This window comes from Grampus griseus (assembly GCF_964374135.1).
Source record: "Grampus griseus genome assembly, chromosome: 1".
NCBI classification, from domain to species: domain Eukaryota; kingdom Metazoa; phylum Chordata; class Mammalia; order Artiodactyla; family Delphinidae; genus Grampus; species Grampus griseus.
In genome coordinates this window covers 84,270,517-84,342,605 of record NC_139017.1, presented here as the reverse complement: position 1 = coordinate 84,342,605, position 72,089 = coordinate 84,270,517, and the positions used below count along the sequence as shown (strand labels likewise).

The window sequence follows — 72,089 nt, the reverse complement described above, 5'->3', positions numbered from 1 at the left end:
CAGAATATATAGAAAACTGAAACTCAACATCAACAACAAAAAAACAACCTGAATAAAAAGTGGGCAAAGGACTTGAGTAGACATTTTTCTAAAGAAGATATACAAATATTCAATAAGCACATGAAAAGATGCTCAAAATCACTAATCACTGGGGAAATGTAAATCAAAACTGCAGTGAAATACCACCTCACATCAATTAGGATGGCTATTATCAAAAAGAAACAAAAAAGGGCGGGGGGGGGCTTCCCTGGTGGCGCAGTGGTGGAGAGTCCGCCTGCCGATGCAGGGGACACGGGTTCATGCCCTGGTCCGGGAAGTTACCACGTGCCGCGGAGCGGCTGGGTCCGTGAGCCATGGCCGCTGAGCCTGCGTGTCCGGAGCCTGTGCTCCGCAACGGGAGAGGCCACAACAGTGAGAGGCCCGCGTACCACAAAAAAAAAAAAAAAAAAAAAAAAAAAAACAGAAAACAAGTGTTGGCAAGGAGAAAAATTGGAATCTTTGTGCACTATTTGTAAGATTGTAAAATGGTACAACCACTGTGGAAAACAGTATGGTGGTGCTTCAAAAACTTAAAAATAGAACGATCATATGATCCAGCAATTCCACTTCTTGGTACATACCCAAAAGAATTGGTAACAGGGTCTCAAAGAGATACTTGTACACCCATGTTGATAGCAGCATTATTCACAGTAGCCTAAAACGCTGCAGCAACCCAAGTGTCCATTGATGGACGAATGGCTAAGCAAATGTGGTGTATACACACAATGGAACGTTATTCCACCTTAAAAAGGAAGTAGATCCTGACACATGCTACAACATGGATGAACCTCGTGGGCATTATGCTAAGTGAAATAAGCCAGTCCCAAAAGGATAAAAACTGCATGATTCTGCTTATGTAAGATACGTAGTAATTTAAGACAAAAAGTAGAATGGCAGTTGCCTGGGGCTAGGGGAAGTGTGGAATGGAGAGTTACTGTTAAGGGGTACAGAGTTTCAGTTTTACAAGATGAAAGAGTTGTGGAGACTGGTGGTGATGATGGTTGTACAACATTATGAATGTATTTAATACCACCGAACTGTACACTTTAAAATGGCTAACCTGGTAAGTTTTATGTGTATTTTACCACAGTAAGAAAAATTGGGGGAAAAAAAGACGAGAAAACATGAACTTTAGGACAGTTTACTTCTTGTTGGGGGAGACAGGAGGGAGTGGGGTGAAGAGCAACACAAAGGAAGATGCAAGTTATTACTGATGTTTCAGGTCCCTTGTCGGGTGGCAGGCTCATGGGTGTTAACCATATTATGTTTTATAGATAATATTTTGTTAAATATGCCTTTTAAAATGCACAGAACATTGAATTTTAAAATATAAGTGAGAAAGCATTCAGAGGTAAAAGAAGGAGGGAATGTAGCTTGGAGGCGGGCCAGTTGGAGTAGTGGCCGTGGGCGGTGGCACAGCCATGACGTCCGTGGGACGGCGGGGCCCGGGGCTCCGGCAGGAGGGCAGCACGGGTGCAGGAGGAGGAGGAGGAGGAGGGCAGCCTGGGATCCTGGCGGCGGGGTGCAGTGCCGCCCTGGACCACACGAGGGCGCCCCACACCGCCACATCCAGGCGGCGGCAGGGGAACGGGGTGGGCGGTAGGAAAGGAGGGAAGCCGGGGAGAGGAGAGCCTCCTGTCCGCCCAGACTGGCTCCTGTGTTCAGGTTTACCGTGTGGTCAAGCCTCGAAGAAGGTCAGTGTGAGGTTCAACTGGAAACAGAGCCGGCTTTCAGGCCCTGAGGAATCCACGCGAGGGTCCATCAGGGCTGCCTGCGGGGTTGGGGTGGGTATTTGTTATTTATTGAGGCGTGGGTGGTGTGCCTGTGCTGTGTCGGGAGTGACTCTATAGGTTAGCGGGTGTGTGTGTGTGTGTTTCTCCAGGAATATAGTGGAGAGTGGGAGCAGGGCGAGGAGAGGGGCAGTTGCTGCTTCCCCCCGGCCTGGGGCTGGTACTAACAAGAGGGAGAGCCTGCGGCAAGATCCAGCCCGTGAGGACTCAGAACTTCCGCCTCAGAGGAGCCCCAGGTCTGAAAGAGGAGGGATGAGCCTGGCTGCCGGCGGTGGAGGGCACCGCCCTCAGTCTGGCCCAGCAGGACTGTATATCGGGGGCTTCCTCTGGGGCCTGCAGACAACGCGCCCCCCGCCCCAAGCCTTCTAGTGGTGGTTCGGCACCCAGCAAAGTCTAGGATGCCACAGCGGCTGCCAGGCCCTGGATCCTGCTAGGGGCTGCTGCTCAGGGACCTGGTGTTGCTAACTGGTGCCCAAGGGCATAGCCCAGCAGAGGTCTGTGACCTGAAAAACACCGCTGATCTCACTTTAGACCAGAACATTTTTTTTTTTCTCCTAAAAGCAGTGGCAGGGAGCCCAGGTTTGAGGAGGGTATGAAGGGTGGGAGAATATGCCACCTCAAAATACGCCTCTAGAGCAGAAGGATTATTCTGAGCTGATTATTTTGAGAAACTACAGACCAAGGAGGAGTTCTGAAAAACAGAGTAGAAATTACTTTTTTGAAAGAGAAATTTACATTTATAAAGAAAATCTCCGTTTGTAAGGGTATCTCCCTCACTGGGTGGAGAAGCTGACTTTGGATCCCAGAGAATCTTAAAAATCCCTGAAGAAGGCAGTAACTTAAATCTGCATAACAAACCCTACCCTTGTTTACTCTGCTTCCCCTGGTAACCCTTCAGAACTGACTTCCTCCCCACACTCACCTTTGTTTCTTCTGTTTTTGGCTGAAGGTGATATTTAAACCTCTGGTTTAGGCCACCTGGGAGAGTTAACTCCTTTTCCCTAGGTATGTCCCTGGTGTACAAGTATATGAGAATAAACTTATGTTTTCTTCTTGTTAATCTGTCTTCTGTTTACAGAGGTCTCAGTTGAGACTCAGAAGGGTAGGGGAGAGTTACTTTTCCTCTCCTACAGCTGGGACAGCTTCGAGGACCTAGAGGCTTCTCCCCTTCCCACCAGTCTCTGGTGCTATCGCACGTGAATGCGCTTTGCGGGCTATATCCTGGTCTGGCGTCTCAGCCCAGAATTTGAGAGCATTAGGGTTGGTAGAAATCAAACCCAGGGTGGGAGCCTCTGGCCAGTAGGCTGAGGCCCTGTACAGTGTCCCAGAGCAGGGGGAAGAGAAAGTCCTGCAGCTTCTCAGGGGAAGAGGAGGAATAGCAAGCCACAGGCGTCCTGGGGATGAGAGCAGGACATTGCAGTGCCCAGGACATGCCCTGCGGGGGAGGGAGAACAAGAGCAAGCCTCAGAGCGCTCTGGCTGAGCACTCTGTCCTTGTCCAGCCTTCTCCCCAGTGGCCTGGCCTTGGCTCTGTACACCCCATCTTTCCAGGAGCTGCATTCCTAGGTCTAGCCAAACAACCACGAGGAAGATGTGAGAGAACAACTTCCTTCTGGGATGGGACCCCTCTGGGGAGTAGCAGGACCTGGTGGGGAGCGGGGGTCCAGGGAGCAAGGCTTAATGACCATGTAGTCTTTAAGAAGAAGGCATCAGCACCAGTCCTGGGTTGGTTAAATTTCCAGTTCCGCCACCTGGTAGCCATGTGAACGTAAATGAGCAAATTACTTAACTTCAGTTTCATCATCTGCAAAATACGGGAACGATAATTACCTTGCAAAATTATGAAGGTTTAGAAATTAGGAATGTAGAATGCTCAGTCAATGGTAAATGCTGTTACTATTGAAACCGACTTCACCTAAAACCTCTGCTGAGTTTATGATTAACCTCTCTGTGCAAAATTTTATTGCCTTTCTTGTTGCATATCTGTTCCCCACAGGATTGAGGATTATCAAAGAAAAAGGGGGATTGAAACCTAGCAGGACCCTGCAGAGATCTCCCAGGTACAAAAAGCCTTTCCATTTCCCCGTTTTTCGTTTGTAGGAAAAGGCTTTAGTCTCCTAGGCCTGAGTTCCAAAGAGCAGATTCAAGCAGTTACTAATTAGGGAAGTGAGGACATGCAGAAATAAAGGGAAAGCAGCCAAGAAACAATAGTTCAGTGATAAAACAGAGTCCTAAGGATATACATAACCATCTGACAGGTATCTTTTTTTTTTTGACAGGTATCTTTGAATTGTTGTGCAGGAAGTAAGACCCTTATCCAGGTGGAGGGCAAGCTGAGCACAAGCAGGTACATCCCAGACTGGCTGGAACCAGAAGGTTGGTGATTAAGATTCCTGAAATATTACCCTGTTACCTCACCACCAACCAATCAGAAGAAAGTCATGCCCCCTGCAGCCCTCACCCCCAATGTTGCCTTTAAAAACCCTTCCCTGGGGGCTTCCCGGGTGGCGCAGTGGTTGAGACTCCGCCTGCCGATGCAGGGGACACGGGTTCGTGACCCGGTCCGGGAAGATCCCACAAGCTGCGGAATGGCTAGGCCCGTGAGCCATGGCCGCTGAGCCCGCGCGTCGGAGCCTGTGCTCCGCAACGGGAGAGGCGGGAGAGGCCACAACAGTGAGAGGCCCGCGTACCGCAAAAAACAAACAAACAAACAAAAAAACCAAAACCCTTCCCTGGGGACTTCCCTTGTGGCACAGTGGTTAAGAATCCACGTGCCAATGCAGGGGACACGGGTTCGAGCCTGGTCCCGGAAGATCCCACATGCCATAGAGTGACTAAGGCTGTGCACTGCAACTACTGAGCCTGTGCTTTAGAGCCCATGAGCCACAACTACTGAGCCCATACACTGCAATTGCTGAAGCCCGTGTGCTTAGAGCCCGTGCTCCAAAAAAGAGAAGCCACTGCAATGAGAAGCCTGCGCACCACAATGAAGAATAGCCCCTGCTCGCCGCAGCTAGAGAAAGCCCATGTACAGCAACAAAGACCCAACGCAGCCAAAAATAAATAAATCAATACATTTATTAAAAAAACAAAAACCCTTCCTTGAGAGCCATCTGGGAGTTTGGGTCCTTTGAGCACAAGCCACCTGTACTCCTTGCTGGGCCCTGCAGTAGATGCTGTACGTGCCTTCACCACGACCTGGTGTCAGTAAGTTGGCTTTGCTGTGCCGTGAGCAAGCAGACCCAAGTATGGTTTGGTAACACTATCATTACTTTCCAATGCCCAGACCCATGTAAGATGGCTCCAGGCCTCTCTTCCAGGCTCTGACAAAGCAATCCTATAATTTGCCTGTACTACTGTACTGTGATAGTGAATCACTAAGAAGTTATTATGTTACCCAGACAGGAGTGGGTTAATGTCTCTCTGTTGATGGGAGCCTCTGGGAAAATGCCTTGATTCCAAAGACTTTGTTGGTTGGTGAGCCTCTCCTTTCATCAGGGATCTCACAGCAGAAGTCATACAGAACTTTCAGAGCAGAAAGAGACCAGGGGTGGTGCCTGTCTCTATGGCCTACCCTGATAGAAGCTGGGGCCCAGGCAGTGTAAGGCTGTGCTGATGTCCCTCGTAACTTTCATATCATGGGGGTGAGAGCTCAGGGGTCAAGTGCCTCCAGCACTGGGGGAAGAGAAAGGGCCTGAACTTAAACTATGTGTGTACAGCTTTTCCCTTCTCCTTGCTCTGGAGCCTCTCAGGCAACCCGTTAAAACTCCCTTAGGTGAGGCAGGGAGAAGCCTCCCTGGTTCATGGCACATAATAGCTGCTTAATAAATGTTGCTGGAATTGAATTACATGCAGACAAGAAGATTTTGGGGAGCGAAGGGACTTTATGTGAATTCAGTCCAGAGGCAGGAGCCTGTAGGTGGGCACCACCCAGGATCAAGTGCCAGGAGTTGATAGGGGCCGCACCCTTCTGGGTGTGCCTGATGTTGAAACCTGGCAGCCACCCTAGGTTTCTCCCTGCTCCCACTCCCACCCTGCTCAGTTCACTCTGCCTCTTCCTAAACTCGCTTGAATCTGCTCTGCTGTTTCCCTTGCCCTCCTCTCAGCAACCATATTTCCAGCCCAGACCACTGCCGTATCATGCCCGGAATCCTCGCTTCCAACCTATTGCACAAACCGTATCCAAGCGATATTACTGAGACCAGAATGGTGATCCCTCTCCCTGCTTAAACACGGCTATAAGTCCCCATTGCCTACAGGATAAAGCTCAAATTCTCCAAAAAATGACATGTAAAGCCCCATGCACCTGCTCTCCTCTCCAGTGTCCCTTCTTACCCACTACCCCCACTGCCACTCTGGGCACGGGTCAGACTGAACTGTCCACTCGTGGAGAATGACAAGCACCCTTTATCTTCCAGGGTTTTGTGTATGTAATGCCTCCTCAAGGTGGAGATTAGCATTGTCACACACACACACACACACACACACACACACACACACACACACACACACACACACACACACACACACACACACACACACACACACACACACACACACACACACACACACACACACACACCTTGTTTCCTCCTGCTTAGTCTGATTAATTTCTAGTTCTCCTTCAAGCCCCATATTAGACTCCGCTACGACCGGGAAGCTGTCACTTACCCCCTTCCCTCTGCACCCTGTCAGTGCTGGCCTGGGTGCCCCTCTCTGCTCTCCCAGCTCCCGGTGCCCCCCAGGCCTTTACTTTTGCATTGACCTTTGTGATCCCAGTTTTTGCTCCCCCCGGAGGAGGAGTGAGTCTCCTCCCTTCTTCAGGGTGTGGCCCTGCCTGGTTCACTGCTTTATCTCCAGGGCCTGGCCCAGTGCTGACACTTGGCAGGCGTGTAGCTGTGACCACTGTAACTTCGCCAGAGCCCACCTTCATTCAGCACACGCTGCGTGCCAGGCCCCGGGAGGGTGCCTTCAGGCATAAATGTGGTTAATGCTCACAGGGCTGAATAGCACACAGGGTCCATTCCCACCTGTTTCCTGTCCTTTAGGGGTGGAAAGCTAAAGCCTCATCGTCTTGCAGACCTCCTCCTTCGGGAGTGGTGGGCGCACATTGTGATCCAACGCTGAGATCCCTCATGTGGGATTTGGAAGGTGGAAGGGAGCTAGAGGCCACCTTCCTACCGCTTGGGCTATTCCCTTCTGGCAAACAGGGTCATACAGATGTGCGTCTTCTCCTGCAGCGGTGTCCAGTGTGTGGTCCCCACCCCCGGCAGCAGCAGTAGAGGCCCTGCCTGCTCCCTGGGTCACAGCCACAACAGTGTATCTTGAACTCAGGTTGCCAGTGATAACGTCCAGATGCTCACCTTCCTCTCCTGCCCACAGCGAGGGAGCAGATCCTCTGGAGACTCAGCCTTACCTCCTCCCCTCCCCCGTCCAGCCATCCAACCATCCCACCATCCCATTAGCACCTAACCCCCCCGTATCAAGTCACTCTCTGCTCAAAATACCTTGAGTGGTTCCTGTTTCCTGTGCTAAACTCTGGCTGATACGACTGTTGTTATCCTTATTTTACAGATGGGGAAACCGAGGCACAGAGAAGCAAAGTGATCTTCCCAGAGCCACACAGCCAGTGGGTGGTAGGGCCAGGCTCCAAACCCAGGTCTTTCTGATCCCCGAGCCCACTGCACCATCTTGCCTGGTGAATATGTGTTGGTGTTGCTGGCTGCGGGAGGAGGCCGGGTGAGCTTTTAGGCGGTGGGCTGGGTTGACACCCATGGCAGGTCCTGAGCAGATCCCCAAGGTGTCTGTTCCTTCCTGAGAAGCACAAGCGGCTCAGGTTCCTGGGAACTGACCCCGAGGCTGGGGCTGTGGGATGTGTGGGGCAGGGAGGCTGCTGAGAGCCACGCCGTCTGGGCACCGCGTCAGTCAGTTCCCAGGGTTGGAGCCCATCAGCAGTGTCTGGAGAAACACTCAAGTGACCAGTGAAAAATCAGATTAGGGGGATGGTGAGGTGGAGGCGTCACCAGGCCCGGAGGCCGTCTTGGGCGGCACCACCTCGGTGAACTTGTAGTGGTTTGTTCTTGTCATTGCCCCAGGGTTGAATGGAGCCTGAGAGTCTGACAGACATTTGAGGCTCATGTATGTACCAGAATTCAGAGGGAGAACATGGTGGGCACTCAGACTGAATGTTCCTGCCAGCATGCTCTCTCCTATTAGACAGCTAAAAGTATAGGGGAGGCCAAAAGGTTGTCCAGTGAGGAGAAAAGTAAATCAAAGGAGTTGGTTGATGCTTCAGGTATTTAGAGGACCAGTCTTTGGCTGACTACATCTGAAGGCAGGGAGCAAGGCAGCCAGGGGGCCAGCCCCTGTCCCTGGACAGATCTTCCTCTGGTGTCTTCACTCATGTATACGTTCTTTTTCTTAAACAGACTCAGTAAGTGAGTGCTATCACATAACAAGCATCAACAGATCCTCCTGGCCTCACAGAGACGTTCCAAGGGAAAACATGACTTCTGAGTTTCCTTGTTGATTAGTGCCTTTCAACATCCTGCCTTTGCACAGGTGCAAACCATTTTCTTGTCAATGACTCTAAGTTGCGCTAGTTGCCTGTGAGACGTGCAGGGTTGCCCGGCCCTGTAATGAGGACTTAACATTCCTAGACATCTGAGGTACCTGGGACATTAATGCTCCACCACCACAGGTCTGCCGGCAGAAGTTCAGCCAAAAGGTAGGAAGGGAGGGGAGGGAGTCTGACAAAGGGTATAGAACGCAGACACATTTTCATTCATTTCTCCGAGGCTGCCCATAGGTTCACAGGGATCTCCTGTGTTTGTTCCTTTATCAGACCTGGGCTTGGGAAACACTGCTGCTAATTCACTCGAGTTCCTGAAGTTCACCTTCTGGATTTTAGGGTCCTCATCACACTGTATTGTAAGCACTGATTTTCTTTTATTGCCCCCACTGGACAGAGCTTCTTGCAAACAGAGACTGGCCCTCATTCACTTTGCTATCTTCCTAGCCTAGGCCAGGGCCTGGCACATGGTCTGTGTCTAACACATGCTTGCTGGTCCCCTCTACCACGCCGCCACACAGCTCTCTCTGGATGCTCTTCTCTGGGAGAAATGTAGCCTTCCCTTTCTCTACCCAGCTCAGATGTCACCTCCTGCAGAAGCTTCCCCAAGTCTCTCAAATCAAAAGGGCTCAACAACTTTGCATGTTGTCCCCTCTCCTCTCAAGAAGCTCAGTCTGGTAGGTGGGGGTTTAGAAAAGCAAGCTAATGTGTACAGTGTACTGTGATGCTTGACAGACGTTAAATGGGCAAAGGATCACTGCGTGTTCATTCAGTGGAGTGCTCTGAGTTGTCTAGGATTCCAAGCTGTCTGATTCTCTAGGGAACTAACTGCACATTTGATTATCTTTCGCTGGGCTGTTTTATAACTTTGCTGTGATGGAAGTTAACTTGTACAGGGCTGATGATGGCGCAGATGTTTCCTGCCTGATGTGTGATGCAAATTGTTCCTGTTCGTGGCAATGCAAATGAGTTTTGTCCAGTAGAGAATAAGTCTCCATAAGTCCAATTCTCATTTGAAAGTTGTAAAATCTTACTGGTTCTTTCCTTTTTTTTTTTTTCCAATTCAATTACTTATTTTAGTAAATGAGTAAGAAATAGAAAATTTTAAATATAGATATTTGTGTCTTTTTACATTTTATTTTATTTAAATTTTTATTGGAGTATAGTTGCTTTCCAATGTTGTCTTAGTTTCTACTGTACAGCAAAATGAATCAGCCACATACATACATACATCCCCTCCTTTTTGGATTTCCCTCCCATTTAAGTCACCACAGTGCATTAAGTAGAGTTCCCTGTGCTATACAGTGTGTTCTCATGAGTTGTCTATACTGGTTCTTTCCTTAATTAATGAGTTATATAAACATGTTAATTTTATTTCTGTATGAGAGTCATGATTTTACCATTTTGCAAATTATGTTTCAGTGGTAAAAACTATGACAGAGGTAGTGATAATATATACTGAGCATTTATTCTGTGTCAGGAAGTATGCTAAAGATTTTATAGTTGTCGTATTTAATCCTCACAGCAACCCTATAAGGTAAGTTCTATTTATTAGTCCCATTTTACAGATATAGGAACTGAGGCCTAGAGGTTAAGTAACTTGCTTAAGGACCCAGAGTTAATAAGTGGTCTATCTGGACTTTGTACCCAGAGACCTGGGATTTGACACTAAGATTCATATTCTAACTGCACTGTCGCCATAAAGGCACTCAGAAATAAATTGGGGCAGCCACTGTGGAAAACAGTATGGAGATTTCTCAAAAAACTAAAAATAGAACTACCATATGACCCAGCAATTCCACTCCTGGGTAAATATCCAAAAAACAAAACAACAAAACAAAAAACAACACTAATTTGAAAAGATACGTGCACCTCAATGTTCATAGCAGCATTATTTACAATTGTCAAGATATGGGGACTTCCCTGGCAGTCCAGTGGTTGAGACTCTGTGCTTCCACTGCAGGGGACTCGGGTTTGATCCCTGGTCAGGGAACTAAGATCCCCCATGCTGTGTGGTGTGGCCAATAAATAAATAAAATATGGAAGCAACCAAAGTGTCCATCAACAGATGAATGAGTAAAGAAGTGGGTGTATACATATGCAATGGAATACTACTCAGCCATTAAAAAGAATGAAATTTTGCTATTTGCAGCAACACGGATGGAATTGGAGGGCATTATACTAAGTGAAGTGTCAGACAAAGACATACTATATGTTATCACTTGTATGTGGAATGTAAAAATTACAACAAACTGGTGAATAAAACAAAAAGAAGCAGACTCAGAGATATAGAGAACAACCTAGTGGCTACCAGTGGGGAGAGGGGCAATATAGGTGTAGGAGGAAGAAAAAGGGTTGCTATGGGATTATATGAGATCATGTGTGTGAAACTTTTGAAAATTGTAAAGCACTATAGAATTTAAAGAATCATTCATTCAATTAAAAGAACAAAACAGATCAGTGGGAAAAAAAACAAATTGGGGAATCAGAGAAGTCCTCCTGGTAAAAGGAGACATGAAGCAAGTTTCAAACGGTGGATAGGAGTTGGTGCAGAGGAGAAAGGAGGGAGGGGTTTCCTGGCAGAAGTCAGCACGTAGGAAGGCAGGGAAGTCTGAAATAAGGTCCTGCACTTAAGGAACTAAGAAATTCACCTGGGGCTTCCCTGGTGGTGCAGTGGTTGAGAATCCACCCGCCAATTTGGGGGGCACGGGTTCAAGCCCTGGTCCGGGAGGATCCCACGTGCTGCGGAGCAACTAAGCCCATGCGCCACAACTACTGAGCCTGCATGCTACAACTACTGAAGCCTGCATACCTAGAGCCCGTGCTCTGCAACGAGAAGCCACTGCAATGAGAAGCGTGTGCACCACAACAAAGAGTAGCTCCTGCTTGCCGCAACCAGAGAAAGCCCACGCGCAGCAACAAAGACCGAACACAGCCAAAAATAAATAAATAAAATAAATTTATTAAGAAGAAAAAGAAACTCACCTGGGCTGGAGAGCGGGGTGTGGGCTGAGTATTGGCAGAAGACGACTGCAGAGGTATGTGGGAGCTCATCAAGAAGGGCCCTATGGGTCAGGCTAAGGAGTTGGGACTTTATCCTCAAACTACAGGATTTAAAGCAGAGTGAGTGATTAGATGAGTTTTATTATTTTTATCTTTATTGCCTTTATTTGAAGTTATAAAAGCAGCTGAAAATCTGGCCGTTTTAGAAAAATCATTTTAGAAGCAGTGTTGAGGCTGCATTGGAGGTGGTGAGAAAAGACAGGGAGGATGTTAAAAACCAAGTCTATGGCAGGGAAAAAGAAAAAGCATTGCAAGGAGAAACAGTGTGTACAGCAGTTTAATCTATACATTCGGGCAACCGATGAGGTACGTGGAGGTGGGAATGGGGAGAGGCTGGGACGCAGGTAGTTTACAGCCCTCCAAAGCTCAGAACTCCATCTACTGCAGGCCTGTTTATGCTCATTCTTAGCATTTGAGAAACAAGATAGTACTTAGGATTTAAAAGGAAAAGGGTTCTTCCCATTCTGAAAAGCATATGTAAATAGGGCCTGACACAAAAGTACCCAGGCACTTTTCTTTTAGCCTCAAGGGAAAAAAAATGAGTTAGGAAAATAAAGATAAAACACAATGACAAGAATTATTATAAACCTTCTCTTAATAATTACAGACATACAGATTGTCAGCACACCAGGTGATTTTTAATCCCAGCCCAGTTCCCCTCCTGGCTTCTTAATGGCTGCTGGCCACTTCCTCTTGGGACCTGGCCAGAGTAAGCTCAGGAAATGCAAACTTTTAATTCTGGAATCAGTAAAGCATATTAGGAAAGGAAATCCCACAACTGAAGAAATCACATTATGAATTCCAAAGCCAAGGAAAAGGACTGTAAATCAGATTGTGAATTCATTGGAGACAGGACCATTTGACTTATTTTGGTGCAGGATCCAAGTGATTGGTTTGGTCTCTATTCACCCTTCAAGGTTATCCAGGATTCAACCTCTTTCATTCTCGTGTTTCCAAACTTCCACCCAGTACAACATTTAGCTCTAGCAGCTGAGCTGTCTGCAGTCTTGCTTTGCACACTTCTGACAGCAGGGGTGGGGGAGGGGTGGTGCCAGCTAAAGGGTCAGTGTTTTTCATTTATAGCCACGTCCCTAGGATTGTGCGTGAATGAGAACGTACTTGAAAGGCCTTTGTACACTCTGATGAGCTATACAAATATTATCGCATGTTCTTTATTGTTCTGGCTGATGACAACTGACACTATTTAATTTTTAAAACTACTATGAGCTCAATACTGCTATGTACTCAACTGTATGCAGTGTACATTCACAATCCGCACAATAATTTCATTATGTTTCACTTACCGAAGAGGCTCAGAGAAATTAACTTGCTAGAGTATCTACTTTTTGTCCTTTTTAGGCCCTCCTGAGATTGGGTTAGAGACTTCTCCATGTGCTGGCCCATCACAGCCCTTACTATGCAGTCTCCCCCACTAGACTAGGAGCTGGGGGTGCCAGGAACTGCATTCTGATCACTGTTATCCCTTCTATCTAGGAAATAGGCACATAGATGATGCTCCAAAAAACACTATTTAGGTGAATTAATGAAGGCTGATCTTATGTCCACTGCTCTTTTCTGAATATTGCTGTTTTCCTTATAACTTACTGTTCACTGTCCGCTTTCCCCTACTAGAAGGTAAGATGCATAGAAAGACATTTTGTTCATGACTGGATTCTCAAAGCCTAGAGCAATGCTTGGGGACCTAGTAAGGGTCCAGTAAATACCTGTTAGTAAATAAACTAAAATAGCTGCTCGGGCAAGCAAATTCTACTTTTTGTGACATCATAGTATTGTTTTCTGATGCTGATCTCAGTAAGATAATGTTCGACAACCGTTAACACTGTAACGTGGGTAAGTGCGGAACGCTCTGGCTTCCTGAGTTAAACATTCACTTGCAGCTGAATGATGACTGCAAGGGGAACCGCAGGAATGCTGTCCCCAAGAGCACCGTCTCAGGAAGGAGACACTGGTGGTTGACACAGGCAGCCCGTGGACTCTACACTCTACAGCTTTGGTCCAGCACCAGCGAAATCACGGCTAGAGACCACTGTGCTCTTGACGTCCATCTCATTCACCTTCCTTTCACCAGATGCAATTCTTGAAGCAGAAAAATAAAACCTGTTTGTAATAATTATCAGCTTCATCTTCTTAGGAGTCATGTGTCTTGCCAGAACTCTTCTAGATCAAAGGTACTGCTGTTTTTTCCTCTCTGTAAACCAGTATTATGTGCTCCATTAAATATTTTCTTTTAGTATAAAAGTAACCATGACATCAAGAAACTTTAGAATGTGGAAAAAATATAGAAAAAAGTTACCTCTAAATTTACCAGGCTCACGAAATTAGTATATTTGTTTATGTCCTTTATCCCCTGTGCACATGTATATATGTATTATGCACACACACACACACCATGGTAGTTTGTGTTCTGCCTTTTTCATTTAACATTGTGCTGTGATTATATCATAAGGACTTCATAACCATCTGTTTAAATAGTTATTGATACAAGAAATTGATAATTTCAAAGGAACAATTTTCTTATATAAATTCCAAGTCTGGAATTCTTAGGGAAAAGATGTGAACTCATGGTATTTGACACATATTATGAAATTGCTTTGCCAATATTGTTGTACCAATTTATTGAGCCACCAACTGATGATAATTTATAATTTAAGTCATGTTATTGATATAGTAGAGAAAAATAAAAATCTCATCAATCTTTCAGTTTACCTTTAAGAACATTGCTAGGGACAAAGGACTTTAATCATGATTGGTTACTAGTTACATTTCTGCTCTTTAAGAATCATCACAAATATTGAGGGGAAAAGATTATCAGTTACTAATCAGGTGTCTTCCTTGTGGAGGCAGTATACAAAGAGCAAGGGCTTTGGGATTCAAATCCACCTTACTTAAAGAGCCGGGACATATATGCAACAACCTCATGAGGTGTTAGTTTCCATTCATTTCCAAACAAAGACCATTACATTTGTAAGACTAAACGGAGGATCTGATCCAACAGGACAGTTTTTGATCATTTAGCTAATAGTCTTATCTTTAAGAGTCACTCCCTTAGAGCGATCCTCTGCATGTAAGGCTCCACCCACCTTGGAAATTAGAGGAGCTCAATTTTTTCCCAGGTACCACTTTTCTTTGATTTTTTTTTAATAGTCAGGTGCCTACCCTTATTAAGCCCTTACTTAACACAAGCTGTCACGTATCAACTAACCTTCATGACAACCCTAGTGGGGGATGGTACTAATTATTAATACCTTACAAAAGAAAACATCTGATGCTTAACCCTAGCAGTCTATATCGTTAAGCAACCGGTAGGCTGTAGCTATTCCAGTCTCCTCTAGCAAGTCAAGGTAAAAGTCAGCAAAAAGTAAGTAAATCAGTGCTGTTCAGCTGAGGAGAAAGATACTCTGCCAATCACTCTCAACTGAATGATTGTCACTATGGCCCCGACTAAATGGGGGAAAGGATACAAAGCTAGAACACGTTTCAGGAACGATGTACTTGAAACCTCCTTAGATGCTTCAGATTAGAAGCATCTAAGGAGGTTTGGCTTAATTTCTCACATTTGGGCAAGCCAGGCAAGCTTAGGCCATCACTTCCTTATCAAGTTTTCACAGTGACAGAAGTCTATCACTAACCTCTTTCTTCAAGTGCCTGAGCTGATTAAAACAAGCCATGTTGTTGCAAAGGTGGAAATTTACTGTTAACCTTTCCTCATCTTTCCAACCATAAGGAGCGGGGAGGGGGCAGGGGGCACACGCCTGATAATTAAGTTTATTACACTGTGAACCATTTGCTAGGGAAGGTGTAAAACCCAGACACTGAGGTTTTTCATATAAACCAATACCCAATTTATCAATCTGAAATTCAATATAATAAAACATTGGCTCATATATTAAATGGCTTTTAACAATTTTTTTCCTTTTTAAAATACAGGATTAATATTGACATATATAATCTATGGCACAAACTACTAAATTCACACAACCCAAGAATAAGAGGATTATTCATCAATGTGATTAAATCGGGGATAAAAATACCTCCCTGAATTTTCCATAATTTGTTTTAGCATCATCCTTTCCTGAATATTTTTTGTAGAAATTATTTATTTTGAATAGTTGATAATTTCAGTTCTCAACAGAGGACTATAACGTGATAATATAGTCTTGTTATCATGATCATCTACAACTGTCCAACCTATCAGTTTCTTAAATAATTTTCCAGATTTGAATTGGGAGGCTATTTCAGAGTATACTCTTGAACAGTCCCAAGCCTCTTTGGGCACAACTACTTAGAGAGCTGTATGTTCTCTGTGACTTACAGAGTGTGGAACCACGCAAAGATAGGCAGGGACTCTATTCTCCCAAAGCAGCCACTGAAGCTGTGTCAACTGAAATAAAATTAAGTCTAGTCAATCCTCACATGGAGCAAGGGACAACAGACTGCCCAGTCAGAAAGCCCAGATGCATCATCCAGTGTTGAACACAACACTGCAACACAGAGAGGATTAGTTGATTGTTAACAAGGAATAGATGGCAGAGTAGGCCTATATCGGGTTTTAGTGTTGGCTCTGTTACCAAACTTGATCTTGAATAAATCCCTTAAGCTTGCATCTTCAGTGGGAAAAAGTCAGAGTTGGACTGGGTAATAAAAGGTTTGTTTAGTCCAGCTTTGAGCCAGTTTTTAAACTTTGCTTCAGAATACAGCAACTTCAGAACACTTCCTTCTAATACATGGTCAGTCTGCACCAAAACCCCCTCACTTCACTAACAAGATTCAACTAATGGAAAAAGACTAAGTAGGGTCTTATGTGTGGATGTAGCTTAACAACTGGGATGGGGAAAAATCATCTCATACACCAGGTTTACTCCCCCCACCTCACATTTTTTACTTGTATTACTTTACTCAAGGGTGATCCTCATTTTTATAGAAGGGGAAACAGGTACACAGAGGTTAAGTCCATGCAAAATGGCAGAGTCCAAACTGGAGCCAAGCCTGCCAACAATCACAGTAGGCTTCTCCACTAAAATTCCTCCTCCATCTGTCATGATACTTGGGCACAGAAGGGGAGCTTTCATTGTATCCTTAAGATTAACTGCTCTGGTTTCAAAATGCTTTCAGAGAGGTCGTTTCAAAAAATTCCCCTCCTGGTTGCCTTAAAGAAGAGGTAAGGAGAAAAATCAAAATAAGCCATATACACAAATCCCAACACACATAAGCTGAATAATTTACATTAGGAAGGGCCAAATTGAATTTTTTTTTTTTTTTTTTTTTTGCGGTAGGCGGGCCTCTCACTGTTGTGGCCTCTCCCGTTGCGGAGCGCAGGCTCAGCGGCCACGGCTCACGGGCCCAGCCGCTCCACGGCATGTGGGATCTTCCCGGACCGGGTCATGAACCCGCGTCCCCTGCATTGGCAAGCGGACTCTCAACCACTGCACCACCAGGGAAGCCCCAAATTGAATCTTGATAATAAAAATGAAGACACAAAATATTTTCCTCAAGAAAATAAGCACATGGAAGAAGAAACGTTTCTTAAAAAAAAAAAGTTTATTTTAAAAAGCCAGCCTCTTAAGGTTTTATATCTATACTTTCACACTGTCAATTACAATGACATTTAAAAATGCATTGAATATAATTTATTGACTGTCTATCATTATCCTCCTGCCACCATTTAAAAGATATTAGGTGAAAAAATATTTACAGTTTTCATTCTGGTCCATCCTCCTTCCTATCCTTATACTAAACCCATTTCTCTACTTTTCAGATAAGTGAAAAGGGTCACAAAATCTTTAGGTTTATGTAAAGAGTAAGAATGTGTCTAATAATTCTAAGCAAAACATTAATTTTCTTTAAGGCCTTATAAGAAAAAGAAAAGGAGTTACTTATTAAAGCAAACATAGCAACTTCTCTCCCAATCTTATCCTTATTGGTTTGTGTGGGCCAAATCTCTATGGGTCTCTTTAATTAGCAAATATTTTTTAAAAAACCCAAAAAACTGAACACACAAAGACTATCTCACACACAGTGCTAAGCTAGATGTGGCTATAAATGGAACCACTATGAATCAAAGGGGGAAAATTCCAGGAAAAACAACAACAAAAGATTCCAAGTCTCACAGTTTAACTGAAGTTTTGGAAAAACCTAAGCTGAATTCAGCTGCTGTTTGAAATGCCTGTCTATGTTTAATTTACTGAGGAGGCACAAATACACAGTTTTGTGTATTTTAATACTAATTTTTCCAGTGTGGGGGGGGAAATACTATGTGATCTCAAAAGGGGCGGTGATCTATGACCACTCAAAATTTATCTTTGGAAAGGGGAGCAAAAATAGTAATTTAATGAAGTCAACTCTCAAGCACTTGGCTTCTAATAAGCAAACCAAGAAAAGATAACTGGAGGAGGTGTACTGATGAGTACAGTGCATCTAGAACAGCCAAGATGTTTGCAAAGTTTTATGCCTTAAATTTCCTAAATATATATCTAGCAGGCACATATGCCAAGCAATTATTGATGCTAGGAAAATATTTTAGTCAGGATTTTATAAAAACCCCAACTTTCAAATCTTCTAGTGACAATGTCTGACACTATTATTACAAATAACAATGAAGCAAGATTAAATTTTAGATTTGCCTCAAACTAGTTATTTTTCCTTGTAACAGAACACTTAAAATGGATGAATTAAGCAGAATGGTTTTAAAAGTTAAGGCTCCCTAAAGACTAAAACTTAAGGCACATATTATTATCACACTATCACAGCACATTATCATGACACTGTTAAAAGCAAAGATTTAAACAAACAAAAACACAAACCAACTTCCTTCTCTCATTCTTTTTCAACCACTTCCTTCCCAAAGGCTATGACATTTTTAGCCCAGGCTACTGGTAAGGAGTGAAACAAAAATTCCATCAATGAACCCCTGGTATGATTCCCACAGAAATGTCCAGTATTTGCATTGAGCACCACTGGTAGATCACAGGCCAATAGAACATTTGGGGTCATGAGCTGCTCCATTTACCCACCAGCCCCACAGGTTCAAACTGGACTCTCCTCCTCCTTGGGGCCTCCTTCTATGCCTTTAGGATCCAGAGATTCTGCTGCATCGGTAACTTCTTTTGGCTTCTCAGCAACATCTATACTGGTCTCCTCCTCTTTACTTTCCTTTTTCTGCTGCTGCTCAGCTTTCTGTTCTTTTGCAAGAAGTCGGTAATTGATGCCCATGCCAATGAAAAGATAGATGCCTGCGACAATAAGGATTATACCACATGCCCAGTATGTGTATTTGTAGTCTCCATATATGTCATTGAGACGACCTAAAGATGTCAAAAAGAAAAAAAAAAAAAATTATGTGGGTAGACAGTTACGCCCTTTCCCAAATAAAGCTTAAGAATCCATTCAAAGAGCCCATAAATGACTAATTATCTAAAAAGAAACTGCTCATAATTATCTGATCTTTTACTTTTAATGCCACACTGATTTTGGATGGCCCTGCGCAGTCTGTTAACTTTAGGAACTTGAAAATAATTAAATCTTGGCAAATTTGAATTGGGGAAATCCTAGAGACCACCTAGAGTCAATCCTCTCAATATTCAATGGAAAAATTTGTTGCTCAAAAGAGGTTTAGTAGTCTTGCCCAAGGCCATAGAGCTAATTCTAGTCTCCCAGGCCAATGTACTTTCTCTGACATCAGCATTTCCCAAAGGGCGTTCCTATGAACACTCATCTTCTGCTAAAACATTAACTAACAGCAACACCCTTCCACCATTCTAAGTGCTTAATCCTCACAACAGGAAGGTTCTACCATCATCCCCACTGTATAACAGAAAAACTGAAGTACAGAAAACTTAAGTAACTCGTCCAAGGTCACAAAGCTTGTAAATGAAACAGGTTGGCTGATTCAACCCAGCAAGTCTGACTCTGAGGCCTGCACCATAACTTCTGTGCTACAGGATACTCCCTAGTGTTTGCAAAGTCAAGTAAATTTGGAAATGACACACAGTCTTTTCTATTAAAGGCTTTATTAGACCTGATAGTAAAGAAACTTATTTACTTTGGCGTTTCCAAACTTTTCTCGGCCATGAATTCCTTGTTACAGTAAAATTTATTAGCATCTCAAAGTAGTATTTATTAAACTATGGAAAACCCTACACATATAAAGGACATAATAACCAATTCAAATATAATTCCATACGGTTTTCCAACATAGGGCATCATGCACTCAGCAATACTTATTCTCTAAATATACACACGGCCCTGGGTCTGCTAGGCCCTGAGTCAAGGGTGAGCAAAGGAGGTAACATCCACAGCTCAGTGGAGAAGAGAAGTGTTAATCCAATAACTACACAGACTGTGACAAGTGCTACAAGGAGCGTCTGAAGGCAGAAAATAGGGGTTTTAGACCAGCAATTAGGGTCAGGAAGCCTTTTCTTAAAGTGTAACCTTAGCCAAGACGTATAGGATAGGAGTTATCAAGGAGAAGGGAGATGGGAAAAGGCTCAGGGCAGAGAACAGCCAGTGCAAAGGCAGGTGATAGGAGGAAGCACAGGGTGTGAGAGGAGAAGCAGAGAGCAAACTGAGTGGTGGGATATGAGGCTGGAGACACAGGTGGGCCAGGCCACGCAGGACCTAGTAGGCCACAGCAGGGAATCTGATCTTCACCCTAAGAACGTGGGAAGCAACTGGAGTGTTCTAAGAGACGAAGAACAGCTAGAATGGATATGGGTAAAGTTAGAAGCCTACTGACAGAAGATAGGACATTTGGATAAGAGTGGTAGTTGTGATGGAGAGAAAACGGGCAGATTAGAAAGAGATTTAGGAAGCAAAAACAGACAGGATTTGGAATCTCCTTGGGTATATATAGGGAGGAGAGAGGGTGGACAGGTCAGTAGTGGATCTTCTGTTATGTATCCTTCCTTACTTTATGGTGCATAATCTCAAAAGCATGACTCACATCCAGAAGTCCAAATTATAGTTGCATTCTGTAGCAATAATAATTTTAAAATGTAAACCATTTAGCATTCTTAAGAGAATAATACACCGGGTTTTATTGTCACTTACTAGCTGTGTGATCTTGGACAAGTTATTTCACTTTTAGAAGCCTCTATTTCTTTATTTATAAAGCAGGAACAATAATAGTCTGACACCACCCACTTGTAATATATGACAAAATACAGAAAAAGATTAGGACAGTCCCTGGTATACTGTGAGCCCTCACCTGGTACCTACTGTTATTATTTTAAATATTACTGCTGAATAAATTCCACAATTAAAAAGAAATCACCAACAGTATTTTAAAGGTGGTTATACATACATTTTTCTACAATAAACAGGTTAGTTTTTTTATCAGGAAAAATTATTATACAGACTTAAGTGTGTAATAGTTTTTTATTCCTCTTTCAGCTTGATGATTCACTTTAATTCAGTTCTATTATTTGAGCAATTACGCTGTACCAAGCATTGTGCCAGCACTGAGGGTACAGAAGCGAAGAAAGACTGTCAAGCAGCTCACTGATTTCTGCCTTCTATCACCTTCCTAATCTTCTGTTTTATGTTAATAGAACCATACAAATAGGGAGACATACTATACCTAAAAGTGGTGGCCCCAGCAGGACAGGACAGCATTCCACAATGGTCACCAATCCCACAGCACTGGAGAACCTCTGGGGTCCAACCAGGTCCATCAGCGTTTCAAACAATACTGAGCTCAGCCACCCAAATGCGAATCCGAAGAATCCCGCATAGACACAGAATCCTATGTAGCTAGAGGACAAAGGTGCTGCCAGATGACAAACTCCATTTGCAATAATAGAAGCAGCAAAAAAATACTGAACTCGAGGTCTTATCCACTTTGTGTTGGCTACAAGTCCCATAGAAGGTCTGGCTACCATGTCAACAAAAGCCAGAATGGAAAGAAGGAAGGCAGACTTCTCACTAGAGTAATGCTGACTCTTGCCATAATTACTAAGAAAGACCAAAGGTGTAAACAGTCCAAAAAACATGAGCACATTTCCAGACAGGTAGAGCAAAAAGCCTCTGTGCTTGAACAGGGATAAGTCCAGGAATTTATTAAGTGTTTGGAAGACTGATCTTTTCTCTTCTTTCGGATTTCCTCCAATGAGATCTGTATTTGCATCACTTGCCCCCTTTTTTGCGTCAGATTTTCCAGCTTCCGGAAGAGATTCTTTAGACATATATCTCTCTACAGTGGTTGGCTTGGGCCCTATTGGTCTCATCAGAGCTCCAGCCACACAGCAGTTTAATAATAAGCCCCCAAGAATTAGGAAGCTTCCTCTCCAGCCATAGATACCAAAGAAAGCCTGATTAAGGGGGGCCAGGGTAGAAAGGAACACAGGGCTGCCTGCCATGGCCAGTCCATTTGCCAACGGTCGCCTCTTGTAGAAATACTTGCCAATCATGGTTAAAGCTGGATTCAAGTTGAAGGCAAGCCCAAGACCTGGGGAGAGGGGGTGAAAAAAGAATCACATACTCCAATAAATGTCAGAAACATATTTGGCATTACTTAACCAGACAAAGAAATTAAGAGGTATATAATTCAAAAAGATATAAATAAATGGAAAGATATTCTGTGCTCATGGATTAGAAGAATTAACATTGTCAAAATGTCCTTATTACCTAAAGCAACCTACATGTTCAGTGCAATCCCTATCAAAATCCCAAGGACACTTTTCACAGAAATAGAACAAAAAATTCTAAAATTTACATGGAACTACAAAAGACCCAATGTTCATGACAGCATTATTTACAGTTGCCAAGATATGGAAGCAACCTAAGTGTCTACCAACAGAAGAATGAATAAAGAAGATGTGGGGAGATTTTATATATATATATATATATATATATATATATATATAAAATTCCCCCCAATGGAATACTACTCAGCCATAAAAAAGGAATAAAAATTTGCCATTTGGAACAACATGGATGGACTTGGAGGGTATTATGTTAAGTGAAATAAGATAAGTTAGAGAGAGAGTAATGCAAATACTGTATGTTACCAATTATATGTGGAATCTAAAAAATAAAACAAACTAGCAAATATAATAGAAAAGAAACAGACTCATAGAGAACAAATTGGTGGTTAACAGTGGAGAGAGGGAAGGGGGTGAGGGGTAAGATTGTGGTAGGGAATTAGGAGGTACAAAGTATTATATATAAAATAAGCTACAAGGATCTACTGTACCACAGAGAATATAGCCAATATTTTATAATAACTATAAATGGAATATAACCTTTAAAAATTGTGAATCACTGTGCTATACACCTGAAACTTAATACTGTAAACCAACTATACCTCAATAAACAATAAAATGAAAAATAAACTTAAAAAAAAAGATATAAGTAATGGAAAGTACAACACAATATTGTATAGCGGTTTAAAGTGTGAGCTCTAAAGCCAGGCTATGTGGACTAGCCAGAGTAATCCGGCAAGAAAAAGAAAGAAAAGACATCCAAATTGGAAAGGAAGTAAAACTGTCACTGTTTGTAGACTGTCATGATTTTATGTATAGAAAACCCTGAAGACTCCACCAAGAAATTATTAGAAATAATAAACAAATACAATAAAATTGCAGCATACAAAAGCAGTATAAGTCAAAATCTGTTGCATTTCTATATGCTAACAATGAGCTATCAGAAATTAACAACCCCATTTATAATCCTAAGAAAAAGAATAAAATATCTAGGAATAAATTTAACCAAGGAGGTTAAAGACTTGCACCCTGAAAACTATAAAACACTGTTCAAAGAAATTGAAGACACAAATCAATGGAAAGATATCTCGTGCTCATGGATTGGAAGGATCAACATTGTCAAAATGTCCTTATTACCTAAAGCAATCTACAAATTCAACGTAATCCCTATCAAAATCCCAAGGACATTATTCACAGAAATAGAACAAAAATTTCTAAAATTTATATGGAACCACAAAAGACCCCGAATAGCCAAAGCAATCCTGAGAAAAACGAACAAAGCTGGAGGTAGCACACACCCTGCTTCCAAACTATACTACAAAGCCATAATAATCAAAACAGCATTGTAATGGCAGAGAAATAGATACATAGATCTATGGAACAGAATTGAGAGCCCAGAAATAAACCCATGCATACATGCACAATTAATTTACAGCAGAGGAACAAAGAACATATAGTAAGAAAGGATAGTCTCCTCAGTAAATGGTGTTGGGAAAACCAGACAGCCAATGCCAAAAAAAAAAAACAAAAAACAAAAAACCTAGACCACTATCTCACACCAAACACAAAAATTTATTCAAAATGGATTAAAGACTTGAATATAAGATCTGAAACCATAAAATTCCTAGAAGAAAATGCAGGCAGTATGGTCTTAGCAATATATTTCTAGATATGTCTCCTCCTCAGGCAAAGAAAACCAAAGCAAAAATAAACAAATGGGATTACATCAAATTGCTTCTGCATAGCAAAGGAAGTGGATCAATAAAATGAAAAGAGAACCTACTGAATGGGAGAAGTCATTTGCAAATGCTGTATCTGATAAGGGGTAATGTCCAAAATATATAAAGAACTCATACAATTCAACAACAACAAAAAAACCCAATTATAAAATGGGCAGAGTTGGGACTTCCCTGTCAGTCCAGTGGTTAAGACTCAAAGCTTCCACTGCAGGAGGCATGGGTTCGATCCCTGGTTAGGGATCTAAGATGCCGCATGCTGTGAGGAGTAGCCAAAACAAAAAAAAAAAAGGCAGAGCAGTTGAACAGACATTTTTCCAAAGAAGACACACAGATGGCCAACAGGCACATGAAAAGATATTCAATATCACTAATTATTAGGGAAATGCAAATCAAAACCACAATGAGATCACCTCATACCTGTCAGAATGGCTATTACCAAAAAGAAGAAATGACAACTGTTGGCGAGGATGTGGAGAAAAGGGAACACTCATACACTGTTGGTGGGAATAAACTGGTACAGCCACTGTGGAACACAGTATGGAGATTCCTAAAAAAATTAAGACTTGAACAACCATATGATCCAGGTATCCCGCTTCTGTGTATTTACCCAAAGAATACAAAAGAACACTTAAATTGAAAAGATAACGGCACCCACCCATGTTCATCACAGCATTATTTACAATAGCCAAGATATGGAAACAACGTAAGTGCCCATCAACGATCGAATGGATAAAGATCGTTGATGTATGTGTGTGTGTATATATATATAGATATATACACATACACATATATATACATATATATATATACACACACACACACACATAACCCCCCCCCACACACACATAATGAACTATTACTCAGCCATAAAAGATGAAATGTTGCTATTTCTGACAACGTGGATGGAACTTGAGGGCATTATGCCAAGTAAAATAAGTCAGATGAAGAAAGACAAATACCACAATGATTTCATTCATATGTGGAATACAAAACCAACAAACAAAAACAAAATTAATTAACAAACCAAACCAAACAATTACGTAGATATAGAGAACAGAGTAGTGGTCACCAGAGGAAAAGGGGCAGAGGGCAAAATGACTAAGGGGATCAACTGTGTGGTGAAAAAATAAATAAATAAATAAAACCAGACTATGTAGGTTCAAATCTCATCATCATCACTTATTGGCTGTGTAATGTCAGACACGTTGCCCTCCTGTGACTGTTTCATGGTATGTAAAACAGGCGCACAGCACTGCTGTGACTAAAGAACTTACTGCCTGGCATGTAGTAAGCACTCAATAAATGTTAGTAGTTATTTTTATAATTGTTATTTATATTATTTGAAGGTGATTAACTGTCAAATCTGGCAAGTCATGTGAAGGATCATTATAAGCAAAGAATGTAATTAAGGAGACTGTTATCAAATAGAGTTTTAAAAACAGTTTTTAAAATAGACTATGCAATACAAAATTATTCCTTTTACAACAGCACCAAAAACTTTAGTGTGCAATTTATAATGGCTAAATTGTATAACTTTCCTGAAGGGCCAGAGAATTAAAACCAACATACAAAGTTTTTGTATAATTAAACACAACATTGCCAAGATGTCAATACTCCCCAAATGTAAGTGCTAACTTGACGTGATTCCAATGACAATATCAGTGCATTTCATTTTGGAGATGAGGTTAAATGATTCTAAAACATACTAGAGAACACATGGGAGTCAACCAGAAAATTTTGGGTGATGCAGGATGGGACTAAACAGAACTGATATTTAAAATGGACTTTAAAAAGCTACAATCGGGCTTCCCTGGTGGCGCAGTGGTTGCGAGTCCGCCTGCCGATGCAGGGGACACGGGTTCGTGCCCCGGTCCGGGAAGATCCCACATGCCGCAGAGCGTCTGGGCCCGTGAGCCATGGCCACTGAGCCTGCGCGTCCGGAGCCTCTGCTCCGCAACGGGAGAGGCCACAACAATGAGAGGCCCGCGTACGGGGGGGGGGGGGAGGGGGAAGCTACAATCAATAGAATAGTGTGACTCTGACTCAGGAATAGGTAAACACTGAAGAAAGTGGACAGAAAGTCCAGGAATATACCTAAAATATATATAAACATTTAATGTACGATAAAAGTAATATTTTAAATTACTGCAACAAGAATTACTCAATAAATGTTGCTAGTATAAGTAAATATTCAAATAACTTGGAGATGCTCTTCCCTGGCCCCTGCTTGCTCCCTACTTACCATTTATGTCTAAGCTATTCAGAGACTTAAAGCAGTAAACCAGACTAGGTCACTCCCCTATTGCAAACCTGCTATTGGCTTTCTGTCCATAACCTTTACCCTGACCTTACCTCCCAGATCTCATACCAGACCATTCTCGCCTGTGCTAACAAGCACGCTGCTGATTTAGGGTCTATGTTCCCCTAGATTTTCACAATGCTAGTTCCCTGCTGTTACTCTATTAAGGTCATCTCTTCAGCAAGGTCTTTGTATAGAATTTATCACTCCCTGATTTTTCTTATTTATTTCTGAGTAGCAGTGTCTGCCTCTTCCCATGAAACAGCATGACTTTGCTGGACTTGTTGCCCTATGCCCACAGCATGTAGACAGTGCCCGATATACATATGGTTGTTGTTCATGATATGCTCTTAAATGACAAAAACTGGTTACAAAATACTTTATGTAACCGTATCCCTTTTTGTTCTGAAAAAAGTTATGTTTGTGTATAGAAAAAAGTTGGGAAGGATATATATACATAAAAATGTTAGTGGTCAAAGTCTCTGGACTGTGAAGTTATACATAATCTTTATCATACTCATCAGCAGTTCATTATCTTAATTTGGCTATTAAAATAAGGGGGAAAGGACTTCCCTGGTGGCACAGGGGTTAAGAATCCACCTGCCAACAGAGGGAACGTGGGTTTGAGCCCTTCCTGGTCTGGGAAGATCCCACATGCCACGGAGCAACTAAGCCCATGCGCCACAACTACTGAGCCTGTGCTCTAGAGCCCGCGAGCCACAACTACTGAAGCCCGTGCACCTAGAGCCCGTGCTCTGCAACAAGAGAAGCCACCGCAATGAGAAACCCGCGCTCCGCAATGAAGAGTAGCCCGCGCTCTGCAACAAGAGAAGCCACCACAATGAGAAGCCCGCACACCGCAACAAAGACTAGCCGCCGCTCGCCACAACTACAGAAAGGCTACGGGCAGCAATAAAGACCTAACACAGCCATAAACAAACAAACAAACAAATAAATAAATAATTTTTTTTTTAAAAAAGAGAGCGAGACAGAGAGAGTAACCAATGACCGCCCTTGCAACGACTGCTGGACACATTTTATCTACAAATCACTGACTATTCTTAGGACAAGGGATACAATCATTTCTTTCAATTCATTTATTCAACAATGTACACCTACTGTATGACAGCAATTTCTTTTTAAAACTTGATTTTCTATTGCTCTTAAATTAACAGGTTGTCAAAATGATAATTTCTATAAGGAGGGACTTTCACTCAAGATCTGAAAGACCAATGCAGGTGAATACCAAATAGCCAGCGATATATTAATGCTTGAAAATGAATCAACTCACCTCCAATGACTCCGACACACAAGTAAAGTTCCTGCACAGTGTTACAGAAGGAAGCCGCGATCAAGCCACAGCCTGACAAGCAGCCGCCAGCAATCATGATTGGACGACTGCCATATTTATTCACCAGGATACTGCTGATAGGACCTAAGAGATAATCAAAAATTTAGTGGTACACAAGGCATTGATGGCACTAAACGACAAGTCCTTCCAAATAAGCAGATACAACAAAAGGCAATGGTAAGAATATTGTTATCTATAATTATTTCATAATCATAGGTATGTGTGCTGGAAAATAAAGATGCTAGAAGAATCATTAATTGTGTATCTTCTCTATCTTGAAATCTTGGATGGAATTTTACTAAAATATAAAAGACTCTAGTCTTTCCTTAATCTTTCTCTTATAAGGCATAATAGGCTGAAAGCCTTGGTAACAGACGTTCATCGGCTTCTTGATTTATCTAGGATATGATCAACACATATTTAGTAAGTTTGCTCTATGTTAATTTTTGGGATAGGCAGACTGATGAGAGATTTTAAGAGTGTTCTTTACACATCATCATAAGTGTAGTTTGTGTCATATTTTTTAAAAAGAAGAAAAAACAAAGGCAAAATACACAATTTTTTCTGCAAGTTCAGTAGTTTTGCAATTAGGACATCTAAATTTAAAACAAAACAAAACAAAACTGTTCCCATTTACACCTAGATATCTCAGGTATTGAATTGAATGGAATGTCTTCTAGGGTTAACCGGGTTCTGTGCCTATACTGCTGTTTTGTGACAGCAAAACTATGAAAAAATGTTTGTAGAAGATTGTCAGATAATGGTCAAAACATTCTCAGGTTTAACAACATAAACCAGATTAAATCTCCTCAGCTAAAGAGATGCATACCAAAAAATCAGTTTTTCTTTAACATGAGAGAAGAAACCAAACAAAAGTGTAGTGTTAAAAGGATCACAAATAAAAAGATTTTATGCGTTTCATGTATCAGTTTTCAAATACAAAAAAATCAAATGGCCTCTCCTTAGTTGCTACAAATAGGTATAAACTGTAATTCCCCTTTTCCAAAATTTTAAGTCTTAATTATGAGTCTTATCTAAAGCAAACAATGTTTTAAGAGCTGTAACACAACTCTTAGACTAACAATATTTGCTGATTACAAACGAATGACATTTGACATTCTCTGAATTTCATTTATTTATAATACTTATGTCCCTACTTCATGGCTCTGGACTTTGGAGATGACAACTTTGTTTACATGACACCATAACATGTCTGCCTTGTTAAGGCAGATGACTGCAAATAAGAAAGGGTCACTGCAATGCATCAGTAGGGAAGGGGACACAAGAAGAACTAATATTTGAACTTGCAGCTAGTGAGAACCAAGTTTTGAATCCAGCCCATTTTCTCCCCATTACATATGTATTTTTGGAACTACAGTTCCAAAGTTATAAAGCAGAAGACATACAAATCAAGTTTCTCTTCTATTAGCACAGTAAATTCTGACTTTATTCTGTAGTAAGTCTATTTTTAAAAAGACACAGAATGCACATATTCAGAATATACTACTGATCATATGTTGACATATTTTATTTCTATAAACACTATGAAAAATTCTGCATTACTCATATTCTAGTGCTACTATATTCAGAGTTGCAGTATGGTACACTATGATTAAAAGGACAGGCTCTGGCCCCAAGGAACCCAATTTCAAATTATGGTATGTATATTCAAACTGTGGTATGTATATATGTATACATACATATAATAAACATGCAAGAAGGAATGAAAGCTTTTGATATCCTAGTATTTGAGGACCAATTCTCTCTAAGGGGCTGGTCAAGAAATGACTGCGGGAGAGACTTCAGGCTCAACCAAGGATGTGTATAAACAAGTTCTCATTGAACTTCTAAGTCACTTCATGAAAATATTAGGCCACAGCTGCTTTAGAAATAATTTGAATTTACAGCTTGTGTGTGATGAAAGAATTAAATACTGAAAGAATATTCATGAAATATGTCCATATAAATTAGGCATTAAACAGATTTTTGTATAGTCAGAATTACAAAGATAAAAAAATACTGCCACACTGTTGACTCTGTGAAGTAGAAGTTAATGCTGTAAAGTCTACAGTATTTTAAGTTCTAAACTAGGAATGTTACGATGACATTACTGTGGAACTGAAAATATGTGAATTTATACTTTCATTTTTTAAAATTAATTTTTATTGGAGTATAGTTGCTTTACAGTACTGTACAGCAAAATGAATCAGCTCTACGTATACATATATCCCCTCTTTTTTGGATTTCCTTCCCATTTAGGTCATCACAGAGCACCGAGTAGAGTGAGTTCCCTATGCCATACAGTAGGTTCTCATTAGTTATCTATTTTATACATAGTTTCAATAGTGTATATATGTCAATCCCAATCTCCCAATTCCTCCGCCCCCCTCCTACTTTTCTTTGGCTGAGAGTCCATCTGCCGATGCAGGGGACAAGGGTTCAGTCCGGGAAGATCCCACATGCCACGGAGCAGCTAAGGTCCGTGAGCCATGGCCGCCGAGCCTGCGCGTCTGGAGACTGTGCTCCGCAACGGGAGAGGCCACAACAGTGAGAGGCCCGCGTACCGCAAAAAAAAAAAAAAAAAAAAAAAAAGGAAAACCTCAAACAAAAACCAAGAGTAAGTAACTAAGATCTTCTCCTTTAAAAATATACTTTAACAAGTATCAGTATATATCTGTGAACCAAAGCACATGGAGGGAGGGAGGGAGGCAGGGAGGAAGGAAAACTTAACCCTAAACCACTCACAACTCAAAACATATTATTGTTGAGGGTGTGGCCGAAATGTACAAGTTAAAGAATTAAGGCAGTTTTAAATATAATTCTTATGGGGTCATACCACCTAAGAGCCAAACAAAACAAAATAACCCATTTAGTAAAAATTATGCCACAAGGCTCTTGATACGCAATTTATCTTTCAGAGTTATTTCAGGAAGAATGGCCCCAATTAGCTATCATTAAAAATAGAGAGGGGTACAGTTTGTAGGCCTATTATAACACAAATTCAGAGAAATGTGCTAGTTATCTCTGGGTGAGGACAAAGAAGGAACTGTTTTCCCAAAAGAAAGTGTCATGTGCAATTAGCACAACTGACATCACTTACTTCTGATGCAAAATGCCAGCGGCTCTCAAGCTCTTGCTCTTAGAATTGCAGCATGTGAACCTCTTGTTTGTAATCAGCTTAAAGGTACACTGAGCACCTGGAGTACCTCTGGATAATATTTACGCCAATTTCTTCAAGCCATCAGTCAAAACCTGATTAGAAATCCTGGCAGATCAAGTTCAGAGCCTCCAAAATTATTGGTTCTCAGAAGCTAGAAAATGTCCAAAATCCCTTTTGATTTCTCTGGGCTCATGAAAAAAAAGTAAGTACTATAATTTAACACTTACGTTCTTTTAAAAAGCACTTAATTTTACAATAGACAAAACAGGCATACGTTCAAAATTTTAAAGGCACAAAAAACTTACCCATTTTTCTGTGCAATGAGATTAAGCACTGAACTAATTTACAGACTTCAAATACTTATTCCTGTTTCATGAGATTACATTATTGTCTCAAGAGGATTACAAGCTTCCCAAGGGCAGGGATCAAGATCAGTGTTCTCTATCACTCACACCTAGCCTAGTGAGGACTCTGTGCATACGGCTTAATAAATATTGGTTGAATCTGCCACCACATTAGAAGCCTAAACTAAGGTTTTACAGTTGAATTGCAGAATCTTTATACTGGGCTTTTAAAGAGCTCATGTGAAAATAATCTGAGGCACTAAATTATGATTAAAAAAGTGAAAGCTTGGCTAAATAATCAACATGAAACCCTGTCAATCCCAAACAATAAATACACTTAACTTTTGAATCTCTGCTAACTAAGCAACTACGTATTTTATTATTATGGGAGGTTTTGACTTTTACATGTTAAATTGTGTTTTGATGTTCCAAGGCAAACAAACAAACAAACAAACCCACAGTATTTTAAATGATATTAATAAGGTAAGCAACGTACTCTTCCACATTTCCTTCACAACATGTCAAAGAAAACAGAAAGGGAAAAAATGATAAAACTTAAGTTTAAGATGAAGCTGAAATGCTTTAGGACTAATTACATCACAAGGAACAAAACAAGGAGGATTTTATCCAGTTCTTTAATTCTAACACTATGAAAAGATTTTACCTGAGACTTTGAACTGTGCTATTCAGGTTAGCCCGATTTACTTTAATTCTCCCAACATCAATTTTTTAAAATCTTTATTTACACTTATACCGCAAGAGTCTAGCAGAGAGCAATAAGAAAAATAAGTTGTGCACATGTCATTTTTCTGAGAGTTTAAAAAATTTTTTTTTCCCCTCTGAGAGCTTTTTTAAGTTCAATGATACGGAATTGGAACAAATCCTCACAATTTCTTATTTCTGTTTCGGAATACTATAGTGCAACAAACAAAGCAAGAGTTGTCATTGTTAACAAGAATAAAAAATGTGACTCTAAACATAAAGCTCTGAGAAATACCATTTCAAAACACCTCACCGAATAAAACATTTTTTTTTTAAGTTACCTAAAACAGAGCATCTGGTTGCTTAATGAAAATTAAAACAGCAGGCCTTAGTGGGTACTTACCTCCACCATACATGACAGCCAACATGATGGAAGATATCCATGACACTTCACTGGTGGTGGCATTGAATATACCTTCAATTTCTTTGAAGAACACAGTAATAGATTTGGGAAACGCATAGGAGAAGCCGATGGAAATGAAAGCTCCAACTACCACTGCCCATCCCCAGCCTCCATCTGGGGGGGTGTATCCAACTGGACCTCCAACTGCCGGTGGCATTTTAAGTGTAGATAAATCCCAAAATGCAGTTCAAATCCAAATATCTAAACGATACAAAATTTAAATAAAATGTCAGCAATAAAACACTCCCACCTAGCATTCCCAACAACAAAGCACCCCTCAAGTAACTGAACTATTTTTCAACGTTACTTGGCCAATATACATTATCTTCTAAGGACGTTATCAGAAAAAGAGACTTCAGAGACATGATATTGTCCACATTTTTTAGTAGCTTAAAGGAAAACAGCTCCTCACCATTTAAGAAACCATAACTGAAACAAATCCTTTTTAATAAATGTAGCCTTTGTATTTCAAATAAGCCTTCTTGTCTTAGCAGTTAATATAATTCCTCAAATTACTAATAACTAAATAAGTAAATAAATGTCTTATTTGACTATCTGCTTGCAAAATTCACATAACACATACCCTACAAAAGTTTCAGGTTTTAATACAGGCTTTATAAGTTTTTCCCTTTTCCCATGTATTCTACAATACTGACTTTCTCTTACTAATATGCTGACTTAAAAGTAATAGGAAGGAGGTACCTGACTCACTAGATATGTAGCAATTTACAAAATAAAAGATCATTCTGAATACATAAGAATTTCATTTAATGACCTGGAAAATTATTTCAGAAAAGTTTCCTTTTATCTAACTTCCTTGGTTAAACTCCTAAACAACACAACTAATCAATACAGTTGAACTCACAAGTTGAACTATAATGTCAAAAGATGGTAGTTTCAAATCAAAGATTATCCCGTTTTCTTGAAGCCACCTAGTACTAATGAATAGCAAGGTTAGAAAATGAAACTTCCTGTTAGATTATGAACAGGGAGAAGATGGGAATGTTTGTTTGATAGTAGCCTTACCTATTTTCTCATGAAGGTCTCCTTTAATTTATTCAAAGCCAACTTCCACCCTATACTATAACTCATCCTACAACAGTATGTTAGCATGTCCATTTCAAATTATCTCCACTCAGACTGTATTATACAATAAATAAATACAGGTCACAGATGACAAACTGACTCTTGGCTACAGCATTCTTTAGTCTAAAACACAAATCCTAATTTCATAGTGTAGGAGTCATCTCCTAAATACTGTTCCTTCCAATCCATCTGAACACTTCATATATGATTTAAGACACTGGACATTGTAGGGGTGGGAAGAAGACAGTCTCAAAGGGAAGTTTCCCTAAAGGCAAGGATATAGGTTTCATCACTTCTACTCAACATTGTACTAAAATCTAGTCAGTTTGTGCAGGCAAGAAAAAGAAATAAAAGGCATAAAGACTAGAAAGGAAGAAGTAAAGCTGTCTTCATTCACAGAAGACATAATTGTCTATGTAGGTAATTCTAAAGAATATACAAAAAAAGGTACTAGAACTAAAAATGAACTAGATCTCAGGACACAAGACCAATAAATAGAAATCAACTCTATAAGCCAGCAAAGAACAATCAGAATTTGAAATTAAAAAAAACACTGAACAAAACATTTACAACAGGACCAAAAAACTGAACAGGGATAAATCTGATGTGTAAGATGTGTACACTGAAAACTACAAAATATTACTGAGAAATTAAACAACTAAATAGATAACCCACCCCTATGATTTGAAAAAATCAAAATTTAGGCAAAGATTTCTGAAGGCACATGGCACCATGTTAATTAAAAAGTTTCTAAATTGGGGTTTCCCTGGTGGCGCAGTGGTTAAGAATCTACCTGCCAATGTAGGGAACACGGGCTCGAGCCCTGGTCCTGGAAGATCCCGCATGCTGCAGAGCGACTAAGCCCGTGTGCCACAACTACTGAGCCTGTGCTCTAGAGCGTGTGCGCCACAACTACTGAAGCCCACGTGCCTAGAGCCCGTGCTCTGCAACAAGAGAAGCCACCGCAATGAGAAGCCCATGCACTGCAATGAAGAGTAGCCCCCGCTCGCCGCAACTAGAGAAAGCCTGCGTGCAGCAAAGACCCAACACAGCCACACACACACAAAAAGTTTATAGATTGAATTTCAAGCTACAGATTGGGAGAAAGTATATACAAATCATATATCCAAGAAAAGACATGTCCAGAATATAAAAAGAACTTTTATGGCTTAATAGCAAAAAGACAAACAACACAATTAAAAAATGTGCAAAAGATTTGAAAATATACTTTACCTAAGAAGTACATGAAAAAATGCTAAAAATTGTTATTCGTTTGTGAAATATAAATTAAAATCCTAATAGAGATACTAATATATCTCTATTAGAATGACCAAATTTCAGACTGATAATACCAACACTTGGTAAGGACATGAAGCAAACGGAACTCCTGTATTGCTGGTGGTAAATCAAAATGATACAGCCAAGTTGGAAAACATTTTGGCAGCTCCTTATGAAGTTAAATATACATTTAACATGTGACCCGGTCATTTCTAGGTATTATCCAAGAGAAATGAAAATATAGATCTTCACAAAGACGTATATATTCTCTAGTAGCTTTATTCATAATGGCCCAAACTGAAAACCCAAATGTCCATAAACAAATGAATGGATAAACAAATCATGGTATAGCCATACAATGGAACATTACTCAGCAATAAAAAGGAACCAACTACCAACACATGCAAGAACATGGATAAATCACAAATGCATTATGTTAAGTGAAAAAAAGCTAGACGTGAGCCTACATTAAGTTCTAGGAAAGGCAAAATTATAGTACTAGAAAACAGATTGGAGGTTGGGGAGAGGAGGCTGACTGCAAAGGGGTTTCAAGAGAACTTGATTTTGGTCATGGAAATGCTCTATTATTATGGTTATGGCAGTAATTATTCATCGAATTGTATATCTTAAATTGGCACATTTTATTGTATGTGAATCATACCTCAATACAGCTGATCAAAACAAAAAATATAATCAAAGACAGTGTCAAGGAGGATAAACTCTGGTGGCACAGGGAGATAATACAGAAGGAAAAGAAGATGGCAGGCAAATTCCTCTGTCTTGCCTATCTGGATGGTTAAAAGAAAGAATAGGAAAAGGAAGAGGACAAAGAAGAGGAGAGAAGACTCTCTTCTGAGAATTCACAACTACAGGCCTGTGTGAGCTTATGCTTGGCACGGGAACATCTGTGGGAAACCTCCATTGTTCTTCCAGAGATATATATGTTTGAGTTTGCTAGCAAAGATTTCCCACAGACAAAGCTCTGCCAAGTATAAGCTGACAATCTAAATTTTCAAAACACACCAAGAATCAATTAATCATGAGTGAAGTAAAACCAATCCAACGCAGCCAGAACTATAGACATTGGATATGGATACTTAAAATGATTAAAAGCATGAAACAAGGCATTAAATGAAAACACACACACACACACAATACTATAAAAAGACTAGTTAATTTGAAACAGAACTTCTAGAAATGAAAAGTATATTCAACAAAATTAATACGTTAACCAGAAGACTGAACATAGCTGGGAAGAAACACAATGAACTGGAGGATGGGTTTGAAGAAAATAAAATTCAGGGAGACCTTTATTCTGAAGCTAGGAGAAAGGTTTAGAAACACGGAGTTTAGAATGGGAGGATCTGGCAAACATCTAATGGGACTTTGGAAGAAGAGAACAGAGAAAGTAGGGAAGAGACAATTTTCAAGAGTTAATGGCTAAGTATATTTCAGACTTGATGAATAATATGAACTACAGTTTAAGGAAATCTAACAAGCCAGAGAAAAATCTTAAAAAAAAAACACTATTGAGAAAACACAGATTATAAAACTGACAGATAATCACACCGACAAAACAGAATTCCCATCAATTTTGAAAAACTCTCAGCCACCATATATTCAAATATTGATTCTTCACCATTCCCTCTTTCCACTCCTCTGAGACTCCAACTGAATGTGGGTTGTCCAGATGGAATAAGGTCCTGCCTTTTCCAATATTTCTGCTTAACCCCTGTCACGAGACTGTTTCTCTCTGGGACTATGTATTCTGGAATGTTCCCTCCTTTGGGGGCCCCAGAGATTTTTACAGCCTGTGGCAGTGAACCACAGTAAGAACTGGGATAAATGAGAGCTATACTTTCCTTGTGTAGTGGATCTAAGGGCTTTTGGATAAAGCAAATTAGAAAAGGAGAAGCAGAAGACCTCAGGCCTCTATTCTCAGGAGAGATGATGTTTAGTTAAGGGTATCTGAATCTGAGAATCTGGAGAACAATTCCATTAAAAATATAACCCAGTTGAAAGAGTAAAGACCTCGTCCTAGGGCATTTCACTTACCTATGATTCAGGTGGGACAAAAATATTTACATGTTGAAGCTTCCTTAAATTTCTACTGGAATGAATATAAATAAAAGCTATTTAACAGCTCAGTTCTGCTGAAGGAAACAGTCTGGATGCTAAAATTATGTTAAACAGAACGGCTCCGGGCATTAATTTTGAGTTTTTCCTTCATCTAATTATGAAAAAAGAGAAAAGCACTTGAAATTTTTCAAGCAAAGAACCACTAAAAAGATTACTTTGCCTCAGAATGTTTGCACACACGGAGAGAGACACCCACACACAGACGGTAGAGCTGCTTAACACACCAAGCTCTGACTCCAACGGCTAATACGTGCTGGACGTGATTAAACTTTGAGCTTCGCTGCCAGCTATGATTTGTCCCAGTTAGTTACAGCAGCTACAATTTTTAGTCTCTAAGACTTGTCTCATCAAGATAATAATACCTTATTCCATAGTATAAAACTTAAGATTTAAAACTTGAAGAAGCTTTAAAAAGATTCATTAGGAAATAAAAAGTATAAGAAACAAGATTATCCAAATTTCAAAAGAACACTTCAAAAAACCAGACGTGGATTCGATACAGTTCTGCCACCATCCAACAAACGGCTGTCCTTCCTAACTTAAAAATTCTGATGGTACCTAACAGAAAGTGTGTAATGTCATTATCTAAACACACTATTTTCTTTTAAACTGACCAAATCTCAGCTATAAACAAAAGGGTTCATTCAGAAAGTAAATTATGTGAGCAGGTCCCCTGGCACAGTATTCAGAGCCCCACTGAGAAGGAATACTCAAGTCCAGAGGCTAAAAGAGATTAAAGTTTAATATTTTAAACCTTACGATGTGCACAGTAGCCTTCCTATTAGCTTAGCCATTATTTTATGACTCTCTAGTATTTGCCTGAAAGCGACAGGAAGATTTTTTTTAAAAGTGATAGGGTATATACGTCAACGCTACTGTCTTAGTCCCAGCTTCCCCTTCCCACCCTGTGTCCTCAAATCCGTTCTCTCTCTGCGTCTTTATTCCTGTCCTGCCACTAGGTTCATCAGTACCGTTTTTTTAGATTCCATATATGTGCGTTAGCATATGGTTTTTTCTCTTTCTGACTTACTTCACTCTGTATAACAGACTCTAAGTCCATCCACCTCATTACAAATAAGTCAATTTCGTTCCTTTTTATGGCTGAGTAATATTCCATTGTATATATGTGCCACACCTTTATCCATTCATCTGTCAATGGACACTTAGGTTGCTTCCATGTCCTGCCTATTGTAAATAGTGCTGCAATGAACACTGTGGTACATGTATCTTTTTGAATTACGGTTTTCTCAGGGTATATGCCCAGTAGTGGGGTTACTGGGTCATATGGTGATTCTACTTTTAGTTATTTTTTTAAATTAATTAATTTATTTTTTGCGGTACGCGGGCCTCTCACTGCTGTGGCCTCTCCCGCCGTGGAGCACAGGCTCCAGATGCGCAGGCCCAGCAGCCATTGCCCACTGGGCCCAACCGCTCCGCGGCACATGGGATCCTCCCGGGCCGGGGCATGAACCCACGTTCCCTGCATCGGCAGGCGGACTCCCAACCACTGTGCCACCAGGGAAGCCCTAGTTTTTTAAGGAAGCTCCATACTGTTCTCCATAGTGGCTGTATCAATTTGCATTCCCACCAATAGTGCAGGAGGGTTCCCTTTTCTCCACACCCTCTCCAGCATTTATTGTTTCTAGATTTTTTGATGATGGCCATTCTGACCAGTGTGAGATGATACCTCACTGTAGTTTTGATTTGCATTTCTCTAATGATTAGTGATGTTGAGCATCTTTTCATGTGTTTGTTGGCAATCTGTATGTCTACTTTGGAGAAATGTCTGTTTAGGTCTTCCGCCAATTTTTGGATTGGGTTGTTTGGTTTTTTGATATTGGGCTGCATGAGCTGCTTGTATATTTTGGAGATTAATCCTTTGTCAGTTGCTTTGTTTGCAAATATTTTCTCACATTCTGAGGGTTGTCTTTTGGTCTTGTTTATGGTTTCCTTTGCTGTGCAAAAGCTTTTAAGTTTCATTAGTTCCCATTTGTTTATTTTATTTCCATTACTCTAGGAGGTGGGTCAAAAAGGATCTTGTGGTGATTTATGTCATAGTGTTGTGCCTATGTTTTCCTCTAAGAGTATTATAGTGTCTGGCCTTACATTTATGTCTTTAATCCATTTTGAGTTTATTTCTGTGTATGGTGTTAGGGAGTGTTCTAATTTCATTCTTTTACATGTAGCTGTCCAGTTTTCCCAGCACCACTTGTTGAAGAGGCTATCTTTTCTCCATTGTATATTCTTGCCTCCTTTGTCACTACCAAATGTAAAACAGATAGCTAGTGGGAAGCTGCTGCATAGCACAGGGAGATCAGCTTGGTGCTTTGTGGCCTAGAGGGCTGGGACAGGGAGGGTGGGAGGGAGGCTCAAGAGGGAGGGGATATGGGGATATATTGTATACATATAGCTAATTCACTTTGTTGTACAGCAGAAACTAACACAACACTGTAAAGCAATTATACTCCAATAAAGGTATTTTTTAAAAAAAGAATTAAAAGAGGTACAGTGCCTGTCAAAAAAAAAAAAGTGATAAAGAACAATGGGAAACAATAAATAACCCTAACTTTTCTTAACAATGATGGTGGTGACAAGAACCACCTTCTAGATTTTCTGATTTCTCTCCTTTTCTCATAAGTATCAGGAATTGTGCAAGTAAACATCTGGAAAACCAAAGTTGAGTTCCCTACCCCACATGCTCTGCCCCTACTCCAGAATAGTTGGAAATAGTATTCATTATGTTCTCTATACTTTTCTCCATCAACATTTAAAACAAAGCCACTGTCATTTCCTAAAATGACAATGGCCAGTATGTGAACTTAAAAGAAGCAGAAAGCATCTAAAATCAATTATCTGAAAAGAATTTGTTACTAAGTGTAGACCAGTTTTAGGTTTCAAATTCACATGGAGGAAATTCCCTGGTGGCGCAGCGGTTAGGCATCCACCTGCCAATGCAGGGGACACAGGTTCGAGCCTTGTTCCGGGAATATCCCACATGCCCCAGAGCAACTAAACCCGTGCGCCACAACTACTGAGCCTGCGCTCTAGAGCTCACGTGCCACAACTACTGAGCCCGTGAGCCAAAATTACTGAAGCCCGCGCACCTAGAGCCCATGCTCTGTAACAGAGAAGCCACCCGCAATGAGAAGCCTGCGCACCACAACGAAGAGTAGTCCCCGGTCGCCGCAACTAGAGAAAGCCCGAGCACAGCAATGAAGACCCAATGCAGCCAAAAATAAATAAATTTTAAAAAACCTCACATGGACACATTCAAATCCAGAAAGGCTGATTTACTGAAGCTATTGGTGCTGAAGTAGCTAATTTACTGCTCTTTATAACTGGTCTTAGTCCAGCTTCATGGCTTTCAGAACCATTTGCCCCAAGGTAAATCACATGATTCAAGGTCTAGGAAAATTCCTTCTTTTGCCTTCTTTTCCATTTTGAAATTGAATAAAATGAAGAAAACAAATTTTAAAAAAAACCCACAAACAAGCAGAAGGTACTAATGAAAATGAGACAGGAGGGAAGGTGGCAGGGCACAACCTTTTTTTTTTTGCTGTAAGATCTAAGTTTCCTGACCAAGGATCAAACGTGGGTACTGGCAGTGAAAACCCCGAGTCCTAACCACTGGACCACCAGGGAATTCCCAGGGCACAACTTTTAAAAGAATGTCATAGCCATTCACGACAAAAACTGATTAGGCCCAAGATGGCAGAAGATTCAACTTCCAGTGGGCCTGGAGCATCATTATACGCTCACTGTAATACATTAGCACATGCTACATGACACACCCACAGGCACCAGGACAGTTCCAAGGCCGACCATAAAAGGCTAAAAAATGGGCAGTGGCCCAATTCCTGGAAATCCCTGCCCCTTCCCACCCAAATAATTGGAATAATCAATCCTCCCACTGGTTAACCTATGACATTACCCAGTCCATAAAAACTAACAACCCCATAACCCAGGGCTGCTCTCACCTTCTGAGATGGCCCACGCTCTGTGGAATGTGTTGTAGAGTGCGTATCTCCCAGGGCTGCTCTTGCCTTTTGAGATGGACCACATTCTGTCTATGGAATGTGTGTCTCCCAGGGCTTCTCACCTTCTGAGATGGCCCACACTGTCTACGGAGTGTGTATCTCCTTAAATAAATCTGCTTTCCTACTTAGTTCTGGAGCAGAGCCTCTTGCCTGCCTGCTTGTGTCCTTCCAAGCATTCTATATTTAATAAATCTACTCCTTGCCTATCGCTTTGCCTCTCGCTTAATTCCTTCTGCACTGAAACATAAAAATCCTCAGCTTCATCAAGTCCTGGGACCAGGTGCGTGGTTTCAGTTGAGAGACTGTGGATTTGAGTACCCTCCTGAGCCAGAGCTTGTGGGTTCAAGTCCCAGCTGAGAGGTACGATCGGGTTCGAGTCCCAATCTGAGGTGTGCAGTTTCCAAAGGAGAAATATAACTACTCTAACTGGTTAGGCAAACACTCGGCAGTTTTGAAATGCATGATTCTGATCAAATGGCATACGAAGAACTTAAAGAAATGTAAACTTGGAGTAAAAAAAAAAAAGAAACAAAAAGAAAAAAAAATCACCTATTGTTGCACATATGGGTTATTATTATTATTTTGCGGTACGCGGGCCTCTCACTGTTGTGGCCTCTCCCGTTGCAGAGCACAGGCTCCGGACGCTCAGGCTCAGCGGCCATGGCTCACGGGCCCAGCCACTCCGCGGCATGTGGGACCTTCCCGGACAGGCGCAGGAACCCGTGTCCCCTGCATCGGCAGGCAGACGCTCAATCACTGCGCCACCAGGGAAGCCCTACTTTTTTTTCTTCTATAAAAACTACCATGGTGGGACTTCCTGGGCAGTCCAGTGGTTAAGATCTTGCCTTCCAATGTGGGGGTGTGTGGATTCAATCCCTGGTCAGCGAGCTAAAATCCCACATGCCTCACGGTCAGAAAACAAAACATAAAACGGAAGCAATATTGTAACAAATTCAATAAAGACTTTAAAAATGGTCCACATCAAAAAAAAAACAAAAAAAAACTACTGCGGTGAACTAGAAATTTAGGACAGATTTTTAGATATGGAATTTCTGCAAAATTCAAAGCCTTTTGATTCATATTGTAAAAAATAAAAAGGGCCTATTTTTCCTCTTTCATTGTATTTTGTGGCAAAAACACTTTAAACTAAGAATCATACCAATATTCAGAACTCTGAGAACAGTGTATGTCAACAATGGTAAGGTTTATTTTAATACAGACAATAACATTACATTTTTTTCTACATTAAAAAGCAACTAATAGGGCTTCCCTGGTGGCGCAGTGGTTGAGAGTCCGCCTGCTGATGCAGGGGACACGGGTTCGTGCCCCAGTCCGGGAAGATCCCACATGCCGCAGAGCGGCTGGGCCCGTCAGCCATGGCCGCTGGGCCTGCGCGTCCGGAGCCTGTGCTCCGTAATGGGAGAGGCCACAACAGTGAGAGGCCAGCATACCGCAAAAAAAAAAAAAGCAGCTAATACTCCAATATAACAAGTCTGTGGATTATTTAGGGCTGAGCATTAATTAAAATCCTTGGGTAAAAGGTGGACAGCTAGTCAAAGAAGTGATAAATTCATTTTTACTTTTCACTGCAAATCCCTAACTTCCAGGGCACTATCCCACCTCAATGTGCGTGGTTAGGCACTTAGGCTACCCTCAAAGTCACACAACAGAGAAGCTAAAGTACTGTACATCTGTAATAGATTTTAGGAAATAGCAGCATAATTAACTAAAACAAAAACCATGAGATCAAGTTAGTTTAAGTGCTCTTTAACACTGGGGCTTACATATGGGGATAAGGAGGCAAATGAAGATGTCCAAAGATTAGAAAATAACTTCTATGGGGGAATTCCCTGGTGGTCCAGTGGTTAGGACTAGGTGCTTTCACTGTTGTGGCCTGGGTTCAATCCCTGGTCGGGGAACTAAGATCCCACAAGCCGTGCTGTGTGGCCTAAATAGACAAACAAACAAACGAACAAAGTTGTTTGCTCATTAAAAAAAAGTAACTTCTATGGATATTTCAAAGCTTTTTTTAAAAATTGGAGTATAGTTGCTTTATCAAAGCTTTAAGAGAAGTTAGTAGAACCAATTCTTTATTACATCAGACACAACTAAAATGTATACTTACAAGAGGCACCAATGCTTTAGGATACCTTAGTGTTAAAGATCAATTCAGAAACTAACAAAAGCAAAAACAGTACAATTTTCTTCCAAATCCACATACTGATGTGACACAAGCATTTAGTAATTTGCAAAAATGAAATTATTTTTTCATTAACTGACAATACCATAATTATAAATTTATCTAATGCTAAGATTCTGTTCCAGCCCCCAATATCACTATTCTTTTTCTGAATATACCTTGCCACATGGAATTAATCCCCTCCATGACATTTTAACTCAAGGCTTCTTGGGTAGGATTCTGAAAACTCTAAGATAATAAGTTGCATATTTGTTTCTTCCTTTGTAAGTAACTATTTCCCTAATTAGCTTAGGTGTGTGCTTTTAGATCATGAATTAAGGACAGAGGCTATTGTTTCAACAACAACAACAACAAGCTAGGGAATTCCCTGACAGTCCATTGGCTAGGACCCCATGCTTTCACTGCAGTGGGCCGGGGTTCGATCCCTGGTCAGGAACTATGATCCCACAAGCTGTGCAGGGAGGCCAGAAAAAAAGTAACAACCAACTAACCCCTCCCCCATGACCAAATGTTAGGATTCAAAGAATCTGACTCTCCCAGTTTTTGAGAAGTGTGGAAAAATATGAAACCAGAAAAAGCCCTCCAGTGATGTTAAGCTTTCTGGAACTCTAAGAAACACAGGCAGAAAGGTATTTTGTTTTGTTTTGCTTAAATAAAAGAAAAAAATTATGGAATACAACTTTCGGCACAGAACTTATCTGATTAGTATCACTTTCTGAGTTATTACTACACCAGCAGATTTTGCCTTCTTTAATGCTTCATTTTTGCCTGATTCTAGCAGATTAAAAAATTAGCTATTGTCCATGTTGAGATCAAGTCCTGTTCCCTTTCACATGTTAATTTATTTCTTGCTTGGGAAAGAGTTTCCAAATGTAAAACCATTTCAAATTTATATAAAACATAAGAATGTGAGCAGTAGTGAATGAAGAAAGGGAAGTTGGAGGCTGTGTCCTCCAAAAGCAGGTTTTCCTTGGCAGAATTCCAGGCTATATTTTGGAATACCTGTATATGTTGTTTTCTACAGCAATGCAAATATATATTCAACAAATCAAGAGCTAAGTGGGCCATTTCAATTTATTAATATATGACCTACCATTTCAATTCATTAATATATGACCTATCCTCTTCCAAAATCTAAAGAAGAAATATAATAGGCTGAATTAAAATTACAAATAGATGTGATATCAAAACTGTGTCACTTATGTTACTTTGAATATAAATCAATACTTGAATATAATTGGTGGTATTTCAGTTAGAATCTACTTCACTACCTATTCTGAAGCTTAATGGGGAGATTTACAATTCATTAAAAGGCAAACAACAAAGAAAGCTTTTCCTTTTCTTGCAAAAGGCTAAGTTGAACTCAGAAAAAATTAACACTATACTTAGTTTCACATGAAAAACTTTTAAGTTTTGAAGACTAGAGGCAACACAGTAATATGCTGACATTTCATTTCAAAGCTTAATTCTCCTCCTAAAAGTTTCAAACCATATTTTTAAATATATATTTTTTCATCCCTTTCTAGTAATTTCTTATACACATAATTGTTTAATAAATAACCTTTGAATGAGCCTGAACTTCATTATTATGCTACCTTTGACCCTCATTATCTCAAAGAACTAAGTTGTTTTGTTTTCTTGTTTGTTTTATTAGTAACAGACAAACCACAAAAGAGTAAGTATTAAAACTGAGTACTGTTTGTCTGGCATTAAAGCATTATCCACCATTCTCAAATGTTTACTTGCAAAGCTTTTTAAGAATAGAGACTAAAGATATATCAAAAAGAAGTCAGCATTATTACCTCAAAATATACTGTAATTAAACTTAAATAGCCTTTTTAATTGCTGACTATATAAATCTGTGTTCTCGTTAAGATAATAATCAGTTCCTTTATTAGAAATACATAAGTTTCAGGGGCTTCCCTGGTGGCGCAGTGCTTGAGAATCCGCCTGCTAATGCAGGGGACACGGGTTCGAGCCCTGGTCCGGGAAGATCCCACATACCGTGGAGCAAATAAGCCCCTGAGCCACTACTGAGCCTGTGCACTCTAGAGCCTGTAAGCCACAACTACCAAGCTCACACTCCTAGAGCCCTTGCTCTGCAACAAGAGAAGCCACTGCAATGAGAAGCTCCCACTCGGCAATGAGAAGCTCCCACTCGGCAAGGAAGAGTAGCCCCCGCTCGCCCCAACTAGAGAAAAAGCCCGCGCGCAGCAATGAAGACCCAACGCAGCCAATAAATAAATAAATAAACAAATAAATTTATATATCTATATAAAAAATACGTAAGTTTCAAATGAATGTTTTACTTTCCTGGAAACAGGTAATTTGTTAAACCACTCCTCTTCCCTCTACTACATCAAGTAAGTAGTTCTCTAGGTAATACAGTAAATACAAATAACATCATTACACAATCACAATAGATAAAAAGTGTAATAATAATAGTAAGTGTATTTCTAACCTACAGAGTAGGTATTTCAAACCTGAGATTCATCAACATCTTTAGGGGTTCCTCCAGTTGAGCAAAATAAAGGCCTGAATCTAATATAGTGAGCTGCTGAAGACAAGATTTGAAGCAATTTTAAGCACATTTGCTGAAGCACCCAAAAGAGGGCAAGAAAATCCAAGTCACTGACGATATGCTTTATCCTATTTAAGTTATGGCCCTTAAAATAGAACTCCTTTGGAAACAGTAATTTTAAACATATACTTCCTAAATACAAGGGAAAATTATTCTGCCTTAATTTGTGAAAATCATTTTACTCTCCCTTAGCATATACACAAGCATTTTGTTCCCTCTCATTTGTAAGGTCAAAATTTATGATTTAGTACATAAAAGTCAAGGGCCAAAAAATTTACATAACTGTGACATCATGAGTTGGGTGCTGTGTTGCATCACAGGTTCTAGCTAACTTTACTCTCACAGAGGAACAGAAGTACAGGAGTTAGGAGCAGCAGTTCTTAGCTTTTTTGGTGCCACAGATTCCTTTAGCAGTGTGATAAAACCTATGAAGCCTTTATCAGAATGTTTTTAAATGTATACAAAGGTATTATTGTCAAAACATTTAAAATTGGATATAATAATGTGATTTTTTAAAGTACGAAATTAGATAAGATCTAGCAGTGGGTCTAATAACCACAGTAATTTCAAAGTAGTGATGAATTTGAACAATTTCAAGATAGCTGCAGCCGCTGTATCATGACACGAAAATATGTGATTTCCATTGGTGACAAAGTCACAGGTACTGCCAATACTACTATGGTTTGTTGCCTGCATTCATAGTTGAAATAAATTCTAAATTTTACTTAGAGGTTAATGAAAAGATGTAATTTTTCCCCCAACCAAGTTCACAGACATTCCATCCAACATGGAGTATCAATCTGCAGATCCCAGGTTAAAACCTCTGATTGGGGAACAGAAGAGAAAGTTAATAAAGTAAAAACTTAGCTTTCATTCTCAAAAGCTCAATAAGGCAATTTACAAAAGCTCTGTTAAGCTCTATTATTATCCAAGATAGGTTAACACACCAGAACTGTACCATCAGGCCTTCAGTCTTCCGAAGATTTATGTAAGAGCAAAATCACAGGGAAGAAATATTTTTCAACAAATCATCAAATATGCAGCTTACAATGCCTGTATATTTTGAGGAATTTCTCCTTTATATGAAGGCTAAATCATTGTAATCAAATCGGATTCAACATTATGAGTAGTTGTGATCAGCAATAGGGGAGTGTGGACAACCAAAGGAGCTGGATCCTACTGTTTCTGCATAAAAGGTCAGTAGCAGTCTTCAATGGCTTAGCCCATGCAGCCAGTCACACTGTCCTGGATGTGAACTCATGTAGCTATTGTGTATACTGTGGCCCCAGGAGAGAAATCACCATTTCTATAAGATCATTATTGCTCTTTTAATCACTTGTCTGCAAGACACTATGGCTCAAACAGGTCACCTACACCAGTCTTCCTGCCATAAATCCATTATAAACTGGATCCTACAACCAAAAACAGAGAGGGAGAAAGAGGTGGGGGGGAAGGAGAAGGGGAAGGGAAAGGGGAAGAGGAGGAAGAGGAGGGAGAAGAGGGAGAGGAGAGAGACGGAGAGGTAAAAGAAAAAAATTAGAGGAAAAAAGCATGGAGAAAAATTTGTCAGGGCAAATAAAAGGATGAGTAACATACAACTTAAAAGGCCACTGCACCAATCTACTAATGACAGCAGCCTAAATTAGGTAGCAGTAATAAGAATGAAAAAGGGGAGTAGAATAGGGTGGGAAGGAGTGGACACGAGACAACAAAGGGGAGAAGGGGCTGGCACTTAATTGCATTTGGTAGAGTGGGGGCCCACTGGAGAACTATTAAAATGACTCAGATTTTAAGTTTGGCTACCTGGAGTAGTCAATCCCTGTCCTCAAGGAATTTAAAATCTGTAATCTGGTTACAGCTAGAGATTTAGATTTGGTTAGGGAGTGATTCTACCAGAAATTCCCCCAAAGCTATGGGAACAGATAAGCTCTTCAAGAAAGAACAAAGACCAAAAGAATCCCTACCAATTTAAGAACAGAAATTCTAAATATCCCAAATACTAAAAGCTATTCGAAACATTAACATCAAGTGCTAAAAAACAACCTAACAAAATATGTACTGGCTTTTTAAAGAGGATGTACCTTGTTACATTGAAATACATTTCTCCACAAAGAAAGTGTTGTGATCATATATGATATTGTATTAAAGCACACAAACTTTTAACTTGTCCTTCCTATTCCAACTACCTCTCTTTTATAGAGGTATTCTAGCTAATCAATTACGAAGGAATGTTAGAATTAAAGGCACAATTAAATTATTGCCATTTGCAAACCACTAATGAAATAACGGAACGAGGCCATCAATATAGCAGAATGAGGGACAACCAAACATCATATGCCTCCTGATGGAAAAATACACACCACCACCTATGAATTATATTTGCCCTCTCCACCACACCATGCCTCCTCTCAGAAATCCAACCGCAATCTATCTACAAATTTACAGAAAATACGAGGGATAGGAGAACATGTTAAACCTATACCAGAGGGACATTCAATAAAATCCAGAATGAGGGAAACTGCAGAAAAAATAACCCGGTTCCATCAACAAATAACTTACGAGGAAAATAAGAGAGAAAAGGGTAACCTGTAGTTTAAAAGACATACCAACCAAATGTAATTTGGATCCCAAACAGACCACTTACTTTGAAACAATTTAGGAAAAATTGAATACTGCCTGGTTATTTGGTGATGTTAACGCTTAAAGGTGGGATAATGGTATTGTGGTTATGGTTTTTTAAGTCATATCTTCTAGAGATATACTGAAATATTTACAGATGAAATGCATATCTATGTTTTGCTTCACAATAATCCAGTAGGGGGCAGCAGGGAGTAAGTAGGAGTACAGATGAAACGGTAATGGCTGTTTGAAACTTCAATTGGGTTTGAAACTTTCCATAATAAATTATTTAGAAGGGAAAAAAATCACTATCAATAACAGCAAAAACACAGAAAGGACAAAAATGGATTTGAGTCTTGTTTCCAACCCTTACAAGTTGAACAGCCCTGGGCTAGTCACACAACCTCTTAATGTCCACATTGGTTAAACGGAGAAAAATAATAAACTCATTTGCTCAAGCTAGAAACCTGGGAGATATTTTTAACTTCTCTGGCTTCCCCAGTCTCCCACATCTGGTCTATCACTGAATCCTGCCTGTTCCCCTCTCTCTTCCATCTTCCCACTACTGTCCATCTTGTCCATCACTGTAGTCTCACAAAACTCTAACAGCCTCCCTCCAACCTGTTCTCCACTTTGTATCCAGAGTGATATTCCTAAAATTCAAAATCTGATCATGCTATTCCCAGCCCCATTTAAAACCATTAAACTGCTTCATTTAGCTTCAAGACAGGAGCACTTCCTTAAGTTTTTTTTACCTAGTCCCTTCCCTATTTCCTTAAGATGACTAATAAGGCCTTTCATTATCTGATATTGTCTACTTCCATCTTTCCCCATTCTCTCTGCTCCCTCTTCATGCTTTAGCTTTGCTGAAATTCTATACGTTTTTCTAATGTACCCTGTACTGATTGCAGCTTTAGTACTCATGTCTGTAATGCTCTTTCCACTATCACTCCCTGGCCTAGCTAGCTCCTATTCATCCTTCAATTCTCGGGTTAAATAGCATTTCCTCGGAGAGGCCTACCTTTGCTTCTATACTAAATTGGGAGTTTTCTCACACCTACATAATACAGTATTTGTTCCCAAAGGAACCTGTACTTCCTCGATCATATACTCAATACTTGTTTGTAAAGAGTACTTGTTCTGGTAATTATACATTTGTTTTCCAGTTACACCATAAACTCTGGGAGTGACAGGGCTAGAACTTGTTCATGGCTGAATCCTAGCTCTCTCTGAATCCTAGTGCCTGGCAGCCAATAATAAATCAAGTCGCATCTCCCTTGTCCTCTAACAAAATGAGATTGGCCATGTAGGCATTTACAGGGACCTAAATTCTGCACAGGCATGCATATTATGAAGTGGATGTAAAATATAGTGGGAATGAAGGACATAAGAAGTTGGGAAGTTATTATTCAAAATAACTGTTTTTTGGCATGAGATAATTCATATTTATATTTATAATTTTAGAGAACGCACAGGAGCGCCAAACTCACTAAATGGGAGTCAAAAGACACATCATCTCCACCCAACCATTAAAAAGTTTTCAGAACTAAGATGAGAAGTCACTTACCCTCTCCAACCTTAGCTTCCTAATCTATAAAATAAGGGGAACTGACTAGCTGGTCATTAACATCTTTTCCAGAGTTATGTGCATTAATATTTAAAAGGCTAAAAATATGTAAACTATTGAAACACTGATCAGTTGGTTCATCCTATGGTGGCATGATCCTTTTTCCTTTTTAATCTCTTTAGGTATGCTATAGCCTATTATGTTAAGCTTACAACTAAACCTTTGAACCTATTCAGCTATAAAGATCTCAGGTAATGCTCCCCAGACCATTAACTTGCATTTTTAACAAGGATCACTGCAATCCAATGAAAGAACAGCATCTATCTAATCCCTGAATTACTGAAGTGCAACTTTTGTTTAATACTTACCCAATACTTGTTTTAAGGGCTAGATTTCTTAAATTCTTTATTATATCTATGGCAATTTGAAGGCAAAATTATACCCTATGGTATAAAACTCGGATTTATAGGTATATTTAGTGCCTAACTAAAAAAACTACACTAAAATACATACTCTCTGCATCACCTCACTGGTCTGGTAGCTGACATCAAAACTGATTAATGGCTAATTCCTACTTACACTCTTTCAAACTCTCACACAGTTCAGAGTTCACCCTATCACTACATTCCTCTAGTAACTATACCCACATTTGTTTTATCAGGGCACTAAAGTGTACACATTTTATTTCGAAACCAGAATAATTTTTGAAAAAAAAATTTCAAAACTAGTTCTGACAAAGTAGCTTGTCAACATTTTACTGTTATCAGTAGATGCCTAGTTTATAAGCAAACTGGAAACTCGACTAAAGTAGTAACGTTTGTTTTGGGGGGAGTAATGTTTGTTTTTTTGATTAAGATTAATCACAACCTAGTTTTGGCAACTAACTGCTTGTCGCACCAAATAAGTCATGACAAATAAATGAAATGTTAAAATGCACGTGGAAAAAGAGGATGCATTTGGAACAAAAAGCGTGCATCAGACCAAGTGTAACGCTATGCTTCAGATTCCTTCCGACAGGGCCGCCTTAAAGCCCCAGAGCGAGGGCGCTGCGGCGGACGTTCTGCAGCTACAGGTTGAATGACAAAGAGTTCCCGTCAGCACCACTCCGGGCGTCTGCCAGTTGCAACGTCCCCTCCTCAAAGTCCTCTCAGACACTGCAGTCACGCCTAGGCTGCGGGGACTGCGGCTCCCTCAGGCCACTACCGCCAAGTCGCCAGGTGGGACAAGGATTGGCTGGCTGAGGAGGTTGGGGCGGGCGTGCCACGAGTCCAAAATAACTCCCGCCCCGAGTACCGGGAGAAAGCCGCCAGCAGTCTGGAGGCACCACGTGAATCGGCCTCACGTCGATCCTTTCCCAGATCAAAAGCATCTCCGGAGCAGCCTACTTAACACTAGAGGAGAAGCGACTTCCCCAAGGTCACCGGCAGCTCGACCCCACTCCTCGACCAGGCCGGTGGCCCGCACCTGACAACGGGGCTGCAGCTCTGCTGGGAAAAGCGCTGTCCCCAGCGCCTCAGGGTCTCCTTCACCAACGCTGCGCTCCGAGGCCACGTGGCTGCTGCGGCCAAGATGCCCCCGCCCGGCCGCCCCCCCTCCCCCGGAGACCAAGCCTTCCACTCCCCCGAGGCTCCCTCCGACCCAGCCGAGGAAACAAGGGCACCGCGGGGTCCCGGCCGAACGTGCGGCCGCCAGTTACCAACTAACCGTTATGCGCGGCTCGCGGCGCAGAGCGTGAACGTGACGCCGCGCCGCGGCTGGAGTCCCGCAGGGCCCAGGGTCCAGGTAGCGTCTTTCACCGGCTGCCTCGTCTGCTCGCCCGGGAACCCACGCGACCGAGTAGTCACGTCGCAGCTCGCCAGCACTTTGTCGGGCCGGGCCAGCGAGGCTGCTTTATAACTGGCCGGGGCCGGAGCATGCGCACAGGGGGCGGAGTCGGCCCTCCCGGCCACCGCCCCCTCCCCCCTACACTCACACCCGAACCGCAACTCGCGCCTCCACAGCTCTCAGGCGCGCGCCCGCTCACTCTCTCGCGCGCGCTGGCGCCCCCTCCCCGCCACGTGACCGGCGGCCCGACAGGACCCGAAAGCTGCGCCCCGCTATGCAACGCCGACCGCGTTGCCGCACTGCTGTGGGGGACTCGCCCTTTCGGCCAGCCGTCGGAGGACCTCGGGGTGACCTACTCGCATCTGGGACACCAACGTCGATCTCGCCCTCAGTCTCTGCCAGAGAAAAGGGGGAAACCGCTAAGGACGGATGGGGCGTGTCCCCCGGCTCCTGACTCAGGTGTGGGGGGGAGATGGGCGCGCGGAAGAGCGGGGAAGTGACTGGAAGTGGGGGACTGGGCGGGGTTTGAGTGGACGCGGGTGCACCTCCGACCCGGGAAGAGGCCGAGGGCTAGAGGTTAAGAGCGTGGGCTGTGGGCTCGCAGCTTGAGTTCTGTGACCTCGGGGAAGTCACTCAAATCCTCAGGGCCTGTTTCCTGCTCCCTAAAATGGCAACAGTAGTAGAAGCGACCTCAGAAGGGCTTTTGGTGGTTTTGAGAGAATTTATGGAACCTTCTTCCTACAGAGCCTGGTCTGTAGCATTTGGTGAATGGTGGGTATAAAGGCAGAAGTCGGGAGAGAAGAGCACGTCTGACGGTGGCGACACTGGTCCCAAGGGAGGGTCTGTGTGTCGGAAATACGAAGAAATGAGACTGCAGAGAGGCCAACTTTTTATGGACGCTGAGGATTTGGGACAAAATATAATTATAGCTCACAGTTCTGAAGGGCCGATTGTATTCTTAGCAGTTCACCTGAACTATCCTCACAACCCTATGGTGTTGTTGAAGTGATCAAATTAAATAATCCTGGAGTGCTTCTGAGGTCTCCGAGGAATTTCTTTTGAGAAATGCCAAGAATGTACGAATCAAGGCCCCTGCCTTACAAATTTTGGGGGAGGGTGAGTCAGGTAGAAATCCACCAACATTGACAAGTACTTGGAGCCTGCCCTAACCCTGCCCTCCTCTCCTCCCCTCCCCCTCTCCTTACTTAATTCCCTCTACAACCCTGTGAGGTTGGCCTTCAGCTTTTTGTTTTGCAAGTGAGGAACCTAGATTGTGATGGAGTGGGGATTGAAGGATAAAATTCTGAATGCTTCCGTGTGCTTTCTTCCTCTCTCCCACTCTGACTCTGTTTCACACAACAAAAAGCTTTCAGTAACAGTTCAGCACATTAGAAGACAGTATGGAATCTATAGCCAAGTACTGCTTATAAGCAGTAATCGATTTTTACCTTTGATAAATGCAGAGAAAATAATAAATGCAGAGAAGGCAGGCTCTTCAGGTGTTTCGGGTGGTCGGGATTTAGAACGGCAGTGCTTCAGGACTGTTAGGATAGTAGCAGCATTCAGGGTAGGTGGTAGGAGAGTTGAATTAGGGAGACAAACTAGGACTGGTTCAGAGGTGAACTATCAGGACCTGAACAATGGAATGTAGTGGTAAGTAGTAGAATAAGATGATTCCCAGGAAACCTCAAAAGAAGGCTTATAGAGAAGCATAGTGTGGTAGATTAACGATATGGACCCAGGATCAGATCTGAATTCCAACTTTGATACTTGGCACTTAACTAGCTCTTTGTCCCTAGGCAAATCATTTTACCTCTCTGACCCTCCCTCATTCTCTGGTCTGTAAAACAAGAGCACTACCTTCCCCGTAGAGGTGTTATGATAATAAAGTCAGTATTTACTTTAGTGTCTGGCATATAGTAAGCACTAAATAAATGTATAACCATGGGAAACCATGAAATTGAATCCTAAAGATTAACTCTAAAGTTCCCTCACTTGGTCCTAACAGTGTAGTCACAGGATCATACTTAGTGTTGTATTGTAGTTTTGTATTCCTTTTCTTGAAGCTATCCACCAAAATTATATATACCTCAAGCCCCATAAAATCTGGATCTGCTCCTAGTAGGATCTGTAGTGTTGTGAAAAGAACATAGGCTTTGGAATCAGACTTGTTCCCATAACTTATTATCCCTGTTACTTCAGGCAGTTAATTCACTGACCTATTCTGGCCTCAGTTTTCTTACCAGATAAGCTGAAGGTAATATCTACCAGCCTGAGCTGTTGTGAGTCAGATAAGATAGTATTCGCAAAAGCAGTGAAACTTGGAAAGTGCTCTACAAATGTTTATGAATTAATATTGGTATAATTTGTCCATAAAGTGTATGAGGCAAAGATCAGAAGCATCCCCAAGGTGGGACTTCCCTGGCTGTCCAGTGGTTAAGACTCCACACTTCCAATGCAGGGGACGCAGGTTCGATCCCTGGTTGGGGAGCGAAGGTCCCACATGCTGCGCAGCCAAAAAATAAATAAAGGAAACAAAGTAAAAGATAAAAAAAAACCAACTCCAGGGTTCTTAGCTGAAAAAGTAGAAACGGCGTGGGTGAGCTGGCAAAAATAATGAAATGACACAGGTAAAATTTTTGCTTTTCTGCCAGGTTTTCTTCCTGATTAATCCATGAGACACTGAAGAGGTAAACTAGTAAGCATAAGATCAGAAATTTAGAGCTGAGAGGAGGTTGAAGATCATCTAGCATAACCCCCTACATTTTACAGAAAGTGAAATTAAGGTCTGGGGAAGCTAAAAGGCTTTTCTAAGGCCACCCATCTAATAAGTGGCATGATCGGAAGAACCAGATCTCTAGGCTCCAGGTTCTTACAGTTCCAAGCAGTCTTTAAGATAAAAGCATTTCATCATGGGGTCTTTCAAAATCAGAGAAGGTATGGTGCTCCCTAGTGGCTTTTGCCTTCATCACAACATTTTCTAGGTACACTTTTCTATTTTAAAGGTTGATAGGCAGTTTGCAAGCTTGTCAGTAAGTGAACAAAACTTCTGAAGATTTCAAGGTAAGAGTTATAACTTCAGAAATTAGTAATGAGATGAGACATGCAAATGCAAAATTTGAAAGTTCATAACAACTAGTTACTATTCAAGTTGAGAAAGTTACTCAACTGCTTTATCTGGAAAACGAGAATAATAAAATTACCGTGTATTTTCTCTGGAATTCAACTGTGTACTTCATTTACATTCCCCCAGTTACTCCATCATTTCTGTGACGTAGGAAATAACAGGAAAGGATTCTTTTAAAACACAATAATACTTAATAGATTAAGAACATTCCCCCCATTTAACATTTATAGCAATTTAATTGGGAATGTGGAAAATGAAAAGTTCAGAACAGTCCATATGGGGAACAGGTAACAAGAATATTCCTTTTTGACCTATTTATCCTCTAACTCAGTTTGTTTTCAGCGAAACTGCATAAGGCTCTCCTTATGGCAGTCCAGTTCCCATACCCTTATTCCATTCAGTGGTCTGATATGGCTTTTGTCTCCTGCTTCTTGTCTCTGCCAGCACAGGCTAGTTTTGGCCTATGCTGTTTGTAACCTACATCACTGTTTAGGACCTTTGCTAGCAAGCATTCCTTTTAGGCATGGTCCTACATATTTGCTAGCCTGTCTACTTCCTTGACCCCGGCTAACCCTGAGCTTGCCCCTTACTTCTTTTTTTCCTCTCTCTTGTCTCTTCCTTTCTTCCTTCCTTCTTCCCTCCCTCCCTCCCTCCCTTGCTGTCTTTAGTATTCTAGGCAGGTGGACTGAGGGTGGGGGAATAACAATAATGATAAATTGATGATGGCTAAGATTTAGGGAATATTTAGTATATGCCAGGCATCGATCTAAGCTTTTTACACATATTAACTCATTGACTCTTCATAAAAATGCTATGGACTAGGTGCTATTTTTTAAAATTATTTAAAAAAATATTTATTTGACTGTGCCAGGTCTTAGTTGTGGCACGTGGGATATTTTAGTTGCGGCACGTGGGATCTTTAGTTGCGGCACGGGGGATCTGGTTCCCTGACCAGGGATCAAACCCGGGCCGCCTGCATTGGGAGTGCAGAGTCTTAGCCACTGGACCACCAGGAAAGTCTCTGGACTAGGTACTAATATAATCCCTATTTTACAGACAGATACAGTTACAGAGGTAACACACAGAGATGTTAAGTAACTGCCCCAAAGTCACATAATCAGCATTGTCTGGAATTAACAGGAAGTAGTCATTATTTAGTTTTCAGTATAAATATGAGTAGAAATTGTCATTTGTAACTGATAATACCATAGGAGACTAATCAATAGACTTTGAAGGCCATCTTAGGAAGACCATGTTCTAGGTTGCTTCTACCCCTGGTAAAGCTAAACAGTCATTATAAAAACTGTTGGCCAGGGCTTTCCCGGTGATGCAGTGTTTAAGAATCCACCTGCCAATGCAGGGGACACGGGTTTGAGCCCTGGTTCGGGAAGATCCCACATGCCACGGAGCAACTAAGCCCATGTGCCACAGCTACTGAGCCTGTGCTCTAGAGCCCGCAAGCCACAACTACTGAGCCCGCGTGCCTAGAGCCCGTGCTCCGCAACAAGAGAAGCCACCACAACGAGAAGCCCACGCATCACAACAAAGAGTAGCCCCCGCTCGCCGCAGCTAGAGAAAGCCCGCGCGCGGCAACGAAGACCCGATGCAGCCAAAAATAAATAAATAAAACAAAACTGTTGGCCGTGGAAGCTGCCTTTGAAACTAGAGAGTTCAAAAGGAACTACCCCCTGCTTATCTGAATCAGGGTAGTTGTGAACCTCTGGGCAGGTAAGTTGGGGTGGAGATGTTGGGATATCTTTTCAACAGCTAAATTTTAAGATCACCTATATTCCAGGAAGTTCTGGGTGTCCTGGCTCCCACATTGCACGCTGTGAGATCTTTCAGCGTGAGAGCTTGGACCTTATGGCCCTTACCCAACAGCAGCAGCAGGCAGTTGGAACTCCTTGAACAGCTGTACCTCAAACCTGGTGTGACTCGGAAGAGGGGTGCATGCAGCGAAGGAAGCCTCTTAGATCATAATGACTAACTTTATGTATCCACTTGCTTGGGGAGTCAGGCCTGGGTGTTCTAACTGGACCTTGATACTGCTGCACTGGTGTACAAGATGAGGCGTTGATAAAGCACAGAAATCAATCTGTGGTGACCTCTGAGAACCCCGAATCTGCCACAGTGCCCTGCACCATACAGCACCTGTGACACCTGTGCCCAGGTGAGGTCCAGGGCTGTCAGCCTAACTTCTGAGCTGTGTATTAATAGAGTGAAGCCTCTCTCCACCCGCTTTCCTTTTGCACAAATCATGAGTTCAGATGTCATGCCTATTGTTTTTTACCCTGACAGCCTTATTTTTTGTGGTCATAGAATAAGGCCATACCCCTCTGGGCAGGGTGTAAAGATTTCCCTAAATAAGGTAAATGTTCTCATCATTGATCATTCAAAGAAGAAGAGAATTCTCACACAGGAATACTTGCAGCATGGAACAGGCAAGATGGCATTTCTGGATTTACTTTCTTAGGGTTTGGACTTAGAGGAGGTAAGAAACGTTGAGGGCTCTCCTCACTGAGTCTGGGGAAATGGCCTCTGCCACAGAGCTGCCTAGTAGGACCCAGGCAAAGAGGTTTTCCTGGAGACCCAAAAATGAAGGTAAATATTCATGTTTTGTTAGTCTGTTTATTGATGCATCACCCTACTTATCCTTGAACTTCAGTCAAGTTTAATCTATCCATCTAGGCATCCAAGTTCACGTGTTTCAAATGAAGCACTTTCCCGTGTAGCACTAACAGTACAAGTTTGCTCGACATTTCTGCATAATACATTATTCGCTAATTCAAAAGAAAATAGAATTCTTTAAATTACTAACACTTTATATTTAATCAATATAAAGGGGAAAACAACGACAGGAAATTGCGTGGGGGTTAGAAAGTGAGGAACGGGTAGGCAGATGGGGAGTAGGGCGAACAAATATTGCAGCAGGCTAGTCTGTTCCACATTGGTCTCTGCTGAAGAATTTAAGAAGCAGGCAAAAAGGGAAGTGCTCCTTCCTGGCCCCCAAGTCCTCCCCATGGTGTCAGTGGTGATTTATGAAAGATCTTCAAGGAAAAGCTTAGTCTCAAACAAAGGTCTTAGTTACAAGATTTGGCAGTCCCCTCCCTATGAGGAGATTCTCCTTCCATTACGACCTTTGGCAGATCAGGATTCAAGTTTGAGACCCTGTGGATTGTCTTACAGTTTCACCCACAGTTTTCTCCCATTCCAGGCCCATGGTTCCATTTTGGTCACCATGGCCACAGTAACTGAAATGGCCTGCTTCATCATTTGCAATGGACAGCCTCCAGCCCCAGACTCCAAACCAACTGCTAAAGACAAGTTATTTTCTCCCTAGTGTCTCAAACTCATGGTCTCAGACTGAGGGCTTTAATTTTACCCTGCTTTGGGAGAGCCCTCTTTAAGTCTTCTAGATCTACATAATGCCTCTTACTGTTTATCATTTCTAATCTAGTAGCAAAAAAGAAACTGAAATATCTTGTAGCAGAATATCCTTTATTCTATGATACCTACCTCCGGGATACCTGGTCTCTTCAGTGCCCCCAAACCAGAAGCATAGTAACTCTTACCAAGCTCAGAATATACCGTTCTACTGCAGCTGTGGTTTTTTTATTTTTCACCACTCCCTCATTGATTTGTCTCATGTATGCTTGCCATAGCCACATCACCAGGAACCAGAATCTGGAGAAGTTACATGCCAGCAACAACACGAAGCACAAAGCCATAAACTGCAAACAGGCAACAAACATCAGGGCAACCATCCACGTAGAAGATTAGGTATGCCTTTCATGTTGCTTCAGGCCAAAACAATAATAATGAAATAAAGGGGGTTTTGCTCCTGTTTCCAATGAAAAGATAAATTAATCTTGGAGCCTTCCAACTTCATATGTATCCCCTCTGGTTTGCTAGTCATTGCATTTACCAACCCAGGTGAGACCACATCATGCATGAAACACAGCCCAAATATGCTTCAACCGTAACATGGGAATATATAATGCAGGCTATGTTGATTACCAAGCCCACTTACAGAATCCAATGGGATGAGTGAGGTATGGACACCAGGACTTAGCGGAGGAGTTCCTTGTTGCTGCAACCATGCTTCTTAACAAGACCTTCCACCAAGAATCTAGGAAAATCCCATCCCATTCCCCCAAACTTATAGGTATGTTATTAAGCTATTCTTATGCTTAGTCATAAAGTGGGTATTTTTTAGCTTATAATTACTAAAAGGCTGAGGTTTAAACCTAGGTCTCATAGCTTGTGCTCTTAAATGCTGGACGATTTTCATTTATCTAAAACTCTGAGGTCATAGGGAGGGATGGGGATGAGGAGGGTAAGAGGCAGGAAATAGATGGCTGTTTTATAGTCCCAACCCTGAGCCTTAGCTTTACATGCTGTTTCTTCAGAGAACGCACTTCCTCCGTGTACCAGGTGAGCTGTATACAGAATAACATGGAGATGAAAGAGAAGCAGACAGACTAACGAGGGAGTAGTTTTAGTAATTCTATTATATAATTCAAACCTCTTTGTAATCCAGTTTAGCTGCCCCACTAATTAATGTGAATTAATAAGTTTCATAATTATCATATTTACTCACCAGGTTCTTTCTACATAATTACTGTTTACACTTTAATAAATTGCTTAGGAAGGCCACCTCCTAATCCAAATTAAATGTAGTGTGTTTCATTTCCTATTTCATTCCTGTGGGCACATGATTATTTTGGGAAAAGCTTTGGCTCGATAATTAAATTCCATATCTCGCTCTCTCTAAAACATTACATATTCATGAGCCTTGCCAATCCAAGGGAAGGGCTCTTCTAGGCTGTTAGTGGATCTCCTGAAGTTTTAAGGACTTCAAGCAAAAATGGATGCCGTCTTTGTACTTTAAAATTCAGGCATTCCAAACTTCTAATGTGTTGTCAGCTAACAAGAATGCAGAAGTCATAGAATTCAGAAAATATCTTAAGAGTATTAGATAGCCATATAAACATTTTATGATCTAATTTATACATTTTTCATATAGAAAACTTTTCCTCAGGTCAGCAAAGCAAATTAAGTTTCTCCTTTATTTTCACATGAGAGGAGAAAGCTGGGGAGAGAGAAGGAAAGGTAATGTTTTTAAGGTAGATTAAAAAGGCCTAACGCCCCAAGAATTTTCTATCTATGTATTGCAGGGACATTTAAATTCTCTGTTAGCATTTGGTATGACTTTCTGTCAACTTGGAAAGTTAACCTTTCTAGGACAGTCTCTACTAGAAATTGGTACTTCCTCTTCAAAAAGATTTTTGCTTACTTCTTTTCAAAGAGATTGCAAGATAATTTTAGCTCACTGAAGAACATTTTCCACCTCTTGATTATCCAATACAGCTATAGTACAGTTCCTTTTATCCCTCCTCCCTTTGTCTTTTAGACTGGAAGGTATCAAAAGGTAAAAGGTGTTCAGAAATGGAGGCAAACATAGATGAAGCCTAAAGACATTCCCACGTATCCAGGTCTCTAGCAGCCTTCCTCCTGGCCTCTTCCTCTTTTTTTTTTTTTTTGTTTGTATTTTTTGCGGTACGCGGGCCTCTCACTGTTGTGGCCTCCCCCATTGCGGCGCACAGGCTCCGAACGCGCAGGCTCAGCGGCCATGGATCACGGGCCCAGCCGCTCCGCGGCATGTGGGATCTTCCCGGACAAGGGCACGAACCCGTGTCCCCTGCATCGGCAGGCGGACTCTCAACCACTGCGCCACCAGGGAAGCCCCTGGCCTCTTCCTCTTGGCATTCTATCCTTACCAGGAAAAAAAAAAATTACTCTGTAGGCCCCCACTCAAGGACCTGACTTCCCTGGGAATTTTTATTCTTATATTCAAAATACATATAGAATTTCATTCAGTTAAGTTTTATGACACGGGGACTTCCCTGGTGGCACAGTGGTTAAGAATCTGCCTGCCCATGCAGGGGACATGGGTTCGAGCCCTGGTTCAGGAAGATCCCACATGCCGCGGAGCAACTAAGCCCATGTGCCACAACTACTGAGCCTGTGCTCTAGAGCCTGCAAGCCACAACTACTGAGCCCACGCACCATAACTACTGAAGCCCGTGTGCCTAGAGCCCATACTCCACAACAAGAGAAGCCACCACAATGAGAAGCCCATGCACCGCAATGAAGAGTAGCCCCCACTAGCCACAACTAGAGAAAGGCTGTGTGGAGCAACGAAGACCCAACGCAGCCAAAAGTTTAAAAATTAATAAATAAACAAATTTATATTTAAAAAAAGACCAGATAGATGCTAGTTAAAAAAAAAAAGTTTTATGACATGAAAATTGTTGAAAAGCAATAAGTTATTAGTGTGTAATTTCCGTTTATATCAGTGATCTCTGTTTTAAAAAGAATAGGCTATGCAAGACATGGAAGCAACCTAAGTGTCCATCGACAGATGAATGGATAAAGAAGATGTGGCACATATTTACAATGGAATATTACTCAGCCATAAAAAGAAACAAAACTGAGTTATTTGTAGTGAGGTGGATGGACCTAGAGTCTGTCGTACAGAGTGAAGTAAGTCAGAAAGAGAAAAACAAATACCGTATGCTAACACATATACATGGAATCTAAATAAAGAAAAAAATGGTTCTGAAGAACTAGGGGCAAGACGGGAATAAAGACGCAGACCTACTAGAGAATGGACTTGAGGACACGGGGAGGGGGAAGGGTAAGCTGGGACAAAGTGAAAGAGTGGTAGTGTATATATGGACATATATACACTGCCAAATGTAAAATAGATAGCTAGTGGGAAGCAGTCGCATAGCACAGGGAGATCAGCTCGGTGCTTTGTGACCAGCTAGAAGGGTGGGATAGGGAGGGTGGGAGGGAGAGAGACGCAAGAGGGAAGAGATATGGGGATATATGTATATGTATAACTGATTCCCTTTGTTATAAAGCAGAAACTAACACACCATTGTAAAGCAATTATACTCCGATAAAAACGTTAAAAAAAAAAAGAATAGGCTATGAACTTCTCTCAACCTTTGATGCAGGACTCCAGCTGAACTAGCAAAGGAGATTACCTCAAAGAAACTTAAATATTTTTTTCTTTAACAATTTAACTTTCTGTCTTTTCTCCTTCCCAATGTATCGCTATAAACTTCTTACAAACAGGGACTGTTTCTTCTGGTATCATACAGATTGCTTTATATAAACTTACGTATATGCTAGTACAACTTGGTTGATTATTTCAAAGTGGTGTCAGCATAATAATGATGGTAAATAACAACTAACATTTATATAGCACGGCCTCTGTGCCAGGCACTGTTGTAAGCATTTTATGTAGAGTTGCTTAATGTAAAGCCACTTTTATCTGATTGTCTTATTTTTCTGGCAAAATGCTTTAAAAATCTGTGCTGCAGTAAATTCCACAATTCAGCCTTCACCTCCCCAACAAGAATAACTAGAATTCCAGTGTCGGTCTCTTTATTATTTTGACTCCAATAAACTATCACTTTTTAGGTCCATGCTTGCCCTCGAGACTTGACCTGAGGACACAGCTGGTACTTGGTTTGCTTATCTTAGCATAGGAAGCAGCAAACAAAGCCTCAAGTAACTTTGCTCTTGGTATAAATCCTTGATTAGCTTCACTGAAGTAAAAGATGCAGTAAAAATGTTGATTTGAAGTTTGCTTGCTCTACCTTTCATAATTTTTCAGAAAAATATTGGCCAGGTCAGCAAATATATGCCATATATATATATGTGAAAGTTCCTTATCCCTTGTAATGTAATAAAGTGTAATGGATTGGTTCAATTTAGAATCTAACAAAATGACTAGTTTTTTCTTCCAATTCAGACTTTGTTTCTCTTCTTAAGACATTTAGTTTCATGCAGTTATGAAATTTCACTGTTTAGCAGTGAGAAGAAGTTTGATAAAACTGCCACTAGACAAGCTTGGACCTTTTTTAGAAAAAAAAATTTATTTATTTTGGCTGTGTCAAGTCTTAGTTGTGGCACACGGGAACTTCATTGCAGCATGCGGGATCTTTAGTTGCAGCATGTGAACTCTTAGTTGTGGCATGCATGCAGGATCTAGTTCCCTGACCAGGGATTGAACCCAGGCCCTTTGCATTGGGAGTGCTGAGTCTTACCCACCAGACCACCAGGGAAGTCCCGGGACCTGACATCTGACAAAAACAAGAGGTGTTTTTGCCAATTAGTAATTCTTCCGTAGATTTAGGGGATGGAAGATAATCTGGTTTTGTTTACTTAGGATTTATTTATTTATTTATGGCTGTGTTGGGTCTTTGTTGCTGCTCACGGACTTTCTCTGGCTGTGGTGAGCGGGAGCTACTCTTCGTTGTGGTGCGCGGGCCCCTCATTGCAGTGTCTTCTCTTGTTGTGGAGCACGGGCTCTAGCACGTGTGGACTTCGGTAGCTGTGGCACGTGGACTCACCAGTTGTGGCTCGTGGGCTCTAGAGTGCAGGCTCAGTAGTTGTAGTACACGGGCTTAGTTGCTCCTTGGCTTGTGGGATCTTCCTGGACCAGGACTCGAACCCATGTCCCTTTGCATTGGCAGGCGGATTCTTAACCACTGCACCACCAGGGAAGTCCCAACTTAGGAATTTTTAAAGCACTAGCCTAGAACCAATTATAAAAATGTTGTTGTTCTATTAACCAAAGCACTTTTCCTGGCTGCACCACACTTCTGCCATTTCTGAAGGTGTTTACAGAAAGTTTGCTACCGTTTTGGCACATCCATTTTAGCAATACCACTGCTATACTTACGGATTCCACAAGGCTTTAGTAATCCAAGTGCATGTTTAAGACATTCATTCATTGTACTTAATTCATCCATTCACTCATTCATTCCATGTTTATTGAATACTTACTATGTGTAATAAGATTTTTATAATTAAATTATTTGTAAAAATTTGTTAATTCCTGTACATGGGACAAAATTTTAATAATACAAAGGAATATACAGTGAAAAAGAAATCTTACATCTCAGTTCCTCAGCCATTCACCTCACCTCCCCACAGTCAACTAATATTACCAGTAGTATTTTTATTAATATGTTACTTTTATACGCTTCTAGAGATATTCTATGTATATATAAGTATATACATAGATTTTTTTATATATATATAATGGTAGCATACTGTATATACTATTCTGTACCTCTCCTTTTTTCACTTAACAGTTTCTAATGGATAAGATTTATTGCTCTTTGGGTACATTAGATTAATTTCAATATCATGACCAGCACATTTCAATATTAAAGTTTTAGTAAAAAGATGCTCCAGAAAAGACCGTGAAATGATTTCCTTAATAGGACAGTGTTTGTTACAGAATCAAAAACTTATCACAAACTTCTACCTTTTCTAAAAAATAAATTGTAAATATAGTTATACACATGAAACAACCAAAAAACACAAAAAACAAAAATAAAAAAAGAGGAAAGAGAATAATAATAAATACATGCTCAGAAAAGAATCTGTATAGGCTCAGAAAAAGGTAAAGGGGCAATAAGCTATGTGAAGATGTGCTTTGTGATTCTGTACATGATGTTACAAGTTGTTCTTTTGAATGATCAGCTATCAACAATAACCTGCTCAGCCAGTAAGTCAGAGTCCAGCAAGGGGGTTCTGTGGGTTTCCATTGTTTCTAGCTTAGTGTTTTTCCTAAGGGGTCTAAAGAGCACCGCATCTGTCAGGATCACTGAAAGCTTTTTGTTTTGTTTTGTTTTGTTTTTTAGAACGTTCTAACGAAGGTAGCCACTTCCAAGGTTTTTGCCTTTTTATTTACCTAGCCAATCCACCCACATAATCTGATGAGTCAAATTGTCAAATATCTGAATGTAAATTTTTCTGCCATCATAATTTTGATACAGTCTAGGAAGTTGTACATTTAAAACTTGAATACCTGCCATGTGTTTTCCTCCAGTTTATCCAGTATTGGCTTACTGATGTTTAAGATTTATTAATGTTCAATGCAAAAAATTAATGAAGTCTTAATATCTTTCTAAAAGTATTTCAGGGACTTCCCTGGTGGCGCAGTGGATAAGAATCTGCCTGCCAATCCAGGGGACACAGGTTTGATCCCTGGTCCAGGAAGTTCCCACATGCCGTGGAGCCACTAAACCCGTGCGCCACAACTACTGAGTCTGCGAGCCACAGCTACTGAAGCCCATGCGCCCAGAGTCCATGCTCCGCAACAAGAGAAGCCACCACAAGGAGAGCCTGCGCACCACAACAAAGAGTAGTCCCCGCTCGCCACAACTAGAGAAAGCCCATGAGCAGCAACGAAGACCCAACAAGCCAAAAACAAAAACATAAATAAAATTAAAAATATTTCATTATTGGGACTTCCCTTGTGGTCCAGTAGTTAAGAATCTGCCTTCCAATGCAGGGGACATGGATTCGATCCCTGGTCGGGGAACTAAGATCCCACATGTCACAGGGCAACTAAGCCTGTGCACCACAACTAGAGAGAAGCTTGCGCACCGCAACAAAGAGCCTGTGCACCGCAATGAAAGATGCTGTATAGCTTAGTAAACTGTATTCAGCATCTTGTAATAACCTATAATGGGAAAGAATCTGAAAAACTGTACATACAGTAAGTCCCATACGTACGAACCTTCAAGTTGTGAACTTTCAAAGATGCGAACATACGTTCCCATGTCCAATCACATAAGTTGGTTCATGTGTCTGGCGTACATTGTCACATGTTCATCCTCTACAAGTAGTTGTGCTTTTGTGTACTTTACTGTACAGTACCATATAGAGTACAGGAGTACAGTATCTTTATTTCAAGCCCAGGATGTTTGGAAGCAAGCTTCAAAGCAGCAGTGATGTAGCTGGTACTACTGTACTTTTCAAGATACTGTACTGTAAGATTAAAAACGTTTTCTTTATTTTTTGTTTGTTTTTTATGTATTATTTGTGCTAAAAGTAATGTAAACCTATTGCAGTACAGTACTATATAGCTGATTGTGTTAGTTGGGTACCTAGGTTAACTTTGTTGGACTTATGAACAAATTGGACTTATACGTGTGCTCTCAGAACGGAACTCATTCACATGTAGGGGACTTACTTGTGTATATAACTGAATCACTTTGCTGTATACCTGAAACTAACACAACATTGTAAATCAACTATACTTTAATAAAAAATGAATAAAATTTAAAAACCTGAATCTCCCTGAATCTGCAGGGCACCTTCTAAACTCTACCCCATTGAAAAAAGTGAAGCATTTGAGGATATCTCAAAAAGAAAAGTGGTGAGCAAGTGGGGAAATGGGCAAAAGAATGGGAATAGACATTTAACCAAAGAAAGAAATGCAAATGACCAAAGCAAAATACAGAATAGTATTCAATAATAATCAGATATGGATATCGACAGGGATTTCTCTGAATTATCAAGTCCAGACCAAGGGGGGAAAGCGGGGGTGGGGGTGAGATGAACTGGGAGATTGGGATTGACATATATACACTAATATGTATGAAACAGATAACTAATAAAAACCTGCTGTATTAAAAAGTAAATTAATTATGTAAGAGTTTTTCACAAGACATATTGGCAAAGATGTATTTAAATTATAAAACCAGTTTTATAACTCTCAAGAGTATCTGGAAACCAGCACTCTCATACATGGCTAGTAGGAGTAATTCTAGTTATGAGAATTTATCCTTAGGAAATAATCATATATTCTTGTACAGGTTTTTTCAGTGCAGTGTTATTTATAATAAAGACTATACATAACCTAGATGTTTAACGATAATAGGTGAGTTAAACTGTGGTTTTTCTCGGGACTTCTCTGGTGGTCCAGTGGTTAAGACTCCATGCTCCCAATGCAGGAGCCCTGGGTTCGATGCCTGGTCAAGGAACTAGATCTCGCACGCCACAGCTAGGAGCCCGCGTGCCACAACTAAGACCTGGCACAGCCAAAATAAAGAAATATTTTTCTAAAAAACTGGTTTTTCTAAATGTTGGATTACAAATGTAGCCGTGAAAAACAATCATGCTTTAGAAAAATATGGGGAATATTTATGAGGTATTATTAAAGAATGAAGGTTTCAAAACACTAAGTACAAATCCATCAGGATTTTATTTTTTAAGTAAAGTATGAGCACAAAAGTAACATTAGAAGATTATAGCTCAAAATGTTAAGAATGTTACTCAGTGGTGGGATTATAGGGTGGTATTTATTTTCTTTATAGCTTTATTTGGATTTTTTTTATAATTTTTAAGTTGTGCCATGACTACCTGAAAAAAAAAGGAATACACTTTATATAAGAGAGCTATTTTGTTTTAAGCACCTGTGGTAAGTGATTTTTTTTTTTTTTTAAACTGGAAAAGACTGAGCATTCCATATACCACAACAAGGATGACAAAGGGGGAGAGTCTGCCTGTCAGATGAAACCATAGACTATTCAAACTGGGGGATGAGTTAGAAATAATTAATCCAACTCCCTTTATTTTATAGATGAAAAAATATAGTCTAAACTTACCCAAGGGCACAGAGATAGTGTTTAGAATCCAAACAATAATTGGATTTTCTAATTCCTAGAATCTTTATCTCATCTTTCTTCCTTTCTACTTATTGTATAATGTAATAGTTGGCAACTGTGTTCTTTTAAGTCTGAGAAAAGAAATGGAAAAACTTTAGGATTTTACTATATCTTAAATAACATAGTAACATAGCTTTTCTTCCTGTTTTTGAATTGGCACTTGCCTCTCCCACCCAAAAAAATACCCATACACTGTAGTTATCTTCAGAGTAGCCCATTTGAAACAGCACCTATAAATACAACTTCATGATGCTGATTTAAATATCTCACATCCTCCCTTTTCACCCAGCTACCTTCCTCAAGGCCACAGACTGATTATAAGAGGTAATATCGTGGACTAAGAAGCCCTGATATCACCTCACTACTCACTTTAACACCCTCCTTTCAAAGCAAATCCATCTTTCAAGTCACCTCAAATTGGGTCTAATATCCGGTTATGAAAAGATTTCTGACACAAAACTCATTTAAATGTGGCTTCCTAACGATAAAGCAAGCAGCCTTGGTGCTCAGAGACTGCTGTCATTTAGATCAGAACAGATTATTGTCATCATTATGTAATTTTTGTTCTTTATAAAGAAAACCCTTTGGCGTTTACTTTACAATGGTTTTCATAGTCGCAAGAGATAATTTGGGGAAGTAATCCGAGTGATTATCTGACCCAGCATTTTTGGAAGCAAGTAACAGTTTTCAACACCAATACTTAATGGAAATCTCTAAATTAATATATTTTTAAATTATCAGAATATCAGGAACTTTTAAATTTTTGGAGATTCTTAGGTGGTATGCAAACATCATTTCATTTGCTGACATCTCAGTCAAATCTGTGCTCTTGAATCAAAGATGCAAAAGCCTGTAAGGGCTTTCCTCTGTCATCTCCCCTGTAAATAATAGATTTTTTTCTACTTTATTTACCTGGAGAGGTGTACACAATATGAAAAGGCAAAGACTTGCCCTCCATAGGTATGGTCTACCTAACAGATATAGTGGGGCCTACCTGGGACCTCCATGAGTTAGTCTCTACTGTGTCTTCCAAAGGAAACAGAATACACTGTCCTTTGGTTGATACAAACAGAAGACAGCAGCTGTATGTGACCTTGTGTCTGACATGGTTCTGGCATCTGGACAGAATCTTTTTGGTAGCTTGTGCTTTGTCCCCTTCTAGCAAGTACAGCAACTAGGCACCTGGGCCTAAGACTTAACCACGCCACAAGATCCCAGACCTCCTTGAAGGTAGGAGAAAGGGGTTCCAGTATTCTCAGCATTTAGTTATCAGTCTCAGATGGGCTTAGTGTTCAGTTAATGAACAGGAACCATGCCAGGGAGAGACACATGAGCTTAGATCTCAAAGGGTATGTCCTCTGAAGCTGAAATCATAAACCAGAACATCTGATGTGTACCTCATACACAATGAAGGAGGGAGGACTGCTGACGGAAATGTCACGAGCAGCTGCTTTTAGCACTTGGCTCTCACCAATGAAGCTTCCCTCTCGGCCACTACACTCTACCCTCTTCCTGCATGAAAGCCATTTAGGGCTCTTTAGTTCTCATCCTGCACACTGTGAAACAGGCTATAAATTTATATCTATTAAATCAGTCTAGTTCATGGCTGGTTGATGTGCCTGGTGGGTTATAAGAATGACTGGCTCGGGCTTCCCTGGTGGCGCAGTGGTTAAGAATCCGCCTGCCAATGCAGGGCACACGGGTTCGAGCCCTCATCAGGGAAGATCCCACATGCCGCAGAGCAACTAAGCCCGTGCACCACAACTACTGAGCCTGTGTTCTAGAGCCTGCAAGCCACAACTACTGAAGCCCGTGCGCCTAGAGCCCATGCTCCGCAACAAGAGAAGCCATCACAATGAGAAGCCTGAGCACTGCAACGAAGAATAGCCCCCGCTTGCCGCAACTAGAGAAAAGCCCATGTGCAGCAACAAAGACCCAATGCAGCCCAAAAAATAATTAATTAATTAATTAATTTAAAAAAAAAAAGAGTGACTGGCTCAGCTACTCTTTTGAGTCAGGAAAGAGACAATTGTGTGCTCTGCACTGAAAGGTAAGGAATATGGCCTATGGTCCTAATTAAGTTGTTAAACAATGTTCTCTGAACATTGTTTAAATCACTTTGTTCTTCTACCACTTCTCCAGCTATACGATAAAACATGTAACCTGAGTGACTTCATAGTGGGGTTGTGTAGACAGGGTATTCCCTCCATCTGGAATTCTCCTTCCCTCACTTGTCCAATGCCAAATCCTCTTTATCCTTTGGGTTTAAGTTGAAATCTTAATTTCTTGAGGAGAGTTTTCCTAATCCTACTTTCTTACTTCTCAAAACCAAGAATTCCCCCAGTTCATCACTCCATAGCATCTGGTACTTCCCTTTTTGCAACCTGTGTCATGCTTATGATAATAGTTGTTCAGTGTCTATCTTCCCTATTAGATTTTAAGTTCCATTAGGGTAGGAATCACATCTGTCTTTTGCACCTGAATATCCACGAAGCATTGTGCTTTGCACACATTTGGTGCTTTAATAAACATTTGTTGAATGAATGATGAATTACATCTTATAATTACTTTGAGATTCCTTTGTGAAAATTGGTGTTGAACTCTGTGCATTCCTGATCATGCAGGTGATATTAATAACAGGTGTTGAATTAGAGCCAAAACGACTGCTACTTATTGCTAAATTCCCCATACCTGACTACTGTTTGCCTTTTTGTATCACAATCTGAATTCTTATCATCATGGCAAATTATTTCCAACTCCCTAAGCAATCATTTTTAGGAAGATTGCAGTCGTGTTCATTTTTAAGTAAAACTTAGAATCCAAACTGGCTTTAGAGTTGAGTACTGTGTTTCCTAATATTTTCGTAAATTTAAAGAATCATTAAGCTCCCGTAGAAAAGATTTCATGTGATCTAATTACTTTGAGAAAGAGTTTGCCAACTTCAAATACATTCTTACCCAAATGCCTTCTCGTTGACTCTAGGTGTTTCTGAAATATTAACCTGAACTTGAGTATCTAATTCTATCTAGAAACTTTTCAGGGTAGATTTGTAGTTGAAACAAGGAAAACCAGCTTAATATGCCATTTATTAACTCACTGATTTATTAATTCAATAGTTATTAGTGAACACTCTAAGCCAGACACTATTCTAGATATTTGGGAATATCTAGAACATTCTTGTCCTCAAGGAAATAATGATAGGACTATTGTAGTATAAACAGTAGTCACCAAACATTCCTTTGCACCTCTGCTTTTCCCAGCCTTCCTTCAATTAGGTTGGGGTCAAGTGATTACTTCTGGCTAAGGGCCTGAAGGAAATCTTGTATCACTTTCAGGCTGAGGAAGTTATAAGCTGATGTGCCTCCCCTAACCCTTTTTCCCCCTCAGGGTGACCTCGGAATTTACATGTTCCAAGTGTACAGCTGCAAGATGGTAGATCCTGAGTCATCTTGGTTACTTGAGTGAAGGTGTGGAGTAGAACAACACAACCTTCACTGCCTGCAAACCTTCACTGCCTGCCAACCTAGGATGTGTGAGATACATATTTTTGTTGGTTAAGTCATTAAGAATTCAGGGTTTGACTGCTGAATTTTGTTGGTTAAGTCATTAAGAATTCAGGGTTTGACTGCTCAATTAACTACCTTGAGTGATACAACTTCTATTATTTATTTAACACCTTTTATGTGCTAGTACACAGTACTAGGCTGTAACAGTGATTTATTGTTGTTACAGCCCTGTCAACCACTTTCCTTGACAAAAGGGAGGCTTTTTTTTAAGTTTTTTTAAAAATATATAAATATATTTACTTATTAATTTTATTTTTGGCTGCGTTGGGTCTTCATTGATATGCACAGGGTTTCTCTAGTTGTGGCGAGCAGGGGCTACTCTTCGTTGTGGTGCGTGGGTTTCTCATTGTGGTGGCTTCTCTTGTTGCAGAGCACGGGCTCCAGGTACTCGGCCTTCAGTAGTTGCAGCACGTGGGCTCAGTAGTTGTGGCTCACGGGCTCTAGAGCACAGGCTCAGCAGTTGTGGCACATGGGCTTAGTTGCTCCACGGCATGTGGGATCTTCCCAGACCAGGGCTCGAACCCGTGTGCCCTGCACTGGCAGGCGGATTCTTAACCACTGCGCCACGAGGGGAGCCCGAGTCTGCTGAATCACTTTTCAACTCTGAGCCACTGATGTCTGTATTTTCAATACAGTATCACCCTCTGTGCCATCAAGAGCACTGGCGATGCAGCATCCCTTAAGCAGGGCTCCACCATTTTTTTTCTGAGACTTTCTTCCAAGCTTCTGACATCCATTCTACATGTTTTGATGCTGGTGCTTTCTTTTTTTTTTTTTAATTTTATTTATTTATGTATTTGTTTTTGCTGTGTTGGGTCTTCGTTTCTGCGCGAGGGCTTTCTCTAGTTGCGGCAAGTGGGGGCCACTCTTCATCGCGGTGCGTGGGCCTCTCACTAACGTGGCCTCTCTTGTTGCGGAGCACAGGCTCCAGACATGCAGGCTCAGTAGTTGTGGCTCACGGGCCCAGTTGCTCCGCGGCATGTGGGATCCTCCCAGACCAGGGCTCGAACCCGTGTCCCCTACATTGGCAGGCAGACTCTCAACCACTGCGCCACCAGGGAAGCCCAATGCTGGTGCTTTCTTGATCTTACTGAAGTTGTCAAGGGAAGGTTTTCAGGCAACAACTAGGATTTGTATTTCTTGTGTTAATGGTGCTTAAATGGTTTTTTGACTAAAACGTCCATGGGTTTCAGTTATCCAGTCACACCATTAGGAATAACGACCAAGTTTGTGGATGAGCAGAGGATAGCAACTACATTGAAACTGCTGAGCAGTGAAAAAA

At 41.0% G+C, this 72,089-nt stretch overlaps 2 protein-coding genes across 3 annotated transcripts; one reads left to right on the top strand and one right to left on the bottom strand.

Annotated features, from left to right (window-relative positions):
* Nucleotides 1-17,014: 17,014 nt before the first annotated feature.
* LOC309835497 (monocarboxylate transporter 1) lies at nucleotides 17,015-51,588 on the bottom strand. 2 transcript variants are annotated; one of them, XM_082675004.1, is made up of 5 exons: nucleotides 51,450-51,588; nucleotides 32,179-32,439; nucleotides 27,510-27,653; nucleotides 21,058-21,924; nucleotides 17,015-18,784 (listed from the first exon to the last, which is right to left on the bottom strand). In XM_082675004.1, the coding sequence occupies exons 2-5, from the start codon at nucleotides 32,393-32,395 to the stop codon at nucleotides 18,507-18,509; spliced, it is 1,506 nt and encodes a 501-aa protein (XP_082531130.1). In that variant the 5' UTR covers nucleotides 32,396-32,439; nucleotides 51,450-51,588; the 3' UTR covers nucleotides 17,015-18,506. The 2 variants fall into 2 exon arrangements, with proteins under 2 accessions (XP_082531130.1, XP_082531131.1); XM_082675005.1 differs by lacking the exons at nucleotides 32,179-32,439; nucleotides 51,450-51,588 and adding an exon at nucleotides 29,964-30,093.
* Nucleotides 51,456-52,661, top strand: LOC309835502 (uncharacterized protein). Its single transcript, XM_082675039.1, has 2 exons — nucleotides 51,456-52,028; nucleotides 52,314-52,661. Exons 1-2 carry the CDS (start codon nucleotides 51,659-51,661, stop codon nucleotides 52,325-52,327), a joined length of 384 nt encoding a protein of 127 aa, XP_082531165.1. The 5' UTR covers nucleotides 51,456-51,658; the 3' UTR covers nucleotides 52,328-52,661.
* The last annotated feature ends 19,428 nt before the right edge of the window (nucleotides 52,662-72,089 follow it).

Coding starts and splice junctions, on each gene's coding strand:
- LOC309835502 (XM_082675039.1), top strand. CDS start 51,659: ATGCGCACAGGGGGCGGAGTCGGCCCTCCCGGCCACCGCCCCCTCCCC.
- LOC309835497 (XM_082675004.1), bottom strand. CDS start 32,395: ATGCCACCGGCAGTTGGAGGTCCAGTTGGATACACCCCCCCAGATGGA. Junction 27,654..32,178: donor GGCTGTCATGTATGGTGGAG/GTAAGTACCCAC, acceptor ATTATCTCTTAG/GTCCTATCAGCAGTATCCTG. Junction 21,925..27,509: donor GTGTGTCGGAGTCATTGGAG/GTGAGTTGATTC, acceptor CCCTCTCCCCAG/GTCTTGGGCTTGCCTTCAAC.